The 72,089-nt window shown below is 42.8% G+C and overlaps 1 protein-coding gene across 4 annotated transcripts; it reads right to left on the reverse strand.

Annotated features, from left to right (window-relative positions):
* Nucleotides 1-3,772: 3,772 nt before the first annotated feature.
* PAQR3 (progestin and adipoQ receptor family member 3) lies at nt 3,773-19,435 on the reverse strand. 4 transcript variants are annotated; one of them, XM_084627521.1, is made up of 8 exons: nt 19,133-19,435; nt 18,047-18,265; nt 17,758-17,920; nt 14,494-14,649; nt 13,167-13,364; nt 11,487-11,577; nt 7,983-8,131; nt 3,773-6,666 (listed from the first exon to the last, which is right to left on the reverse strand). In XM_084627521.1, the coding sequence occupies exons 2-7, from the start codon at nt 18,229-18,231 to the stop codon at nt 7,989-7,991; spliced, it is 936 nt and encodes a 311-aa protein (XP_084483647.1). In that variant the 5' UTR covers nt 18,232-18,265; nt 19,133-19,435; the 3' UTR covers nt 3,773-6,666; nt 7,983-7,988. The 4 variants fall into 4 exon arrangements, with proteins under 4 accessions (XP_084483647.1, XP_084483645.1, XP_084483648.1 ...); XM_084627519.1 differs by having other exon boundaries at nt 18,047-18,318; nt 19,133-19,434; XM_084627522.1 differs by lacking the exon at nt 7,983-8,131 and having other exon boundaries at nt 18,047-18,318.
* Nucleotides 19,436-72,089: the final 52,654 nt, after the last annotated feature.

Below are 72,089 nucleotides of genomic sequence, written 5' to 3' on the forward strand. Positions count from 1 at the left end.
CTCGGGTTTCTTCACTGTGTACTGATACCTTCTGGTGTCTCGGTCTGTCAGATGCACCCTTAAATCACTTAAGATAGTTAACATGATACATTTTTTGTTTGTTACATTTCTTTTCTTTTTTGTAACTAATTTATACACAGATTAATTTAGTTGATCAACAGTGTAATAAGGGCCAAATCATTTATAACACGAGCTAAGCTTTTGTACTGATTTTCCCAGTTCTTTAGCACAAATATACCTGTTTTTAGCTGTTTTTGCAGAGACAATAATTTTTACTTCCTTAATATGTGCATTACTAGTTTTTCAAAATAAATAGTGTTTGACTGCTAAAATAAATGCTCATGATTTTCTGTGATCAGGTATATTGCTCTCCCTCACTGAGCACTCTGTTTTTGCAAAAGAGATAGTACTGTAAAAGAATTTTTACCCAAACTTTGTTAGAATTACTTTGCTTGTTATACCAATTAAACTTTTGTCACTATTTGAAAGCACAAACTTTAACCACCACCACTTCTCTTTAACCAAACAAACAAAATCAGAATAAAAATGAAAGGAAAATGAAATTTAAATGCAGGTCTATGCAAACACTTTGAGGGTATTACACTTTCAAGACATTTGGTTTTGTTTGGGAGACAAAGGTGGAAGCCTACTGAAATTGTTTGGTTAGCTTTAACATTTTGCAACATAAGATTAATATCTATGATTATATTTTTTTGACATTTTTGCTGCAAGATTCTTATAACTATATTTTAATATTTAGTAAAGGTGCAACTAAGTTTATCCAACCCCCAAAAAAGAAATTAACCATGTTACCTTTGCATTAATGTTGAGGTTTCCCCCCGATGGTTTTTTTCTTTGAACAAAAAGCCTTTGATTAATAAGAGAACCCTTTTTGTTTGCAATGGCATTATTTGTTAAGGCAGAAATATACGTGCATATATTTATAACTGAGGCCTTTTTGAGCTTTGCAAAAAAAAAATTTGGAATTATGGCTATAACCTGACTGTAATATTAAAATAGTGTGGTACCACTTATACCAAAAATAACTTTTTATAATTATGAATATCAAATTGACTTGTGTTGCAACAAAAGAAAAAGAAAAGTCACATGACCCAGCATACACCAACATAGGACAACATACAGGATAAACTAACAATTAAAGATGAACAGTAAGGCATTAAAGGATTAGTTATTAAGGCAATGCATTTTAGAAAACAGAAAGGTGAACAAAAGGGTTAAACATTTAGTTAAACAAGATACTACCTTTTTGTTTAAAACTTGTAATAAGAATTGATAAAAATGATTTTCCTACTTTGTCTTAATTTAGTCCCTTTCCATTCCTTTATATACATTACTATTTAGAAATAGGGAAAACCCCTGTTTCAAATATTAGTGGCTAGGATTAGAAGCAGAGCTCACATTTCTGTTGGTTAGCAACCATATCTTCAAGAAACTTAAGAGTCTTTTCAGCTGTTGCATGCCTGAAGGGTTAAGATAATTAATGTATTGGATTTATTTAAGTAAAGTTACCACCTTAAGCAAAATGATGATTTGGTTTTTTGTTTCTTGTTTTCAATTGCTCTGTTTCTGTGATGGGGGGGCTTCTGTAATAGCTATAACTTTTAAAAACAAAGGGAGGGCAGAAGTGAGGAGAAAGCAATGTTGGGAGGGAGACAGAAGCCAAGAGAGATTAATGAACTTTGTGAGGTCAGTTTAAAGTAAAGGCAGCAGCAGTGAGTTGAGCAAACTGAAAGAGGATATAATATTTGAGAGGTTATATTAGCTCTGAGGGAAGTGCGGCTCCATGGGCTAGTGACGGGGGCTTGGGAACCAGGACCTCTGTTTTTTTATCCTGGCTCTGAGAGGAGAGTGGGGATTGCTGCCTGCTCCTGCAAAACATGAACTTGTTCCCCCAGTTTATGTTGCTTTTGTGTGTGCGCCAAATGGATTGCAGGAATGCCCATCCCTGCTGAAGTTGACCGTTTCTGGGCAACTCCACGCGTTAATGCATCCATTCCAGGTGTTATCCAGCTCACCTATGTTATTTCTATTTTCTCTTTCATCCAACAAGTCGTGGCCTCTGTCTCTCAAGGTGCTCTATTAACCAGATTGTTTCCTCATCCATCTTATCTACCAACCTAGTCAAATCATTGGATAATTCTTTTCCCTCTGCACTTACTTCTCCCATTCATACAAGAACTGCTCTGGGTTTTGGCTTTGGTTTTGCCAGAAGCTGGCTCTCCTCATACAGTGGTAGTTACGGTGCAGTGGCCCTTGCCCGTGGACTGCTTGGATAACTGCCGGTCTTGGTCATTCCACATGTCCCCATTCCAACATCTATTCCAATTATCCCAGGTTCCCATCTTTTAATTTTGCTAGGGCCACCGTTTTGCATTTCTGTCCCCATCCTTCAAGCCCTGCCTAAGTATCTGAAGCCTATTGTTGTCCACCAAGATATATAATAGGGGACAGCACTTCTCTTTTTTGCAGTTTCTCTACGGTTGATTTCAATTTTCTATTCTGTTCCTCTGCTTACTGTAATATATCATTAGAGCCCTGTATATCCACAGATATCGGCTTTATATCTGCAGATTTTCAGACCATTTTTGCAAATTGGATGCTGGTACAAATTTTGTATCCGCGCAGGGCTCTAAATATAGGATCTCAAAGGCCGGGAAGCAGCTGTTTGCAGCTTATAGCCTAGGAGGCTGCTTCCTTGCCTTCACATGGGAGACAGATCCTAGAGCCACGGGGGCAAATGCCCTATCGCACAATTGGCCATAGGACCTACTTTATGCATTTCCGCCCTTTCCAATATTGGGGGAAAGGTGATCCAGAAAATAACATGCAAACAAGCGATGGTAATTCATTTAATTCATCGTTGGTCAAGGAGATCTTGGTTCTTGGATCTCATAAAGCTGAAACAGGAATCCCTACTCCAGCTTCTAGGAAGACCAGATGTCCTCTAGCAAGGTACTCGGAATAACTCAGCTGGTGGCAAGCGAGAGCAGAGGAGGCATGGCCAGAGCATGTAGAGCCAAAATGCTGAACTGCTGCCGTGAAGCTTCAGAGAAAGGAGTGTTGCTAGCAGGAAGGAAATTATTGGTAAGACATTTTCCGTCCCCTCGCTGCCCACCTCCAATTGAGGTGCCAATTCAACCGACAATAAATAGTGGCTCAGCTTGCTTTGTGGTAGTACACTCACACAATCATAATATTGTAGAAGAACATTCAGATCCTTTTGTCTTGTTGGAAGTAGTTGACAGCTGAGAGCGGAAGTGAAAAGAAATGGTACCTCTTTTTTCAGTGCTTGACATGAACATCAGGGTCCCCACCTCCCGAATCACTGCAGTTACTGTTTTAGGGTGTGATCAAATCACTTTTGGTCAGTCCAAAAGACATTTAGGAATCGGGAGAAGGTATGGAAGGGGGAGAAGACCAACTTTCCATGTTATGCGGGTGCCAAGAATCAACATTTGGGAGGTTTCCATACAGTGGAATGATCAGACCTCTTATGGCTCAAACAAGGCCTTGTCTACTCTGGAGCAAACTGGACCGTAATGCTGTAGTAAGACCATTGAGTTCATCAGCATTTTGGTATAACAGCCTGACAGTTTCATTTAACTATTTATTTTTTAAATGCGGTATTAGACTGAATAAGGCAATTAGAACAGTATCCCTGTCATTCGTTTTGAGAAGTCTAATTTTACATTATCCGATTTCAAAATGCCCAACTGCATTGTAGAAACTGGAGGTTTTGGCACTGGGGGAGTAGTATCCATTTCACTTTAATGAGACATGACTTGTGAATAATATTGTTAAGTACACATTCAGTAAACCCAAATTTATTTACAGCTTAGATATTCACATAATACACATTTAGTCATGCAGCTTGATAAATTGCACTCCATGTAACTGAAACACACCATGACTTTGAATTTCCTTTTCCAGTGGTTGAAAAATGCTACAATAGTTATATAAAAATAATTAGTTTTAAAAAACGAACTAGCAACCTAAAGAAATAAAAATGCATCCACCAACACAAACAATTGCTGATTGTTTAATTTTACATGAAGGGTGTTAGAGCAGGCTTTTTCATTTGCAAGTTTCTAGTCAAGCTTCAGTAGTAATTATTAGTGCACATTAAACATGTTTTGCAGACAAGTTTTAAAAAAAATAAATAAGGTCAGGTGTTCACACTGAAAGGCTCAGAGGTTTGGGAGGTAATCCATCAATATTATTAAATGCTAACAAAAGTCATTTCGAAACCAATTTAGTGTAGAACTCAAAGGAACTCCGCATGGTTAGACTTGTCAACAATCTACAATTTTACAATAAATACATAAACATACTAGTACAAAAATTACAGTGCCCAGAATTCTCAGTCACAAGCATAAGTACGTGTTCAAAGGCTTTACAATAGAGCCGTATCTACTGTAATAAGTCACCATCTCCATCCACAACATGGCCATTGCCAAACACCTCCTTTGAAATTCAAAGAAGTACTTTCCTTTTACCTCTGTTACCAAACAATTCCATTGTACAAGTATTAAAACACAGCCTTAGCTACTTGAAGCTAAGAGCAAAATAAAACAAGGGGAAAAAATCCTCTCTCAAAGAGGAACTTGTTTCTTCGCTTGACTCCCCTTCTCCTACCCTCCCCAACACATTTGATGGGACCCCTATCTAGGAAAGGCTTATACTAGTTTGTGTATGTTACAGAGCTTTAGGCATTCCAGCATGGGCTATTGGTTATATTTCTTTTTAGCTCGCTGACTGGTGATATACCTTTCCTCTGGCCAAGGTGGTTTTTTCTTCAAGGCCACTTTCAGAAGTTCTCAGAGTGGCTACTAAGATGATCAAGAAAAGTTGTAGCCAAACATGTAGCTGGCATTTTGAGAGACCACACATCAGCCACTAGGCTAAATGTTTCTATTGATTCTAAGCATGACCCTGGATAGTCATTCCCAAAACAGGGACTTCAACATAACCGTAAAGAAAACAAGTGCCTGCACAGGATCATTTCCTGTAGAACATCATCCCATCCACACTGAAGTAACTACTGTGTTGGAGGACATGATTACAACTGTGCTTCCCTGACAATCGACATACAGGTCAGTCTCACGTTGGACTGTTACTGAGTTGTAATCAGATCTGCCAACATACTGGTTACTGATCTAGAAGAAACTTGAGAGAAACACTGATTCTAACATTTATCACATTAGCCAGCAGCATTTAATGCAACTGTTCAAGTGAATGTAAACACAAGCAATTACCCTCCAGAAGCTATTTAAGATTTTAATTCCATTCAAAAACAAAAATTTTTCCAACCAGCTTCAGAGACCATGTACATTGAAATCTATATAATAAAATAAAGATCTTTCAATCCCTGCAACAGAACACCACAACTGTTCAGGAGTTTAAGGTATCTGGTTGGCATTAAGGAATCCAGACACTTTCTGTACTGACATGAAAAATTATTTTTTAAAAGTTTTTCAAGGCAAAATAAATTTAAAATAAACTGCAATTTTTAAAACCAGGATTCAACCTGAGAGAGACTAATCTAGAGGCAAATACTGAGTCTCCTTTTATGAATAGCTACAGAAAACTTATGGTAACAGACATGTTTAAGTAAGAGACTACACAGTGCTAAAAGAACACTGATGCATTTGTTCATATTAATCAGAAGGCCATATTTGCTCTTTAGATCTGGATTATTTTTGTGGACAGTTACTTGGGATTATTTATACCAGTCTAATACAGGGCCAGTTGCTGGTGTAAACTCCTGCAATGTACATTAAGTGTAATGCTACAGTCTATTGACCACAACCGGTTAATAAACTTAAGCCTACAGTTGCTGGATAGCCTTTATAATATCTCAAGAGTAAAATTTTCAAAATCACAGAAGTCACTTAAGTTCTTGAGAAAAACCTAGAAACTCAATGGCACAAATCAGTGCCACTGTCCATTTCAAATGAAGGAATTAATTTTAAAGTTACTGATGATGAAACGGAGTGGAAGGAGAGCATCCATTTGATTTTTCAAAAAGAAAAAACTTTGTTAAAAAAAAAAGTACGAATCCATTGAATTCAGATTTAAATATAACAGCAATGTCATAGCATGCACACAACAATTAGATAGTAAGTCTAGAAGGTACACCACAATGTATGGATTTGAAAAGGTCTAAGACCAGGTCCCAAGAAGCAATTTATCATAGGAGCTTTAGAAGCATGCTGTTTAGGGCAAATTTCTTCAGAGTACTCTTTAATGAAGTCTGAAAGTGAAGTCCAAATCAAGGAGAGAGTCATCTGCTGTTCACCAAGAGTACACATCGCTGCCTTTCATGTTTTACCAGTCAGAAGAAGGTATGTAATTATTCATATCCTGTTTTTACATGGTCTGATTACATAACCTCTCTATAGGAAGACCTGCACAGTTGTTCTCTGCTTCACTGCAGAATGTACAGTGGTTGAAGTGAATGAGTCATTTTGAAGACCTAAGCAGTCATTGTCTCAAAAAAACCTCTGTTGGTATGCCATCCCAGCAAGTAGAAACACAGTCCCGCAGGTAATAGAGAGCAGCTGCCTCAGCGCATGGTTTCGGAAATCAGCATGCAACTAAGGACTAGACATTCATAGTCAGAACTTCTGTTGCAGTACGAGAATTCTGAAAGATAGAGGGAGACAAGTTTCATCAGACTACAAACATCAACTGTCTACACTTTTTTAAAAAAAAAAACCCCAAAAGGATTGACAAATGTTGGGGGAATTAACAAAATGGAGTGAAAAGAAGGGTGTCAGTGATAGCCCATTCTGCCATCCTTTCTCTCACAGAGTAGCACCTTACTCTGTGCATCTCCCCAGTGACTTCAGAGTGGCTACTGAAGGAGTAAGATGTTACTCAGCATGAGTAAAGGTGGCAGAATTTTTCTCAACACCAAATTGTTAAATTAAATTACTATTTCTTCATATAGAGAAATTTCATGTTGGACAGACAGCTGGGATTTTGTCATTTAGAGAAATTTCATGTCGGACAGCAAGGACAGAAAAATGCAACGGAAGTATCTTTTCATCTTAAATTTCAAAGGCAATATCTAGCACTAGAGTCTGGGGTGAGTAAGTATTCTAGAAGGAGTCCTAGTAGAGACAGTGCAGGCAAATGCCCTGTCCTTTAGCAATCTTATGAATTTAAGTGCAATTATAGCTAGATTACAGGTAAGACAATTCAGCCATGTTCCAGACATGTAACTTGTGTTATAACAAGTTTTGGAGAAAAATAAGGAAGAGGCAATTTAGTGGAAAAAAGTAATATACTGTACAGTAAAAATCTAAGCAATGTGCAGAGTAAATGCGATTATTGCAGAATATTAAATATCAAGAAAATGAAAACAAAATAAATTGAGACATTATGAAAAAACTTATCAAAATTATAGCCTGAATGTTCACTAGAAAAAACATGCAGGACTTTTACTATGAGATTGTAAATCAAAGTTTGGATCTAAGTGGTAGTTAGCATCCCTGTATCAAGGATGTGATGGACTGATCTGAGTCTCTTCTGGCTTATCCTAGTTTAACAGCTATGTAACTCCCCTGGCTATAATGGAGTTTGGCCCAATTTATACTTGTGTAAGCAAGCAGATAATCTGGACTGAATACATATATTCAGTTGCTGAGCTTGGTCATAGTGTCAGCTTCCCCTACACCTACATACATAAATAATGTTGAACACCCACCAACTCTCCAGTTTTGCCTGGAGGATCTTATCAGGAAATTCAGCTGTGTGTAGAAGAATATTCCATATAACTCTTCAAGTGATGTATCTTTCATGGATAAAAAGTGCTACCCTGTGGTTCTGTTCTGGAGCATTAGCACAAATAAGGAAAGAAAGCAAACTGAACCTTGTGACAGAAAGGCTCAAAGCAAGATGGTCAAACCCCACACCCACTATATCTTCATGTCTCCATGCATATAGGACTGCCATACCTTCATTCATAAATGTGTACTGTAGTCAGGACAGGGCTTGCTGTGTCTGTATTGCATGATATACACTGTAGATTGATGCCACCAATACAACATTACTACTGCAAGGATATGCCATACTTGGTGACTAGAGCCAAGGTAGTTTAATTGTCCTTTTGGAAAAAGCAAAGAGATTGTCTACGTTATAATATTCAACATAACTGCTGCAGTAGCAACTCTAGCCTGGAGGTTGAAGCTCTCATGCATTTGAATAATTTCTGATAAACATGCATGCATTGAAGGGAAAGTACTGTATATCTCTAGGCCAGCTTTAAATGGAAAATGTATGCAAGTGCATTAAATGTAGGCTCAGATTACATATTTGCAAGTCCATCTGACTATTTAAGGATACAAGGGCTTGTCTATCCTCATGTTTTTGGCTACTGGTGCAAACCCTTAGTGGAGACACAATACAAGAGCCAGTTTACACTAGTACCCAACATTTACATTAGGGGTTTGTATCAGTGCAGCTATATGGGTGGCTATAAACCCCAGTGCCCATAAGCAATTGCCACATGTGTGCAGATACACAATGCACATGGGCACACTGGGTATTTAAGCATGCATGATACACATGTGCAAACAAAGGAGTACATCTGGACCCGACTGGCCTTTAATACCCAGACCTACTAAAGTTAGTAAAGTGAGCTAATTGAACCCCAAGGACTAGAGAAGAAGCAAATAAGTAGATGCTCACTATCTACCAGGCTCCTCCAGGGCCCAATTCAACTCCCATGGAAACTAATAAGGTCTGTAGCGGGGTGGTTCCCCCTCCAGCCCTGGGAGAGGGCTGGGGCTGTGGAGAAAAGCCCAGGCTGATTAAGGGAACAGCTGCAGCTGTGGCCAGCTCAATCAGGCCCAGCTGGCTCCTATAGGAGGCTGTGAGCCAGGAGCCATTAGTCAGTCTCCCTCTGCCTGTAGAGGGAGAAGGGCCTGGCTGCAAGCTGCTGAGCAGGACACCTAGATTGGAGCAGGGCTAGGGAAGGACCAGAGGAGAGTTTCCAGCCTAGAAAGCCTCAAACTGCAGGCCGAATAGGTGCAGCCCATGGGTAGGCAGAGGCAGCAGGTCCAAACCTCCTTGCCTGTGATGAGTGGAGTATACACTACAGTTCCCCCCCCCCCCCGATACAAGGGGCTAAGTGGGGACTGGCAGCAGCCCAGACTGAGGCGAGGTGGGGTTAGAGGGTGGGGAGACCCAGAACCTGAGAGTGTGGGGATTCTGCCAGGGAGGCAGCACCCCAGAGAAAGGGGCATGGGGTCTTGGGAGGGGCTGGTAGTAAGGCAGATCACTGGCCTGCAGAGGGCGCTCCAGTGGCTGGATGAGCTAATTTCTGATGACTACCAGCAGGAAGCGCCACCGGGTGAGTCCGAACATTTACACGGTCCTTTCACTAACTTTTTAATTAAAAAGTTATATTGGATCCTAGTACTCAATACAATACTACACTAGGGAAGATGTCATTGGTACAATTAAAATGTTTTCCAAAGTTGAATCTCTACATGGGAATTTATAGCAAGTGGTTAACTTTCAATAAATCACAATTTTATTTCTAGTTATATTACAGTGGTATTCTCTGCAATAAGTACCACATTCCCTTTTATGAAATGATGTGCCATTTGGCCATACCCAAGATCTTTTCTGTGTGAGTGCACCTCTCTGTAAAAATCCACAACGTTATTTTCCTTTAAATATCTCTCCTCCTGTGATGCCTATAAAACACTCAATCTTGACTAGACAGCTGATGTGCTGCTCAGTAGACGAATCATAATTGTCTTACTATTGTTGTGTGCGCCCTTAAACTGTTTGTCATAGCCACTCATTTCTTGTTATACACTTATAGCACGCCCTTTGGGGTAGGGATGTACTTTCCATTATTTATATATAGTATCTAACACAACTTAACTCCAATCCTGATTGGGAACTGTGAAGGAGTATGTGTCCCACACAGGTAATGATAGTAAACTGGAGAGACACAGCGATTAGTGCACTTGGTTGCACCTGGAAGATGGGCCAGGCCCAAGTGAAGATGAAGCACAGCTGTGTGGTAAGCATAAAAGGGAGGAAGTCAAGATGAGAAGGAGGCTGCAGAGAGTGACCTCTACAGCTGTTCTCTGGCTGCTAGAGAGTGGAGGAAAGGCCTAGAGAGGCAGATATATAGTATGCTGGGGGGCTGTGAGAGGACCTGAAGGAAGGTCCAGATGCAAAGTCTAGTGAGGCAGCCGAGGGAGCAGATCATAGCTGCTTGCCACAAGACCTCTAGACTGCAACCCGGTGGAGGGCCTGGGTTCCCCTACCAGTCCACCAGGAAACACCCTGACACAAAAGGGAGAACTATTATTTGGAGCCAAGCCTCCAGGAAGAAAGTCCTGGGACACATTGCTCTGCACAAGAGTAGGACAACCTTGCAGAGCCTGGGAAGGGGCGAAGAGTTATGTTTCTGTTTTTTGGAATCTTTGCTTACCCTAGAAGGGGTGAAACTGAAGGTAACCAGGCCAGGGACCCAAGGGAGACCACCTCAGGGCCAGAGTGGCTATCGACAAGGGACGCTAGAGGAGGAGAGCCTGCTATGCCATGCCAGGCCCAGCCTCAAGGGAATGCAGCAGTGGTTAGTCTACTCTCCAGCTGGGGTTTAGGTTCTACAGCAATAGCTTATGGGACATACATTTAGTAAATAAAACAATGGTACAAGTAACTTACCTGTAGGTGTAACTTGATATTTTTGCCTTAAAAATTAGAGCAGTCAGTGCACATTAATCCTTTGCTTATCCTAGTCTAGTACCAACACTCATGCTAGCTGGAAAACACTATAACCTAACAGCTTTTTATACTAACAGAGCACTATTTATCAAAGGATCTCAAAGCACTTCAGACAGGTAATTATTCCCTTTTTAGAACTGGAGAAAATGACAGCCAGCAGTCAGTGAGAGCTGAGTGTGATCAGCACTCTGGGGGGGGGAACCCCCAAGCTCTGGAGCTGGGATTTTCCAAGGAGCCTAAGTGAGTTAGCCTTCCAAATCCCATTTCATTTTATTAGGAGAATAATAATCACCTGCCATAAGTGGATGAACTGTTGACCAAGTGTGCTGCAATACCAAGAAATCATATAGTACAGGTAAAGTTCCAAGATCCTTTGGAGGTTAAAGTGAGATTGTTGGGATACTGACACTACTTTATATGACTTATTTGTATATTTTCCAATTTTATACAAGTGTTAATGATCCTTCTGCCCCCCTTAACATGTCTTGCCACTAGATTATGATTTAGCTGAATTCCTGCAGGCTCAGAGAAGCTACTAGCATGACTGCAGCAAATGCATACAGAGAGCACAGTATAAAACACAGATATGGCTGCTTAATGTAGGACATGTTCACCCTTGTTTTTTAACGACCCATTCAAAACACACTCCTTCTGGAAGGGCATCTAAAGAAAGTATAACCAACTAAGTACACTGCAAAAGATAATCATACCTGGGAAGTATCTTTCTGGAACTTTGGAAATGTAAAAGAGAAAAGCTACAGCAGCAATCAAGTACATCGCAATTACTCGAGGAGCAAACTCCTGCAAAAGAAAATGAAACCTTGCTTAGTATTAGAACACGAACATCTACTTCATAACCTTTGTCTAGCAAGTGCACTGCATACTTTGCAAGGACAAAGCTTTAATCTCATTATTTTATTTACATGAATGTTGAACAGATTTCAAATCTGTTAGAAGTATCAAAACCTGAGACCGAAGAGGTTAAAGCTTAGCCCCATCTTTGTGCTTGAAACCAACCCCGCCTCCATTTTCTCTGGGCAAAGGTGAAAGTCCACAATAGGAGATGCGTTGTTGTTTGGTTTTTTTTTTTAATACATTCACACTGTGCCTAAGAACAGATTTCCTTAGACCAGTCCCCACAACTCTACACTGAAGCATTTCCCTTAGTAAGAATGCATTTAAAATGCTTGACTAATGAAAAAAGGTGGATCAATCAATGCCCTGTAAGTTCCTTTTGGAGCTACGGACCTAGTAAAAGGTAGTGGGAGGGAAAAGGTTACTAAATCAGCTTGGAATCTTTGACCATGTGAAGCATAACTTACCACACATGATCTCACGAGGCTTCTAAACACCAGATGGGAAAAGGGATGAAACTGTTCCAGTGGAAAGCAACCTATACATTAGTTTGGTCTTTTTAAGTCCCCATTACCACAGTATCTTGCTGCCAAAAACAAAGCTTTCTATTTTTAGATGTACGGGAACAAGACCAGTAACATGGACTTGTGCACAGAAGTACTTTGAATACCCAGGCAATACTACTTACTGCTAGTGAGTGTATAGAAAAAATAGTTTTTAAAAGTTTTTGAAGAACAGCCTATTCTAAAGTCCATTAAGGTGCCAGTGTAAGAACCGGCACAGATTAGCATCATGGTAGGCTCTCATGTGTGTCTAGTTCATTATATAACTCCTATTTTACCATAAGACTGGTATATATTTCCCTCTTTCACCCTGCCATGCTCCTTGCTTTTCAGGATTAGGTAAGCTTTACAACAGATTACTTTCCTAGCTGGTGTATAACTTAACATTAGTAACTTCATAAAATATGAATAATCGGTGGGTCACTTAAAAGGCAAAGGTGTGTGTGTGTGTGTGTGTCTGTATATATATATATTGCTCATTTCTGCCTTTGACACAAACTCTAAGTAAGGGGCTCTGCCCCAGAAGAAGACTAGAGTTAGAATCTGGCCCCTACCTCCCCCACTTTATTTCAGGGGGGCGAAGGCAATAGAGAATCTGCACCAGTGCTCCCTGACGCAGACTACTACTTTCCACTACACTGATTTGACTGCACACTGTACCCGTCTGGAGGCAGGCAATACACTGACCCCACACGGGTTGTTGTGTCCCAGAGGTGTGTATCTAGGGTCACAGTAGCTCCCTTTTTTTTCCTCTCCTCCCCCACCCCTTCTCACAAGGCAGGATTAAATAGTATGTTGTAAACAGATTTAATTGCTGCATCTTGTTTTTAGTTTCCCATCCTGAATTTAATATTTGAAGCTCTGCAATAGGTAAATCCAATTAAAAGCTATTAATTTTTTAACCACTCTTATATTCCAAAAGTGGGGAGACAGCCAGAAAAGCAGAGGAACTGGGTCTGCTTCTCAGCTTACCTGTACAATAGATGCACCAACTCCTCCATTGAGCCAAACCCAGTGGATAGTAGGAATGACTCCATATCCAGAGACAGAGCAAAAGATGACAGAACGCAGTCTGTGCCACTGTTGAGTGAGGTAGCTGGGATGAATCTGAGCAAAGAATACTGCAAGGATCATAGCAAGCACAGTGATCAAGTATACCTGACGCCAGTACTGCGGAAAAGGAGAAAAGAAAATACATGTTTTTTTTCTTCTTTGGGTAGGTGTGAAGATAATTTAATACCCTGGCAGAAAATGTACAAAATTAATTAGAAATCAAATGCAGAGAAGGCTAACCAGTGTTTTGTCCACACACACTTTTCACCATATACAAAATTGCATACAAAAGTTCCCTAAAGAGTTTTAAGTTTGCTCCTGCACTAGTTTGACAGGTTGGAATTGGTTCTACGGCTGAATTCAGATACTTCACATTTATTCTTTATTACCAATGGATAAGACAACAAAAGGTTTTGAAGGGAAACTACTTTCCCCTTCCCTACACCCATACAAATGGATGGGGAAGAGAAGGCAGGTTGTGGACCATCCTAATCACCCCCATTTCTGAAAAGGCCCTTGGGGATGCAGTAATTTCCCCTAAACTCTTGCCTGTGTAAAACTAATACTTGTTTATATAAACTAGAAAGCTCAGCAACCACTCTTCTCCTAACTTCTCAACTATCCCCCTTTCTTTTCTTGTCTAATACCATCTCCTGTTTCCCCATCCTTAAGTTCTTCCAGCCTTCTAGATCCTTGTCTGTTCCAAACCACTGGGTCTTTTTGACAAAGTGATTTTTGGCGTAACCTGATGAGCTGCAAAAATACAGTGCCTTCAAGGGACAGCTGAATTCCAGGATGCCTTCCAAAAACCCAAATTTATTTCCAGTAAGAACCAGCAATTTGTGGCAGATAGGAAACCAACCTTGTTTTTGCCAAATGTAAGCTAGTCAACAAGTGTAAACAACATAGATCAGCTGGCAGGCCAGTAATGCTGAATTATTTTTGATTGTGTGCTCATTTCTGAGCCAACTTGCTGTGTTCAACAATTCTGGATGCAATAAAATCCAGGTTTTCAGGATCTTTCGTAACACATCAGTGATCAAAATCCAATTAATCACTTTTCATGGGAAAGGTATACTAATATTTGAAAGGACTCCAGTTCCCCTCACTACTCAGTTAATTCTGCACCCCTTGCAGGTTGTGCAACTAACTTCTTGCATGGGGTGTGAGAAATCAGCCGGGTGAGGCCATGCAGGTCAGATATGAAGTGTTCACTTTATTGCACAAAAAGCACATTAAAACTTACATTATTACAGTAAAATGCATAAAACACTCCTGATACGTAGCAGCCCAGGATCCCAATGGAAATTCCTGCATAATCTAATGCCATCCATCGACGGCTAGTCTTCTCTGAGCGATGGCAGCAGAAAAGATGATATCCTACCGAGCAAAGCATACAGACCTGTAAAAATGTTCAAACAAATCCATGTTAATTTCTTCCAGGCCTAGTTTATGGCAACATGAAATTAAAGCAAAGAAATTATTGGGCTTAGTCTATGAAGCTGTCAAGTCTAGAATTAACCTTCTGATGCTGTTATATATTTCACACTGCTACCGGGTGTCAGGAAATCATGCTTCCTACCAATGCTGAAATAGCTAGCTGACCAAACCAAGCTACTTAGAGAAAGGTCAACCGCAGTTAAGGGGAAAAATCCTACCCAGCCTGGGTAGGCACAAAAGGCTTGATTGGCAGTGCAACCAATGAGATTTTGCTGAGGAGGGGGAGCAGGAAGATATGCAGGGCAAGTCTGTACACAGGAGTGCATGGCTTTGCAGCAGCTGCTTATATTTCAGTGCGGAGAGGTGGTTTGGGTGTGCACCTAGTGGATCCGCTGGCCAAACCACCACATGTAGGGATGAGGAGGGAAAGAAGTGGGAAGCTTCTGGGGTATCCAGCTCTAATGCCATTCCACAAATTGAAGAGAGAGGATTCCATCACCCCAGACTTATTCAATGTATAGTCCACTTATGCTGGGACCAGTATTTGTCCCTTCCTTATTTATTCTCTCTCAAATAATTTTTTTGAGAAAAAGAGAGTGTGACAGTACTTCCTAAGTGGTCTTCAACAACCATGGTTTGAAAAATTTACCAGTCACCTACTACATAGAGATGTCTACAAGGAGGGAATCACTAACTGGGTAAATGGACAGAACCCTTCCTAGTCGCCCAGTTCAAACCATAGCTGATGGGAAGAGCGAGAAAGTGCTGGTCTTTCTCTCCACTCCTTGCCCATGGGGGAGCCCGTATTTCATAAGGACTTCGGCAAGTAGCTGACTGATACATTTGAAGCTGCTGGGAAGGAAAGGGTGGGAGTGTCTCTCTCTGACACACCTCAGTCCACACAACTTTCCTTTGGGCTGGTGAGGAAAAATATTTCTTCCATTCCTAGGAGGATGGAGTCTGTGCCTTTGCCCATCTGATAGAGTAGGGTGAAATTAACTAGAATCTGACAGGTTTCACTGCTGCTGATTTCGCTACTAGGATGGTATTTGCCAAACTAGATCTGCATGTATCACCAATAGTCTATGTGGCCCTTATGTGTAACCTGCAGCATGAAACATTGAGAACTATGCAGTTAAGGATCAGGGATCCATGGAAGGATCTCTCTCAGTGCAATAATTGTCCAAAATTTTCATTTGCCAAAACACTTTGTAATGGAAACAGTAAAAAGAACAAAGTTCCTGTATACTTCACTGTTACTACAGCAACTGGACAGGTGCTTCCTCTTTCCCACATATTAGCAGCTACCCATCAGTGCAAAGAGTTCATATTAAATTCTTCAAACTTGAACACCTCATCAAAAGGCCAAAGGCTCAAACAGATTTCAACTTATGTCTTCTGCTCCTAGCACTGACCCAAGCATTGTGGGGGTTCCAAGGGTATGTAATGTTCCATATCATACATGCTTCAAAGACAGTTCTGAGTTTCAACCTTGAGTTACCAGCACACACGCAAAAATTATTCAACATCTATAAATTTTTCACTCTAACATGACAACTTTTATTTTAATAAAAATATCATAGGTTAATCTCTGTGGCACACTGAATTTAGACATCCAGCTTATACACACCAGCCTCCAACTAAATGTTTGATTCAATTCAGCAAATAACTCTTCCAATTTTTTTTTAATTGCCAAAGTCATCACATTTTAATCCTAATTAGACCTCCACACAAGAGAATAATGGATAGGTGGTATTTGAATTTTAACCAACAAGAGGCTCCTTATGATCCAAAATGTACAAGTTACAATTACAATATTTTTGTCAGTATATGCTGTATGCAGGTGATGGTACAATTTGATGTATCTACTAAGAATCAGTTTTCTGCAGTATGGATAATTATTTCTCAGTTAAAAATTAAACAGGTTAAAGTCTGAAAGCTATTATCTCCTTGATGAGCGCAGATTGTTGTGCTGACAAATTCTTCCCTCCCTCAAGGAATCTTCTATATTCCTCATGTTCCTCTTTTTTAAAAGCTATCAAAGAAGGGGATCCAAGCAAGGCCCATCAACATAGCTTATATATAGTCAGGAGGGGCCACTATTGAGAAACCTGGAGTATAAAGCACTGGAATGCTATATTAACAATTCCCACTGGACTGGGAAGCAATGAACTAGGAAACTTTCTATTGGCCATTAGCCAATGACAGTCACAAGTGAAAACAAGTGAAAATGTAAATACTTAGGAGCCTGAATCCAACAGGAGTTGAGGACACTTAACACTTTTCAGAAGATGTTCATTGAAAGGGTGCACCCCACCCCTTATTACGGCTTTAATCTGCCAGCATGTTAGCTGCCCTGCATGTTAAACCAAGGCTGAAAGATCTTCCACTGTACTTGTAAATGCCACTGAACAATAGATGTGGCAAAGTACTTGCCTTGCCAACTACTGTGCTAAATATTCCCTCTAGCTGTGTTCAACCATCTATGCTTCATACTACATCTGGCTATTTAGCTGAAAAATAATTGGACAACTATACTTCTTAGTCAAATAACCACATTTTAAATCCAGATTTTTCCCTAACCTGGTTGAAATCAAGTTCTGGTTTGCCACACTGTATAACCAAGTACTACCACTAAACCTCTGTGTGGATATATTTTGAAGTATAGGTGATAAAGCTGCTGAAGGTTTAAGACAGGCTTTTTAGAGACTAATTTTCTACCCCAAACCCTGATGTACTGATAGTTCAGCTGTTCTTCCAAAAGTATAACTACATATTTTAAATTTCCCTTTCTGTTCACAGAGCTTTCTTTGCTACTTCGGTCAAGTCTCAAGATTGAACTAAACAATTATTATCCTGAAAATGATGAAAAATGACAGTGACAAATATTTTTAGGTTTCAGAGTAGCAACCGTGTTAGTCTGTATCCGTAAAAAGAAAAGGAGTACCTGTGGCACTTATGCTCTAATAAATTTGTTAGTCTCTAAGATGCCACAGGTACTCCTTTTCTTTTTAAGTATTTTTTAAAAACTCCAGTATGTGTTTCAAAACTAGTTCATGAAAGGACTTACTTGAAAGCAGAAGAGGCAAATAGAACAGATAACAAAGTCTTCTCTAGAGGCACTCGCTGAAGGTAATACAGAAGTCATGTCATATATGCCCAAAGTGAAGAAAAGGAAAAAGCCCAGTAAGTGACTCCAGATGTTTACTGTCTCATTGGATAAAATGAACAGACTAAAAGAAAAAAGATACAATAGCAGATATTCAGAAAGTGGTGTGTGGAACTGATGATCATCATTTTAGCAAGCGTTCAGCAAAAGCATAAATCTTGCTTTTAACATCCCAATCAACTTATGTTACCTTTTTAAACACAGCCTAGAAGGGAGATAAGCCCTGTAGCCATCTGTAATATAAGGATTGTCCTTAAGGAACACAGGAATCTGCTCATAGGTATACAAGCGGATTCCCCGAGGTACCAGAACAGGCCAGTACTGGTAGCTTCCTAGCTCGATGTAATGGGCGCTCTTCAAAAGCTTCTGATGCATGGTGGTAGCGTCAGAGTCAGCAGCTAAGGCAAGACTGAACAGAATATCTAATTATGCTCCAGGCACCTGCTCTCTGTTATAATATGCCTGAAAAACAAAACAACATTTGCTGGATCACTTATTACAGCTTATGTCACAGGTAGAAACAAGTCTGGCCACCACAAAATTTGGCAGCTACACTGATGCCTTTCTGTAGTCAGGAATTGCCCCTTTCCGAGCAGTTCTCCTCCCTGTGTTATTGCCGGCTAATTGCCAGGCACAATTTTCTCACCGACTACCTTTACAAAATGAGTGGGCAGAGGGCCCAGAGTCACTCCTCTAACTACCCTGTCTGCTCAGTGCTCTGTCCTGGTCAAGTGTCCGTCTGCCCCCAGGGCGCAGGGGAAGCACAAGGCACAGGGGGGCAATAACCCAACAGCTGAAAAGGAACCAAATCCCAGCCCCGCCCCGGCCACGAGTCAGCCCGAGGCTGCTCCCTCAGCGGTGGGCACGGAGAGCTGGCGCCCTGCGTCGGTCCTGGCCCCGGTGACCAGAGGGGGTGACATTAGCGCAGAGCCTACGGGGAGGGGGCACGATCCCCCTTCGCGCCTGCCCTAGCCGGTGCCGCGGCGCTGTTCAGCCCAGCCAGGCCCCCCAGCCCGGAAGCGGCTGCCCGGCCGGTGGGGCGCCCTTTGAGCGGGGCGGGGTAGCCAGGCCCGGCGAGACGAATGGGCCCCCCCGCCCCCTCATTTCACTTCGTTTTACCCAGACGCTAGAGAGGTCTGGGTCCCCCTGAGCGCGGGGCCCGCCCGTGCCTCCCCCTCCTCAGCCCTGGGAGCGGGGCGGGTGCAGGGTCCCCGCTCCAAACTCCCCGCAGCCTAGCAGAGCCCGAGGGGCCGGGAGAACCGCCGCCGCCGCTCACCGGCCGGGACCGGGACCGGGACCGGGGCCGGGCCCCCCCACCAGCACATCCCGCAGCCGGAGGGCGGCGGCGCCCCTCGCTGACAGGGAGGAACCGGGCGCTTCCTCGCCGGCCGGCCGGCTCCAGCCCCGCGCGCGGATGTCGCCCTCACTGCGCGACGCGGCCCAGGGCGCAGAGCCTCCACGTGCGTGCGCGGCGCCCGTCTCCGCACGGCGGGGGCCCGACCTCCGCGGCAGAGGGCAGGGGCGCGAGCTTGTGACGTCTCCAGCTCAACCGACGCATGTGCGCGCGGGCGCAGCCGGGGGACCGAAGGCGGCGGTTCGGGCCGCGCGCGGGGTCCGACGGGGAGACGCTGCCGCAGCGCGCTTCCCCCCCCCCTCACCTGTTCTAGCCTGCCTGCAGGGGGCGCTGTGTGGGCGGGGAGAGCCCCCCCCCCCCCACTCGCCGTCCAGGGCAGCCGATCTCCAGGGCACAGTTGCTAGGGTGACCAGATGTCCCGATTTTATAGGGACAGTCTCGATATTTGGGGGCTTTGTCTTATATCGGTGCCTGTCCCCTCCCACCCTTGTCCCGATTGTTCACCCTTTGCTGCCTGGGCCCCGTACAGGTGCCGGCCCTCACAATGAGCCAAAAACCAAGGCAGCCCCATTTCAAACCAAACAAGCCGATCCCGAGGAACCCCAACACGCTAGCTGCTCGATCCCCCACCCCGCCGGTGAGCAGGCTGGGACTGTGGTGGGCCTGCTGTGCACCCCAACTCTTGCCCCCCTCTTGCCCCTGCTTACCCCCCCCCCCCAGCCGGGAGCCGATCCAAAAAAAAAAAAAGAAGCAACGAGCTCCAAGCCAAAAACTAGCCCACAAGCAACTCGCAAGCCACTTAAAGATGAAAACAAGCCCAATTTCTGCATTTGTTTGGTGTGGGTTTGGCATGTCTGCTCCAGGAGCCGCTGTGGAACGGGGTAGCTGGGACAACAGGGTGCCTGGGAGAGCTGTGGGGTGGGTTCAGGGGGAGGTGCTTGGGGGGCAGGGATGGGGGGAGTCTAGTGCAGCGGCTGAGAACGTGGGGGAAGCCTGGGGTCAATGTTCTCCTGCTGTCTCTTGCCTCCTGTGCTCCTTTGTGTCAAGGATCCAGCAAGAGGCACCGTGGAAAGGGAAGCAGAGAGTCTGCCTGCTCTGTGGGTGGGTGTCCAAGGGGAAGAGCGGCTATAGGCAACTCCTGCAGTTATGCTAGATGTGTGAAAAATCCAGCCAGGGTGCAGGGAGGTGTAACAGGAAACTGTGACATAATTATGAGTTTACATATTTAGTACTGGTACACAACTGTAGCTATCTTCAAAACTTGCTGATGACCTTTGAATGTTTTCATTTGGGTAAGAATTTCTGCTCATGTCAGTGGCAACATTGTGGGCTTCAAACCTGCCAATATGAAGGTTTTTCTGGGTCAGGTGCTATATTTAAGATTTGGTACTTAATTTTTTAGGACCATATTGAATCCTCTGATTCAGTTAATACTTGTGTAAGATAAAGGAACTCATGGGATCTTGGCCTAGGAAGCAAGTCTCCTCCCCGTCCCCAAATTCTGTAAGGGGCATGGGCTGGAGGTTTTTGGTTTGCGCTCTCTGGCATGATAGCCTTCATAACGTCATGTTTCTTACAGGAAGCTACAATTATCCGGTGGTTTGGCAGCCTTGTTCTGTCTAGTGTTGACAGTCCTCTTTTTGTGGTGTATGAGAGTGGTTAATTTTAGTTTCTTGGATTTACGAACTCCCCGTGTAAAGTTCAAACAGTGTTATGGATTTGATTCTCTAGCACATTTAAAAACAAATAGTTATTAAAAAAACAAAAACAAGATTACCTGACTCCTCCATTAAAACTACAGCAATACTTTCTCTTACCAAGCATGTTGCATCACTTGTTATGACTTAGTAGCCTGCCAAAGAATGTATTCAGTATTCATTTGGTAAAATATCACTAGCTGCACATAATTCAATATTGGTTTCTCTTGCATGATTAGTGTATATAGGTTCACAGTCATTTAGGACCCTTTCGTACTCCCATTGTTGTGAATGGGAGTTTTGCCATTGATTTCAGCTGACTAGGATCTGGCTCTAATAGGGGATAGTGTACCAGCCCTCACAGTCACTTGTTGCCTCTTCCTTTGCCTCCTTTCACCCCTCAGTACCATTCCCTGTGCAGTTGTATTCAGCTCTCTTTGCACGTTTCTGTTGACTACCTTAGTTCAGTGGGAAGAAGCCCCAGGCAAATGTCTATTCGTGCTCCAAAAGGAAAAGCTTAGCAGGTTTGGCAGCCACAAAAAGTGCATCAGTTGGGGAATTACAGTCAAAGCTCTGCTGTCCATTTCACGTCTTCAGTAAGTTTCCCCCTTTCCATTCTTCCAGCAGGAATCAGTGTCATGGGGTGGCCATGGAAAGGTGGTGGAGTGGTGGTTGTGATACAAGGGAAAAGGGGACAGTGAGCAAAGAATGTTTGTCATGCATGTAGTGGAGAAGGAAGAAGCCAATGAAGGCAGAGGTTTGCAGGCACAGGGAAAGGATTGTGCATATAGAGGGAGAGACCTATTGGTAACGATGTGGAGAGATTATAATGCCAATATTCAGATGTAGGCCTCAGTCCTTCAAACGTGCGTAACTTCACTTACATCAGTAGTTCCGCTGAAGTCAGTGGGACTACTCACGTAAGTAAAGTTACATGTGTCTACTTGTTTGAGGGATCGGCCTCTTTCTGTTCACCCTGTCTCAATTTTTATTCGTAACAGTATACTCTATTGATCAGGAATACATGCTTTAAACGCTTTATGCAAGAATAACAATGGCATATAGTGAATTTTTATGATGAATACAGTAAATTAATTGAAATTTTCACAATATGTTTCAAAAAGAAATTTGCTAGACCAGAGCCATTCTTGGTGAGTGAAATTCAACTCTATGCAAGGGACCAGTACAAGGCCAATGCACCACTGAAGTCCTCAGGATCGGATTTATGTAGCGCATAGTCCTCATGTGAATCCTCTGCACAGGGGTGACTCTTCCAATACATAAAAAGAGGTATATTTTCACTTTTCAGATATATGAAATTAGAAGTAGTTGCCTTTTTTTGTCAAAATGAGGTGAGTTTCTTTAAGTAGCCATTGAAAAAATGCTTATTTTAAAAATTACAATAGTCATTCCCTTCAATCTATACAGAACATTTACTGTAGATGCCAGCCTGTGGTGTTAATTAGTTGAGAAAATATTTTATTTAACAGAGAAAAAGGTTTACCCACGCTCTTGCAAACACTCAAACATGTAAGTGCTGTAGCAGTTTTACAAACATGAATCGTAAGATTTCTATACAGACCAAGTTGCAGTGGGCACTAAACTGCCAGTCTTTCCAAACTATGGGCCTGATGCAGCGAGGAGTTGAGTGCCTTCAGCTCCCACTGAAGTCAATGAGAGTTGATGATGTAAAGTACTTAATAGGAGGTGTGACTCAGTACGTTGCAGAACGAAGCCCTTCATACTTGCGCTGCCTGTATTGGTTAATTAGAGTGAATATTGAAAATGTTTTGCAGTGTTAGTATTTCCTTTGCTCCAGTGTACACTGTATTAAGTGAACAATGACCAAGGCAAAAATCTTGCAATAAATAGAAATCTTCTAAAGCAGCGGTGTCCAATACGTTCGCCACTAGCCACATGTGGCTAATAGGCTATTGAATTGTGGCTAATGCATGTGGCTTTTTTATAATGTGGCTAATAAGAAAAATTCAAAACCACAAGTGTGGCTAGCATTGAATTTCTATTGGACACCGCTGTTCTAAAGGATCATTTTGCCTCATTTTTCAAAAGGATCATGGGTCAGATTGTGAGCTGCTGTAAATCAGCGCAGCTCCACCAATTTCAAAAGAGCTATGCAGACTTAATCCCTCTGAGGATCTGGTCCCATAATCATAACTTTAAAATTAAGATAATGGACAATAATTCTTCCCCATAACATGCATTGCTGTTTTCTTACAGTTTCCTTGTCTCCTTTTGATCTTTCTGAGCAAATATGTGAAAAATACTTCACCAAAATGTCTTTGCAAGTTTTAAAGATTTTCCCATGGCAGAGAAATTTGCGCTGTGAAATAAAAGACTCAGGATTCTGTCTACTTGAAATCTAATGACAGCAAGGAGCCAGATGCTGTAGCCTTATAAATTACAAAGGTATTATATAGCCAGCTGCACTATATAACCCTCAAATTTTATACTTTTCCATGTTATAATGTTTGGTTCCACTAGTTAATCAGCTCCAGCCACACAACGACTCTCATATATTTCCAGTGATCAATCATGCACTAAATGTTTTAGGTGAATGTTCTGAAAGTGCCTCATGTCCCTCCTGCTTCTAGTTCTTCATGTCACCATAAACAGCAGTTGTTTCACCAGGTTGTGATTCTTTAGCTACCAACTGTTCTGGATCCATATTTTCTTTAGTGTGTCTTAGGACCCTAATAAGCAATACACTCATAAGACTTGGTCATAGGGACCCCAATTCAGCAAAAACCTTAAGCTATGTTTAACTTTAAGCACCTGAGTAATCCCATCTTTATAAGCAAGGCACTTAAGCATTAACTTAAGTTCCAATAAAGTCAGTTAGCTTAGTGGCACTTAAAGTTAAGCATGTTCTTATGTGTTTGCTGCTCCTCTTCTCTGATTCTTTCCCCTTTCCACTTGATTTCCTTGTCCTCTGGCCACTAATAGATCCCTACTTCACCAGCTATTGCTCAGCTGGGAGCAGAAATGTTTTAGAAAATGTCAAGGCCAGTAACCTGATGATGTGAGTTGAGAAAAAGCGGTCACTCTATAGATACTCCTGTATTTTATTCCAGTATTATTCATCTCTTGCCCTTTTCACTCACTCTACATAGTAAGGTTATGGAGTCCTTTTGTTTAACTCTGTAAATGTGCTTTACCTTCCAAAAACCATGTTTTTCTGCTTCTTTGATTGGCATCTGAGTTGTCTGTTTCCTAGGCTTTGTTCTTGATCTTAGGTTCAGTCTGCTGGTTTTCTCACATTTAATGCTGTGGAGCACGTATGTCCCTTTGGAAACAGGAATTATGAGGTTAGTTTCAAAGATTTTTCGAAGAAGATGCACACAGACTCCAGTCCTGAAAGTGGATTTACACAGGCAGACTCTTGCAGATCTGACTGTAGGGCCAAGAGTGTTATAGTACTAACCAGTCACATTTAAGATGGAAAACAAATCTCTTCAGTAGCCATTGTGCCCACTTGATACCCGGGAGTAACCAGGTGATGAAATTACTTGTGGAAGTAGGTTGCTGTTCAGAGCTAAGCCACTTGGGGTTCAATTTACAGCCAGCCCAGCATGGTGTACACAAATTGGTACGGCACAAGATGTTTTGCACAAAGATATTGGAATTTCCCAGACACAAAGTATTAAGAAGTCATAAAGGACATGGCTCAATTCATCATAGGATGATGAGAAGGAACATAACTCTCATCCTTGTTAGGCATTTCAAGTCTTTATCTGAAGCATGGGCCACTTCCTTTTTTTTTTTTTTTTTTGGGGCCACATTGGCTTTGCCAAGAAGAGGAACTGGGCAAGCAAAAGATGTATAAAAATGTGTTGTTCACACCTTGCTCCCTGAAGCCAAACCATCTGGTCAAAGGGACTGCAATCACATGGTCAGGGAGAGTGCCCTCTACTAGGTAACAAATAGTCATGTAGCTGACAAGCACCCTATTAAAACTCAATCTTTTAAATTTCTGGTTAGGAAGACTGCTGCAAAATCTGGAAAGTGAAGAAGAATACAGCTATCATGTCACCTTTAGTTAGTCACCTGAATTAACTCTTATCTCAAAATAGTCATTGCAACTGTGAAGTTGAACTGGAGAGCCCACCTTCATGTCAGTTCCAACTGATAGGAGAAAGATGACTTGTGTACATGTGTTGTTATCCAAGTGACAACTTGGTTATGTTAAGCTAAATGTTTCTCAGAAAGTACTGAATGACTAAAATGTGTGATGTGTACTTGCATTTCACTAACAAATTTAGTCTTAGGTGTCTGGAAACTACACTGAATCAGCAAAAACAATGAGGGGTCTTTGTGGCACCTTAGAGATTAACAAGTTTATTGGGGCATAAGCTTTTGTGGGCTAAAACCCACTTCATCAGATGCATGGAGTGAAAAATACAGAGGCAGGTATAAATACACAGCACATGAAAAGATGGGAGTTGCCTTACCAACTGGGGAGGGGAGGGTCAGTGCTAATGAGTCAATTCAATTAAGGTGGAAGTGGGCTATTCTCAACAGTTGACAAAAAGGGGTGAATACCAAGGGAGGAAAAATCACTTTTGTAGTGCTAATAAGGCCAATGTAATCAAGGTGGCCCATTTCAAACAGTTGACAAGAAAGTGTGAGTATCAGTAGGGGGAAATTAGTTTTTGTAGTGACCCAGCCACTCCCAGTCTTTATTCAGGCCTAATTTGATGATGTCCAGTTTGCAGATTTCTGAGTAGCAGCCGTGCTAGTCTGTATTCGCAAAAAGAAAAGGAGTACTTGTGGCACCTTAGAGACTAACAAATTTATTTGAGCATAAGTTTTCGTGAGCTACAGCTCACTTTCTGCAGTTTCTCGTTGGAGTCTGTTTTTGAAGTTTTTTTGTTGAAGAATTGCCACTTTTAAGTCTGTTATTGAGTGTCCAGGGAGACTGAAGTGTTCTCCTGGTTTTTGAATGTTATAATTCTTGATGTCTGGTTTGTGTTCATTTATTCTTTTCCGGTTTGATCAATGTACATGGCAGAGGGGCACTGCTGGCACATGAAGGCATATATCACATTGGTAGACACTGAATCAGTAATTCAGTTGAGGGTGCTGAGGCTGAAGAAACTCATTACACTAACTTAGAACTATGTAAATTACCAAAAGAAGCCCTCAGTGTTTCAAAGGGTTTGGCTACATTTGCAAGTTAGAGTGCATTAAAGCAGCCCTGGGCGCCCTAACTTCTGAGGTGTCCACACTGACAAGGCACATAGAGCGCCTGGACTCTGCAGCTGGAGCGCTCCTGGTAATCCACCTCCACGAGAAGCATAAAGCTTGCTGTGCCTTGGCTGAAACGCCCGGGTGTCAGTGTGAATGAGGTGTTGCATTACTGTGCTGTGATTGGCCTGAATCTCCTGAAGTCAAGTAGCCACTTTTCTCATTTGTTTTGAAATCGGCTGCAGGCACACGGATATCCCCTTCCAAAGCTCCGTTTCTGACAGCCGGCATGCTTATCTGCCCCGGGACAAAGCAAACCATTAGTGTGGAATGCTGCTGTTGTGAGTGTGTGTGTGTGGGGGGGGAGGGGGTCTGCTGCTGTCTGAACTTACAAGACAGCATGCTGACACACTCTCAGCCCCCCAAAACACACTGTCTCTCCCCCCACATACACACAACTCCTCCCTGTCACACTCCACGCCCCCCCACCCCAATTTGAAAAGCACGTTGCAGCCACTTGCACACTAAGAAAGCTACCATAATACACTGCTGTTTGTGGCGTTGCAAGAGCCGTTAAGGTGGCCACACCAGTGCGCTTGCAGCTGACAGTGTAAACACCAGGCAGCGGTCTCCGAAGGCTGGTTTAGCTCCCAGCGCTCTACATCTGCCAGTGTAGCCATGCCCAAAGAAAGCAGCCTAAAATTCACACTGATTTTGTGATCAAGAGAATTAGCAGCTTCTTAGACAAGAAAAGGAAGAAACTTTGAATTGGCTTGTAAGCTAAAGATTTTACCACTATTTAAATCTTTGGTCAAAGTAGCATAACAGTCACTGATGAAATTCCAGAGAAATTAGAATACCTTCAAAATAATTACCTGCATATTTTGTTTTGGGTTTTAATGTGTGTTCGTCAGTGACAAAGGTTTGCTATGAGTATCACCTGGGCAAGATAACTTTGAAATGAATTGACATTCCTTGATAATTAAGTTAACTTGTCTGAATTCTTCTGTCAAATTGTTTGGCTAAACTCCCACGTGTAGTCCCATAATTCCATTGGCAGATAAGATTGATTTGTTGTAAGGGATTTAAGGAACAATAGCTCCATTTTGATACCAAAATCACTTCCCTGGACTATTGCTGAACTGGGGAAGTTTGGCTTTGTAACAGAATTGTGATAAGACCTTGAATGAATTGAATTGATTTATTGTCTCTTCAGTTATAATTTCCCATGTGCAGTTTTTGTATTCTAAACATCATCTCACAATTTTTATTTTGTTTTCTGTAATTTTTATCTACTTTGTGCTATTTTGGCTAATAATACTCATACATTTATAATAATTCTCCAGTCTTAAGGAACAGAACTACAGAACAGTGAGAAACTTAGTAGAGGGATCTGGTTAATTTAATCAGTGCATGTTTTATGACTTGTCTTTTGCACCCATTTTCTGTAGAAAAATGGATGAAGCAGTGAAGAAAGAGGAAACATTTCATTAAAATGTCCAGAAAAATTTTTGAATAAACAAAAAAATCATTCACTTTTGAAATCTGTGGAATGAAAATGATTGACATTTTCATAATTCTTCCCCGACTTTTAATAATCTAATTATTAAAAGCATGATATTTTTCATTTACTTTCTTTACATTGCATTTTATCGCAGCACAGTGTGGGAATGAGTTTTTAGCTGCATTCTGATTTTCTGGCCACAGAAGTTGTGAAACAGGAAGCTTATTACAAGAGATAATAACTGAAGTCCAAGATAATTGTTTAATATTTGTTACCTGTGTAGCAAACTCAAGCGTATGAAGAGTGTACTTGAGGATACGTATAACAGCTTCTTCTAAAATCTTCCTGCAGATGTCACTCTGTCACTGTAGAATCAGGCTTAACATTTTTCTTTAACAGTCAGATAAATGGCAAAACTCTTGTTAACTTTAATGGATGCAGAGTGAGGCTCTTAGACAGTAAATTGTGTGTGTGCGAGGCAAGGGCTGTTGGATTGTTTTTATCCATTGGTGGAGTCTTCTTAGCATTAGTGGAGACTTCTGCTTTGCTTCAAGATTCACACAAGAGCCCTTCAGCGGACAGGAGTGAAGTCTGTATTTGGGCCATCTTTGTTTGTGAATAAAAAAAAGGCAATTGGGTTGAAAATATCAGGGATCTTTCGTTTTCTGGGTCTGAATGCTTACAGAAAAGAGCTGTCTTTCTGTCATGTTGTGTCAAAAATTCCTACTTCCATTTGCCTGTATATAAATGCATGCAACTCTTTTCGGGGATTTAGTTCACGTTTATGTACAGGGCTCATGTATGTGTGTATTGAATTGATGCTTGTTATAGAATGTAAGTGATATACGAGTGTATACTTTGTTTATGATACATGTGTATTCTATATGTGTGTGTAATGTGGGTGGAAAGAAGACATGCAAGTGTATTTGATTGTACAAAAATACATGCAGTGCAACCTTGACTATCTGAAACAAAGTTGTCTGAAACCGGGTTATATCCTCCAACATCCGCTCTCTTGATTAGCCAGAATGTAATGTAGTTTAATATATGAAACTAGGATTTAGAGTCTTGCAAGAGGGGAGAGGCTTAAGGGTAGAAAAATAATAGGAATCCCTGGGAACATCGTATGTTTCACCCACTACTTTCAGATTCTGGTAACTTTGACAGCATGTATCCTGTCTCTGTTAATGTGTGAGTTGAACACAATCTTCTCCTATTAAGAAGGACTCAGGATTTTAAGACCTTTACTTGATGGGCATCACTTGCTTCCTCTGACATGTCTTTCTTTGACACGCTGAATCTCTTGGTTTTTGGCTTTCAGTTCAAGCTTCTGAATCTCAGCATCTGTCAGTGGTGCGATAAATTCTCTATGGTGATAAGAGGACAGCTGCTAAAAGCAAGAGTAAGGATGGAATTTTGGCTCTTTCCTATTGTGTGAGAGATTACAGTCAGGAAAAAGCACTACACACATGATAAAAAGGCACCTTTTCTGCACGGTTTACTATTTTCCTCCAACCTAGCAGCATCTTTTCTATCCATGCTAGGCTGCCAGATATGCACATAGCAGAATCCAACACTAAAAGGACTGGAATTTATTGATAAGGGTGGACTAGGTATGTGCTGTATGCAGAAATAAAGAAGTTGCATTATTCATGTTAAACATAAGTTTTGAGAAAAGGACATCTGCTTAATAATAAAAAGAATCACATTTTGGAACCAAACAGTGAGCCTGCTCCTGCTCCCACCAAAAATCCCTGTGAATTAAAAATGGGAACAGAATCAGAACTATTTTGTCTAAGTGTTTTCTGTGGTGTCTTGAATACTGGTAGTGTGGTTTTTCACGTTTAAAAACCTTTTGTATATAAAAACAACAGCTGGACATCATAACACCATAGGAAGCATTTCTAGATAAAATGTTTTGACTGTAACGACCTAGTTCCTTCAGTTTAATGGCTCTAGTTTAGTTATTTACAGTGAGGATGAAACTGTAGGGGGTGGGGGATGACTCAGAACTTGGCTTTGGTTGATAGAATAATTTTGGTGCTGGGTACTCTCAAACTTTTCTGTTCCCTAATGTGCAAACCTGATCATTCTTGCAAAAAACAACCCTAAGTCTCTATTCACTAGGTCCAAAATTTAATAGCAAAGTACTGTAGGGAGGATCTGTGTTACTAAGATACCATAACTGTGTAAAACAACCTTGTTAAAAAAACACCCCTCCTATACAGGACAAGTCAGGCTGGGATTTTCAATGGAGCCTCAGGGAAATGAGGGCAGGATTTTCAAAGGTATTTATAGATGTAGATAGCTAGGTTTCCATAGCACCCAAGCAGGTTAGGCACCTAACCTCATTCACTGCTTTTGAAAAATCCCACTAGGTGCCTCTGCATCTTTAGGTATCCCAATATTTTTGTGAATCTAGCTCTGGGTGCCTAATTCTTATTGACATTCAAGAGGAGTTGGGTGCCTAACTCCTTTAGGCTCCTGAAAATTCCACCCTATTTTTTATGTGCAGCATAGGCCCCTAACTCTGGTCTGCAAGATTCTGATTTAAGCCCTGATTAGCTGGTATTTGTATTCATTTAATGCTGGCTTCTTCAAGCTTGACCTGTTTAATATCTGATATGTCCTTTATCAGAGGAGTGCATCCTGCACTTGAAGGGAGACGACCTGGATCATCCAACAGGTCTCATTTCTTTAATTCCATTTGCTGTGTGTCTTTAGATGTGGAGTACACTGACATGACTCCTCCAGGACCAAGCAATGGTATACTGGAGACAATAGCCAGGAGGGAAAGCCCTGCAGTAGTTTGCAATAGTGAACTGAAACAGGTGTCACTTTAATGCAGCATGTCTAGCAGTTTTCAGGTGATGGAGGAAGGTTAATAGTACACAGAGAGAAATTTATCCCTTTCCCACACCTAAATTGTGTGCCTATTTAATGGACTCTCTTGCATCTTACCTTTCCGGAATTCCTAGATTTGAGAACCTCACAAATGCTAATCGATGTTGAATGATAGCTAATAATATATTCAGCAATTATTTACTGCCTCTTATCCCAAAGGATTCTAGAGCATGGAGTGCTCATCCATACTTTAGCAGTTCATCTAAGAGATTCTAGAGATGGGCCTGAACCCAAATGCCTCTGGATCTAACAACCCCAGACTAAAGATTCAAATCCAGATGTGGCTCTAGTTTTGAACTTTGTGGCTGACCCTTATATAAAATGCTGAGCCAAAATTTAACCCCTCCCTTGACCTCTGAGGAAATCCTTATCCAGAACCTAACTTTATATATGGTCCCATGTTTAAGTCACCCTTATGCTTAGGCCACAGGGAAAGTGTTTGCACTGCTGATGAATAACCATATATTATTTATTTGTGAATTACCCTGGAATCGTTTATTAATTTGTGAACACTTCTGATTTACTCTAAGATTTTTGTGTGAAATAGTAATGATGGAGGCTTATGTTAAACTGTATTAGAAGTTCAAGATCAAAGGAACTATAGAGACAAGTATGTGTGCAGAAATTTTTCATTTTGGTGTCTGTGCATTTTAAATGAAGTTGGTCTTTTGGACCAATTAATACATTTTATCTTGTGTTCTCAAATCTTGTGATCTATTGGGGGTGGGCATATGTAGAAGATGTTTTGCTTATTAATTTATTATTTATGTATTCTTTAAGTGCCCATAATGTGCTTGAGTGATTCAAAACACAAAATACAGGCTGGCGCTGCCTTGAAGAAATTGCAGATTAAGTAAGATATATGGTATAGTGCAAACAGAATGCACTGGGAAGTCCAGAGGAAGGAATCAAGATTGTTATTATTTATTGACTTGCTTCTTATTGACATTCCAGAAGCAATAGTACAAAAAAATTCAGTTGTGTCTTTTCCATTTCTAACATCTTTGATCTCATACACAAGTGGTACAAATGAATTACTGCAGCTCAGAGCTAAGAGTAAACTCCATAGAGCTGTGCTGCCATGGATTTTGAGTGGGTAAGTGGAGTGAGGAGTAGATATTGTGGAATGATGGAAAGAGAGCAGAGTTCAACCCCCCACTATCAGCTCTGCAGCCATAAGCCATAGAGAGCAATTTGATTTGAGTATATGGGCACCCCTGGCAAGCCAAACTCTTTTCCTGGGTCAGCTGCACAAGGAGCTGAAGAGGCACAGATGCTTTCTCCTGAACAGCGCTGAAATTTTGAAGGGCAGCTGAATTTGCTAATGTTCTGTGTTTTGATACAGAATGTGAGAAATGTTGATGAGCCATGAGGCAGAACAGCTTGCTTTGTTGCTGCTGTATTGACTCTGCCGGGCTGACAGTAGTTTAAAAAAAATTGTTTTTGTACATAAGATGAGTAAATATATAGAACTTGGAAGACAGATAGGGAACAGCTATGCGCTGTAGCATGGTCTCTTTCATAGGGTAGGTTTTCTGCCCAGAATTGCACTTCCATTTTAAATAATTTTAAAATAATTATGGAAGGATGACATTTTGGGAACATTTGTCTTGTGTTAATATGGCTAATCTTATCCAAGTTTTGTCATGTGGCTATACGCTGGGATTACAGTGGGGTCAGATTTATTTTGTTGAACATTACACTGTGGTCCTTAATGGTGAAGTATTACCTAGTGGGTTTTTTTTGAGGAAGAAAGTACATTCCTGGGAAATTATTCAGTAGATAGGCTAGATCAGGCTTTTGCAGCCAGAGGCTCACTTGAGGGGCTGTGTTGTAGTGGGTACCACAAGAGATATTCTAGCGGACATAGGTAGAGTTGCTTCTGGGAAACTCATTTGCATTCTCTCTGTCACCATATTAACAGGTTCATATGTGTGCTCTCCATTATGTGCTTGATCATCAGGATTCTAAGTTGTGGAGGTGCAGGGGGACAAAGCCATGGCCCCATCAACGCTTCATTCCATTTTGGGTGGCTAATGCTGATAAACTGCTAGCCTGCGGCAATGCCTGCATTGCCATATGAGAATATATCTGGCCTTCTGTTCCTTCTATTCCAATGTGCCCTCCGTTTCTCTCACCTGCTTTTAACATTTCCCTGCCTTCTCAAAGTTTCCAGTCCAGTTTCCTGACTTACAGAGTCCACAGGCCATCCATCTTCCCAGAGGTCATCCTAGCTTCAGTACCATTGAAAGCAATGGCAGAAAGTGGCCACCTTGACGAAGGGCATCCTCATTTTCATAGGCAAAGACTATAGGGAAATGGTGACCATCTTGATTTAGGGCAGCCTGTGGCTTCAGTCCCATGCAAAGTAATGGGAGATGGTGCCCATTTGGTGGAAAAGAATATGAGATGCTTAAAACAAGATCAAAACCATGTACTGCAGGCACTCCCAGGACCCAGTTTGACAGGGGTTCCCTGCACAGCTGCAGCTCTGGAGCTGCTGAAGCAGGGCTGTAGTCACGAATGATCACAAACCATCATCATCTGATGGCTGTTGAGAATCCTAGTGAAAGGAGTCTCAGTTCATTTCCCACTGAGGAAGTGTCTTTATCACAAAAATCACCACCAGAGTTGACACCACTGGTGGCAGTCTCAATAAAAAAGACCAAGGAATGAACTGGCCTAGAGACTGAACTACCTCTCTCTCATCCTTAGAGGTGGTGCCCTCCGGCTCAAGAGTTGAGGGATATTGGTGGGACAGCGTGGGCACTGCTGCTTCTGGTGCTGCACTTGCTTTGTGGCTTAATAGAGGATTTCAGGGCTGTCGTTCTGGCAAGTGTGATGAGAATTAAATTCATACAAACACAAGCTAAAGTTGGAAAATACAACATTCCACCAACGTCTCAACAGCGTTGTTGTCTTTTAACGCCATACCATGCTCTGGCCCCAACACCTGAAAAACAAATCAAACCTAATTACATTGTACACCAACCTAACAAACTTGGAAAGTCATTTTTATAAAAAGCTGTCCAAAGCCATTTTGCCAAGTATGTTTTAAAAACGCAGCCACCTGTTCAAACACAGTATTTTCCCGTACAACAAAGGCAAGGTAGTAAAGACCATTCAGATCTGGAGTTTAGCACTCGGTGGCCTGATTTTCAGATGTGCGGAGCATCTGCGGCTCCTGTTGACTTCTGTGGGATTTGTGGGCACTCAGCACTTGTGAAAACTTGGCCATTAGTGAGATGGCAAAGGCCACACGGTAAGTCATTGTCTGCTCTGGTATCAGAGCCCAGCAGTCCCTTTGCTATTAGCCCAGCCGTAGTTCATGAGACCACGTTGCCTCTCATGCTGTTGATATGCCCCCTTTAATCTTCATAGGCCAAGCTGGCTGTTCTGTAGATGAGTCAATTCAACACAAGGCTGATCACTGTGGGAGGGAGCTTGTGTTGACCGTGGTAGCAAACACAGCAACCCAGACGGCACCGCTGCTCACAAGTGTGAACTGATCTGCAGTTTCCTACAAACCCATGGGACTTGTATCAGAGGGGTAACCGTGTTAGTCTGGATCTGTAATAGCGACAAAGAGTCCTGTGGCACCTTATAGACTAACAGACATATTGGAGCATAAGCTTTCATGGGTGAATACCCACTTCGTCGGATGCATGTAGTGGAAATTTCCAGAGGCAGGTATAAATATGCAGGCGAGAATCAGGCTGGGGATAACGAGGTTAGTTCAATCATGGAGGATGAGGCCCTCTTCTAGCAGTTGAGGTGTGAACACCAAGGGAGGAGAAACTGTTTTTGTAGTGGGCTAGCCATTCACAGTCTTTGTTTAATCCTGAGCTGATGGTGTCAAATTTGCAAATGAACTGAAGCTCAGCAGTTTCTCTTTGAAGTCTGGTTCTGAAGTTTTTTTGCTGCAGGATGGCTACCTTTAAATCTGCTATTGTGTGTCCAGGGAGGTTGAAGTGTTCTCCTGCAGGTTTTTGTATATTGCCATTCCTAATATCTGATTTGTGTTCATTTATCCTTTTACGTAGGGACTGTCCAGTTTGGCCGATGTACATAGCAGAGGGGCATTGCTGGCACATGATGGCATAGATTACATTGGTGGACGTGCAGGTGAATGAACCGGTGATGGTGTGGCTGATCTGGTTAGGTCCTGTGATGGTGTCACTGGGGTAGATATGTGGGCAGAGTTGGCATCAAGGTTTGTTGCATGGATTGGTTCCTGAGTTAGAGTTACTATGGTGCGGTGTGTAGTTGCTGGTGAGAATATGCTTCAGGTTCGCGGGTTGTCTGTGGGCGAGGACTGGCCTGCCTCCCAAGTCATGTGAAAGTGAGGGATTGTTGTCCAGGATGGGTTGTAGATCACTGATGATGCGTTGGAGAGGTTTTAGCTGAGGACTGTATGTGATGTCCAGTGGAGTTCTGTTGGTTTCTGTGGGACTTGTGAACATGAGTTTCATGAATCTCAAAGTCTACCCTGGGAGACTGTTGGGGGGACCGTGAATAAGCTGTGTTCTGTAGAAATGTTCTTTAGTGACAAATTTTGTGGAGTCATGGTGTTAAAGGTTGGAAGGGATCACCAGATAAACTAGTCTGACCTCCTGTATAACACAGGCCACCAACACCACCCGGCCACTTCCACACCAAACCCAACAACCAGAATTAGACCAAAGTATCACAGCCCTTGAATAACTAAACTAGTGTGTGCCATGGTCAAAGAATAGCAGGGAATGAGGTGCACCAGTGCCTGAGGCCCCGGCAACGGGCAGGAAGTTGATTTAGTGACGTATCCTCAGATGATCCCAGCAAGTGATCTATACCTCAGCTTCCTGCAATAGCTAGTTCACAATCTCAGAGATCATTTCACAATGAAAAGAGCTAGGAACTTGCATTTAAAGACAAAAGAAAATTCAGATTTTCCTTGACATTTCTAGTTCCCCAAAATGAAAGGGCAGGGGTAAGGGTGGGGAGAAGGGCAAGTGGACTGCAGCCTGGCCAGATCTTTAAATAGCAGCACTGTATCTTGAGTTCTTTCCCATGATGTGGTATTGCTTCATGTATGTTGCTTCCACTTGACTATGATTTGGTGCTGCTTTCAACAAGAGGCCTCTGAGTAGTCAGGAGCAACATCTTTAGGTGGGAGGAGGCAATTCCTACAGATGCTGGGCTATATCAGGAAAGATGACTTCTATTGTGCACCCCTTATTAAAAAAGGATGTGATCGTTTTCTAAAGCAATGGTCCTGAACACCATAGCTTAAAACAATGTTACCACAGCAGGGCCAGAATGTGAACATCTCTGTATGGCTGAGCAGTTATTCATATGGGTAAGCCCACTGACTCCAGTGGGCCTATACATGTGTGTGATTGCTCACCAATATGAGTAAGAGGGGCACAAAATGTCCTACAGTGGTTCGAATCATTACTGTTGTATATTTATGTTTAATAAGGATGCCAAAGGGAGATGCACAGATACTACATGGTGGGCATAGGATAGATGGATGGGTTGTGATTTTGATTTGTTTTTGGCCACACAGTTCTACCTGTTACATTCCCCAAGCTCTGTGCACCGTATCCTGCAAGTGAATGCAAAATACCTATGGAATGAGTAAAAGAATTATTTAACATTGTGTTTCCTCTGAACCACATCTAGAAAAAGCCATGGCTGCATTATTATTTCATATCGCTTCTGACATGACGAGATCAAGCAATTATCACCTTTTTGAATGTCAGCCTTTGACAGCGGTAGAGAGACCAACTGTGGCTACTGCACATGAACAGAGGTTTATGGGCACATTGTGGGAGAGGTACTGGTGATTTACTTTCTGGTTTTGGAATGTATTTATTTCTGTTTTGATGGACTAGTAAAGTCTTAGGATGTGGACTTGTCACACAGGCTTGCCAGGCTTACAGATATTATCCCAAGTGGTCTGCCTAAAAAAAGGGCTGGCATCGCATCACATGGAATGACCAATGATGCATCATATATTTTTAATAGACAGAATGTTTTAATAAACATCCCCCTTCCTAAAACACTGTGTTTTAAAATAGGCTTTGCCTTGAGCCATGTAGCTACCCAGCTGTGAATTTTATAAGGCAACAATCTCCTCATCGTTAGATGTTATGACTGATACTCTAGCTACTGAAATAATAACTATTTATACAGAGAAAAGTTTCAAATTACAGTTAACTGAAGTTCCTTTCTATGGTGAAAAGTGTGTGTGTTTTTTTTTTTTAAAAAAAGAGTGAAGCTCCATATTTTCCATCTCTCAGTGAGTTTCAGATCAAATGTGCTTAGCTTACACATCAAAAGATGCTTTGTGTACCCATCAGCTCTGCACACACAGTCTGGAGACTTGAAAATCAAGCTGGACTTTTCTGTGTGACTTTTGCATTCCTAGTTAAAGACCCTACAATCCAAACTCAGCTGACATTTTGTATTGATGTGGCAGAATAGAATCCAGCTCACTCTTCTGTAGCTGCATTGGCTATATGGTTCTAGTAGTAAAAAACTTGATATATTTTTTTTGTCAGAAAAGTAAGTTGATATGCTTCAAAGACTGAGTTTAGAGGGGATACATTCAGAGGGGAAGAATATTCTAATGGTTAGGGCACTAGTGTAGTGTCCGGGAGACCTGGCTTCAAATCCCTGCTCCTGTGTGACTGTGGGCAAGTCAGTGAGGCCCAGGTCCGCCAAGGTATTTAAGCTCCTAATTTCCACTGAAATCAATACTGTAGATTCTAGGATCTGGGCTAGGGTTGCCAGGCATCTGGTTTTCGACCAGAACGCCCAGTCGAAAAGGGACCCAGCACTGCTGACCGGGCCTCTAAAAGTCCGGTCGGCGGGGCTAAGGCAGGCTCTCTGTCTGCCCTGGCTTTATGCGGCTCCTAGAAGCAGCTGGTATGTCCAGCTCCTAGGTGCAGGGCCAACCACGGGGCTACCATGTGTTGCCTGCACCGCAAGCATCAGCTCCGCAGCTCCCATTGGGAGCTGTCGGGGTGGTGGCTGCATGTGCGGGCAGTGCACAGAGACCTCTGGCAGCACCTCCACCTGGGAGCCGGACATGTCGGCCGCTGCCAAGAGCCGCCTGAGGTGAACGCTGCCTGGAGCCTGCACCCCTCTGCCCCAGCCCTGAGCCCCTTCCTGACCCCAAACCCCTCCCAGAGCCTGCACCCCATCCTGCGCTTCGAACCCCTCGGCCTCAGCCCGGAGCCCTCTCCTGCACCCCAAGCCTCTCATCCCCGGCCTCCCTCCAGAGCCCGCACCCCCAGATGGAGCCCTCACCCCCTTCCACATCCCAACCCCTTGCTCCAGCTTGGTGAATATGAGAGAGTGAGGGTTGGGGAGAGCAAGGGAGGGAATGGAGTGAGTGGGGGTGGGCCTCAGAGAAGGGGCCAGGTGGGGGCAGGGCAAGGGTGTTGCGTTTTCTGCAATCAGAAAGTTGGCAAGCCTAAGGGCCTTACCCTCTCTGTGCCTCATTTCCTTGTTTATAAAATTAGGATAACAGTATTTCTCAGCACAAGGGTGCTGTGAAGATAAATACGTTCTCTGTCCTACTGATCTTGACTGTGGCAGTGTGTCGGTAGAATTGCCCCCGGCCTATCCATTACATTTTACTAAGTCAACTTTCTTACCCCTCTTGTTGGTTGTTTTTCTGATTGTAATGCCCCCTCAGTGTGTGGGTTTCACTCATAGAGATTTCAAAGGGTGTTTCTCATCGATCTAGTTGAAAAGAAAAAAATTGCAATTTATTTTTTGAAATTTCAAAGTTGCAGGGACCAGTTTTCTTCCAATATTTTTTAAATTTTTCATTTACTGAAAACCATCTTTTTGGTAAACAAAATATTTTGTTAAAAATTTTGCCATTAATTTTGATTAAAAAGTCACAACGTTTTGAAAACTGAAAAAATTCGAAAAAGTCACCAGGTTTTCCCAAAAAGTTTTGTTTTATAAAGAAGACCAGTTTTTCAAGGCAAATATTTTTCCTTTACCAGCTCTAATTTCATACATTACCCTTTTGCACAGTGACAAAGTTTCATTCAGGAGAGCTTATCATTTAGAATAAGATGAACTAAAAGCAAAATCTGACCTAGATGTCAGCTAACTACATACATAGGTCAGATTTTGCTGTCAGTTATGATGATGTACATCTGGAATAATCCCACTGAAGTCAATGGAGTTACTCTGCATTTACACCTGTAGAAGTGAGCACAGAACCTAACTCTCTCTGTAGAAAAATAGAGAGCTTGTCATCTTTAGGCTGCAGGCTCAAAGTCAGGCTAGGTCAGTAATGACTGTAAATTGTTACCATTTGATGGCTGTTGAGCATCTTATGTGAAATGAATCTGTGGGTCTTAGTCAACTTCCTAATGGAGCGATCCATGGAAGAACCTGCAAGAGGAGCTGAGCTTATGGTAGTGAAAGAGTCAGTGAGGTTTCCTTGAACCATCCCCTGTGGTTGGAGGGGTGGCATATTTTGGATGCCAGGCCATCCCCAACCTCGAATCTGGATGATCCGGGGGCAGAATGATTGTGGGCATGCTGCAGGAATGGTTGCTGCTCCTCTAACGGTCTCCCCCTGGCGACATGGCTCCTGTCCTGCGGCTGCACCAAGGGTACCCAGAGAGAGTTAATACATATCTGAGTTGTACTATTTCCCATCGGGTTTACTATGCCAAAATCCCCAGGCTTTGCAAAGCAACGGCACGGAGGAGAGTAGCTTCCCCCACTCCCTTCTATTCCCCTGCCCCCCGGTACTCCATGGAGCTCCATTTGCACAGAGATCCATTAGAGGAGGGGTGGGACAAAAGGCAGGCTTCTGGAAAGGGAAAGATGTGTGTTCCCCATCACGGATTTATAGACATTTATTCACCACTTGTTTTAGCACCTTGTTTTTCTCTGAGCCTTCAGATGCAGCTCTTCCTCTTCAGCGTGATGCTGATGGTGATTCTACCTTGAAGTGTACTGGCTAAATGAGGCAAACAAGCGGGTGGGGGTGCAGGACTGGGGATATGGGGGGACAAAATAAATTCACCCCTTGTCAGCACAAGATCTAACCCCTCTTGGCTTAAATTGGCCTTCGGTGTTGCACAGACCTTGTGCTGCCATTTGCAAAGGAGTGAATTTCACCTCCGATGGAACTGCCTTGCATTATGCTACCGTCTGCAGTGCAACAGCAAAAGAAGGATTAGAGCAAGTCAGCAGGAGTATTTCATTGATTTCTATCTCTTTCCATGTCATCTCAGTTTCCCTCAGTTTAATAAAACTAGTTTTCAGACAAGGATTCTCAGCTCTTCAGGTATGTCTACACTACGAAATTAGGTCAATCTTATAGAAGTTGATTTTTAGAAATCAATTTTATACAATTGATTGCGTATGTCCACAGTAAGCGTATTAAGTTGGCGGAGTGCATCCTCACTACCGTGGCTAGCATTGACTTTTGGAGTGTTGCACTGTGGGTAGCTATCCCACAGTTTCCGCAGTCTCCGCTGCCCATTGGAATTCTGGGTTGAGCTCCCAATGTCTGATGGGGCAAAAACATTGTCGCAGATGGTTTTGGGTACATGTTGTCAGTTGCCCCTCCCTCAGTGAAAGCAACGGCAGACAATTGTTTTGTGCCTTTTTTCCATGCAGATGCCATACTGCCATCAGCAGACGGTGCACTAGGACTGCTAATTGTCGTCGTCATCCACCGCTTCCACTGCAACTCTGCTCTCCTGCTCTTCTGGTGCCATGAATCCACCTCGCAGGTCCTCTCGTCGTTCTGTATAAATATCTATTCTCGTGGCATCTATCATCATCCACCGCTTCTGCTGCAACTCTGCTCTCCTGCAGATGCCATACCACAGCAAGCATGGAGCCTGCTCAGCTCACCGCTGCTGTTGTGAGCATTGCAAACACCTTGCGCATTATCCTGCAGTATGTGCAGAACCTGCAAAAGCAGGCGAGGAGGTGACGACAGCACGATCATGATCGTGATGAGGCCATGGACACAGACTTCTCTCAAAGCACGGGCCCTGGCAATTTGGACATCATGGTGATAATGGGGCAGGTTCATGCCATGGAATGCCGCTTCTGGGCCTGGGAAACAAGCACAGACTGGTGGGACCACATAGTATTGCAGGTCTGGGATGATTCCCAGTGGCTGCGAAACTTTTGCATGCGTAAGGGCACTTTCAAGGAACTTTGTGACTTGCTTTCCCCTGCCCTGAAGCGCAGGAATACCAAGATGAGAGCAGCCCTTGCAGTTGAGAAGCGAGTGGCGATAGCCCTCTGGAAGCTTGCAACGCCAGACAGCTACCGGTCAGTCAGGAATCAATTTGAAGTGGGCAAATCTACTGTGGGGGCTGCTGTGATCCAAGTAGCCAACACAATCACTGAGCTGCTGCTATCAAGGATAGTGACTCTGGGAAATGTGCAGGTCATAGTGGATGGCTTTGCTGCAATGGGGCTCCCTAATTGTGGTGGGGCGATAGACGGAACCCATATCCCTGTCTTGGGACCAGACTACCTTGGCAGCCAGTACATAAACTGCAAGGGGTACTTTTCAATGGTGCTGCAAGCACTGGTGGATCACAAGGGACGTTTCACTGACATCACCATGGGATGGCCGGGAAAGGTGCATGATGCTCGCAGCTTCAGGAACGCTGCTCTGTTTCAACAGCTGTAGGAAGGAACTTACTTTCCAGACCAGAAAATTACCATTGGGGATGTTGAAATGCCAACAGTTATCCTTGAGGACCCAGCCTACCCCTTGCTCCCATGGCTCATGAAGCCATACGCAGGCACCCTGGACAGTAGTAAGGAGCAGTTCAACTATAGACTGAGCAAGTGCAGAATGGTGGTAGACTGTGCATTTGGATGTTTAAAAGCTCGCTGGCACAGTTTACTGACTCGCTTAGACCTCAGCGAAACCATTATTCCCACTGTTATTGCTGCTTATTGTGTGCTCCACAATATCTGTGAGACTAAGGGGGAGACGTTTATGGCGGGGTGGGAGGTTGAGGCAAATCTTCTGGCAGCCGATTACACACGGCCAGACAGCAGGGCGATTAGAAGAGCACAGCTGGGCGCCCTGCACATCAGAGAAGCTTTGAAAATCAGTTTCATGACTGGCCAGGCTACGGTGTGACAGTTCTGTTTGTTTCTCCTTGATGAAAACCCGCCCGCTTGGTTGACTCTACTTCCCCATAAGGCAACCAACCTCCCCCCTTTGATCACCGCTTTCAGAGGCAATAAAGTCATTATTGTTTCAAAATCATGCATTCTTTATTAATTCATCACACAAATAGGGGGAAAACTCTCAAGGTAGCCCTGGAGCGGTGGGTGAGGAGGGAAGCACAGGATGGGGTGGTGGATGAGGGGAGGCGGGAAGGACAAGGCCATATTACATTTCAAAACATATTGAATGCCAGCCTTCTGTTGCTTGGGCAATCCTCTGGGGTGGAGTGGCTGGGTGCCCGGAGCCTCCCCCTGCATTCTTGGGCGTCTGGGTGAGGAGGCTATGGAACTTGGGGAGGAGGGCGGGCGGTTACACAGGGGCTGCAGTGGCGGTCAGTGCTCCTGCTGCCTTTCCTGCAGCTCCACCAGATGCCTGAGCATGTCACTTTGCTCCCCCATTAGACTCAGCATTGCATCCTGCCTCCTTTCATCATGCTCCTGCCTCATTTCATCGCGTTCATTTAACGCTTTCCTGGACTCTGCCATTGTTTGCCTCCACACATTCTGCTGAGCTCTTTCAGTGCAGGAGGACTGCATGAACTCTGAGAACATTTCATCGTGAGTGTGTTTTTTTCGCCTTCTAATCTGCACTAGCCTCTGGACAGAGATGATAGAGGGAGCGTAGAAACATTTTCAGCTGCGGGAGGAAAAAAAAGGGAGAGTAGTATTTAAAAAGATACATTTTAGAGAACAAAGGAAAGACTATTTCACACTGAATCAAGCAATTCACATTACATAGCACATGTGCTTTTGGTACAAGGTCGCATTTTGCCTCTTATATTGAGTGCTTGCCAGTTTGGTGTGAGACATCACACATGCTCGGCTGGGCAACAGAATTCAGCTTGCAGGCAGCCATGGTAAGGCAAAAGGTTTCAGCTTCTTCAACCTTCATAACATGTGGGGATGGTTTCAAACAGCAGCGCCCTTCTTTCCCATACCAAGCAAAGCCCATTGGGTTGGCCATTTAAAAGGAGGGGCTGTGGTTTTAGGATGAATGTGCAGCACAACCCAACCCCCCCACCCAATTCTCTGGGATGATTGCTTCACCCCCCCATCCCCCCACTGCATGGCTAGTATCAGGGAAGATCCCTGTCAGCCAAACGTGAACAGCTCAGTCTGAACGGGCCTCCCCCCACCACATGGCTAACAGTGGGGATGATTTATTTTCAGCCAAAAGCAAACAGCCCAGCAGGAACGGGCACTTCTGAATGTCCCCTTAAACAAATTCCCCTATTTCAACCAGGTGACCATGAATGATATCACTCTCCTGAGGCTAACACAGAAAGTACCTCCAGGAGAGCTTCATGGAGATGTCCCTGGAGGATTTCCACTCCATCCCCAGACACGTTAACAGACTTTTCCAGTAGCTGTACTGGCCGCTGATCCCAAGTCTTCAGGGCAAATTAATCATTAAACATGCTTGCTTTTAAACCCTGTATTAGATTTACAAAGGTACACTCACCAGAGGTGCCTTCTCCGGCTTCATGGTCCTGGAGCTCGCCTTGGGAGGGTATTGGCTCCAGGGTGATGAACGGTTCCTGGCTGCCGGGGAGAAGGGATTCTCCGCTTGCCTGCTGTGTGCTATCCTCAACCTCCTCATCTTCCTCATCCACAAAATCCTCATCCCTGTTGCGTGAGACTCCCCCCTTGCAGGTGTCCATGGACAGTGGTGGGGTAGTGGTAGGGGCCCCTCCTAGAATTGCATGCAGCTCATCATAGAAGCGGCATGTGTGGGGCTATAACCCGGAGTGACCGTTTGCATCCTTTGTCTTTTGGTAGACTTGCTTCAGCTCCTTAACTTCCATGCGGCACTGCTGTGTGTCCCTGTTGTAGCCTCTGTCCAACGTGCCCTGGGAGATTTCGGCAAATACGTTGGCATTTCGTCTTTTGGAATGGAGTTCTGCCTACACAGATTCTTCTCCCCATACAGCGATCAGATCCAGTCCCTCCTGTTCAGTCCATGATGGAGCTCTTTTGCAATTCTGGGATTGCATGGTCACCTGTGCTGATCAGCTCGCCACATGGGCAAAACAGGAAATGAAATTCAAAAGTTCCCGTGGCTTTTCCTGTCTACCTGGCCAGTGCATCTGAGTTGAGAGTGCTGTCCAGAGTGGTCACAATGGAGCACTCTGGGATAGCTCCTGGAGGCCAGTACCGTCCAATTGTGTCCACACTACCCCAAATTTGACCCAGCAAGGTTGATTTTAGCGCTACTCCCCTCGCCGGGGAGGAGTACAGAAATTGATTTTAAGAGCCCTTTAAGTCGACAAAATGGGCTTGGTCATGTGGACGGGTACAGGGTTAAATCGACCTAACACTGCTAAATTCGACCTAAACTCGTAGTGTAGATCAGGGCTTTGTGTGTGACTGCCCATCTCAAACCTAGTGCATACTGATCTCCAAGGGCCCTGATCTTGTGTATATGCTCAGTTCTTGCTAATTCATTGGGAGTTGAGAGCACTTGCTTTGCAGGGTTGGGACCTAGCATTGATTGGTACAAAACCAAATCAAATATGTTATCTATTGCTATCTGAGGAATGCTTCTTACAACTGGCATGGTTTCACTCAATCCAGTATTATCCATGCGCTCAGAGCTGTTGTTCCTAAGGTGATGTCTATAAGTAGCAGTTAGCTGGCAAGGAAATGTTTCCTCTTCAAAGAAAACATGAGTCAACTAGGGTTGCTGCTTGTTTTTGCTTTGATGGCTGCATCTGTTAGACAGTGATTTCCAGCTCATTCCTCTTATTGCTGTCACCCATCATAAACTCTATTCCCAGGGGCTCTGGGAATCTTGTGCTGTACTTTAGAATGATGTGTCTTCAATGAGAGAGGAGTGTATTTCTCGAGACTGCTGCTCCTGCCAGCCTGCCCTTCTGAATTGTCCAGGCAGAACTATGTAATCTGGGCTTGTCTTCACATCATGGTATAATGCAGTCTGTGCTGGAACAATGCAGCACAATCCTGGGTTGGGGAGCCCACTTTCAATCCTGCCATGTGAACTAGTGGGCTAGCAACAAGGGTACCACAAAGGGACATAGACAAGAAGAGGCCTTCCCACTTCTCCTAGTATGTTAGCGCAGCTGGGTGCATAAATTTGTTGGGGTAGCAATCTGAGCTTGACAATGAGGGCAAGTGGACTGACGTGGATTGGTGGGTATTCATGAGAGACCATCTCTTTCTCCCCAGCACATAAAGCAGGTATGGGTGAATTAGCTCCTTCCCTGGAGAAGGAAGAGAGTCTGCTGGTGCCTTCGTTCCCTTTCCTTTTATCTCCCGTGAGTACCTGATTTCACGCCAGACCCAGCGTGATGTGTGCTTCCTATTGCACTGGTTTGATACTGAAAAGGGAACCCTGCATTCCGTAGCACAATATTTGCATAGCGTGCACATGGATTCAGTTAAGTCTTGAAAGTCTTTGTGGGTTATGACATTCCCCTAAATGTGCTGAGCTTTCTTTAACCTTTCATAAAACATTGTGATCTTTATGGACTGTATCATATTGTGCAGTAATGTGCTTTATTGTCCACAGAATAAGCTTTTCTTAAGGATAATTGGAAAGCTGGAAATGGCTGCTATCGGCTGAATTTTTTTTTTTTAAATACATTATTTCTGAAATGGGCCTGGTGTAGTAATGACCCTGTCTGTTCAAGATTTAAGATTTGTCTTGGCAGAGAAAATTGATCCATTTCACCTTTGTCTAATGGAAATTTTTATCTGGGATTATCTGTTTATGTAAATGAATGTTCCTCTGAAAAGAGAACTTGAGGGGGCTGTAAATCTCAGTGACACTTCAGTTTCATGGGGGGAAAATTGGAAAGGATTCTAGTATTTATCTGCCTGAAATTGGTTATAAAAACAAAATGATCTTCATGTACCTGCTGCATCTGATGTTTCTTGGGATTTCATTACATTATTTTGAATAATGCAGTGTTACAATAAGAGAACAGGGTTCTCTGTTAGTAGCTTAGAAGTTGTTGGGGTTGTGTTTTCTAGCGTAAGAGCTGTCAAGAGAAGGCAGCCAGTTTGGGACAGCTAACTTCTGTGTCCTAATAGGTGCCAGTTAGCACTGACACATTATTGATCTAGCTCCATTTAGGGCATTGCAGACACACCACGTTCCCTTTTCATATGTAAAGTATGAATCTAATTATAAGGAAAAATGTCTTTTGCTAATCAGCATTTGTGTATAGTAGATAGATCAGTACTGTGCATTTAGCATTTAAGCCAATAGGTTTTACATCATTCTTATGATCAGATGATTTAAAAAACAAACAAGCAAATGTTGCTGATTTGCCTCTTGAGAACTAGTCGATTTAAAATATAATGGGCCAAATCCTCAGCTACTGTAAATCAGTGTAGCTCCATTTATGTCAATAATTATATATTTGCCTGTTTACACTAGCTGAGGATCTGGGCCATTAAATTAGCTACTGTAAATATTCTTTCTTTTTAATGTTCTTGGTGGAACTGCATGAAAATAGAAACAAGAATTGATTTTAAAACAGTCAATCAAACAAACAAAAAGTAAGGATGTCTTCTGATCTACTTTTAAAATTAAGACAAAAGGCGCAGTATTTTCATGTAAAACAATGTTAACCAGTGAATGTTTAATACCCTGCTAGCCTTGGTATAACCTAGGTTTATGTGATAAAGTTCTGCTGTAGATGCTTTGATGCTCAAAGGGATCAGGAAGGCGCTCAGAAGCAGTAGGACATCAGCACATTTTTCACATGCACAGCTCTCACTGCCATCACTGGCAATGATACTGGGCAGCTTTGCTGCAACAGAGAAGAAGCAAAGCCTACATCTTTGAAAGATGAAGGAAATACAGTGTCCTGTGATATGCACTCAGAGGTACAAAACTTCACCCCGGATTGTCAAATCTGAGCACTCAAAATTGGCCTACTAAATCCATATTCAGGTGCTTAAATAAGTGACCTAATTCTTCAAGATTATTGGAAGCTGCTGGTTGCTCAGAACTTTTGAAAATCAGATCATTCATCTAGGTGCCTAGATAAGAAGCCAGGAGCCTACTTTAGACACCCAGCATGAAATCTTGCTCCATTGAAATCAAGGGGAGTTTTTCACTGATTTCAATGAGACCAGGGTTTCACCTCAGTTTTTAAAAATCTTGGGCATAATCTGTGCTGTAATTAGGTGTAACACAGGTCTTCCAGCAATTCAACTACTATAACAGTGGCTATTACAAAAAAATCTGCATTTATCAATGACTTTCAGCCTGTAGGATCTAAGGGACTGCACATCATACAGTGTGATAACCTTTGCCCTTAAACAGGCAATATTTACCAAGCCGTGTAACAGTATTTCCCTCCTGCACATCATTCTTCAGGAAATAAAAAGGTAATAAGAATCCCTCAGCACATTTGAGAAGTTATTTTTTTGTCATTGAAGAACAAAAAAATTGTTTGAATGTTCTGAAAATAGTTATGCAAGAAGTTTGAAGCAAAATTATGAAGATGACACAATTGGCTGTTCTATCTTAATGTTCTTCATGTATGGGGCTTTCTCCTTCACGTTTCAGGGAATAGAAATTGCCAACACATTAAATCTTAAACCAAGGATAAGCAGCAGGTTGCAAAACTCAGTGAATCACAACAATCAGATACACCCTATTCAAAATAGAAGTGCAGAGTTTAAAATACAAGGGCCTACATTTTCAAAAATGACTAGTAATTTCGAGTGCCTCATTTTTGGGAAAGTCTTCAAGGGGCTTGCTTTTCAGAGAATGGATAGACAAATTAGGTCTCATCAAATTATCTCAAGTTGGGTCACCAAAATCACAGGTCACTTTTGAAAATTTAGGACAAGCCATGGAGAAAGGCAGGAATAGAGCAGGGAAATAGCAGTATCTTCTTTTTATATGTAGTAGCAACTTGCATCCCAAAGTGCATTAAAATGTAAACAAACTTCCATAAAAATTAGACAGAGAGAGAGTTTCATCTTCCACTGAAATTTAACCATCTCTGGGGGAAAACAGGAAACTGTTTATGAGTACACAGCACTGCTATATAACTGGTTAGGACTAGACGTGAAAAATACTGTACCTAAATGAAATTGCAAGTGAAATTATATAAGTGGAATGTTATTACTTGCTGAGGTGGAATGTGGCCAGGTAACCTGAATTAATTCCCCTACTCTAATGAAAAGTGCCATGGGATCCTCAGTGACTAGACATGGGCAGGACCGCAATTTTCAGTCCTAACTGGAAAATCCTTTTGGGCTTCCCAATTCTTCCGCTCTTCTCTGTTTTGGGGCCAGATTCACCACTGCATTAGACCACTTTTACAGAGGTGTTACTCTCTTAATTTCAGCAGAGCTGCACCAGCTGGAGTAAACTGGCGCTGAGTCAGCCTCCCCCCTGCCCCCCCCCGTCTCTCACACACACAAACACACACTGTTTGTCTCATGGCTTGTAGACATCACAGAAGATGTGAATAGGGATTTGAATGCAGAGAGGGTGGAAGTTTGGCAAAGCAGAGCAGGGAATGCATAAAAACATACGGGTATGCTGTGGCTCAAATAAACCTGAAGCTTGATTCTACAGTGACACTTTTAGATCTTCAGGATGCTGCCGCATGTACTGAGCATTGGGTAAAGCCCAGTGGTGCCTCAAGAAGCAGGCAATACGGTGTTGCTGTGGGTTAGTGGGATACATAGCACAGAACAAAGGAAACATTTTATTGGCTACAGAGTTTTATACATAAACAATTTAATTACAAATGAAGATGATGCCGTTCAAACTTCAACAGGTTTTTTTTCTTCTTCCCAGATCTACTGTACGTCAGGGTTTAAATGCTGCAGTTCACTTGTGATGCATGTGTGAGGTTGAACAGGGGAAGTACATTTTGCCAGCGTAAAATAAACAGGGTCTTATAAATTCAGCATGTGGCTGTACCTCTTTCAATAGATTTTAATGTCTACCTGGCTTGTGTAGCTGTACACTGTAAAACGGCATCTCTGTCTCTCCTCTCTGCACCCCCAAAGAGCTGTTACACACAATGAAGAAAATAAAAAAAAAGTGGACCATCTGTAGATGCAGATGGGGATTTGTGGATGGTGAACAAGTTGCAGTCACTGAGAAAGCAGAGATGCCCAAAATGTGTCATCCAAATTGACCAATCAGGACGATGAGGGGAACATTAGCCTGTTTAGATGCTTAGTCTTACAAGCCCACCCCAGCAACTGTGCAGCTCCTGGAGTCAGTCAAACACTCAATCATTCCTTCTTTCCTGCTGCTGCTTAGCAGCCTGAGATCAGAGCTATCAGTGTATCTGAGGCACAGAATCATAGAACAAGAAGGAACCTCGAGAGGTCATCTATTCCAGTCCCCTGCACTCATGGCAGGACTAATAATCTAGACCATCCCTGACAGGTGTTTGTCTAACCTGCTCTTAAAAATCTCCAATGATGGAGATTCCACAACCTCTGTGGACAATTTATTCCAGTGCTTAACCACTCTAACAGTTAGGAATTTTTTTCTAATGTCCAATTTAAACCACCCATGCTGCAATTGAAGCCCATTGCTTCTTGTCCTAGCCTCAGAGTTTAAGAAAAACACATTTTCTTCCTCGTCCTTGTAACAACCTTTTACATACTTGAAAACTATTATCATGTCCCCTCTCATCTTCTCTTCTCCAGACTAAACAAACCCAATTTTTTCAATCTTCCCTCACAGGTCATGTTTTCTTGATGTTTACTCATTTTTGTTGCTCTTCTCTGGACTCTCTCCAATTTGTCCACATCCTTCCTGAAATGTGGTGCCCAGAACTGGACATAATACTCCAGTTGAGGCCTAATCAGAGTGGAGTACAGCGGAAGAATTACTTCTTGTGTCTTGCTTACAACATGCATGCTAATACATCCCAGAATGATGTTAGCTTTTTTGGCAACAGCGTTACACTGCTGACTCATATTTAGCTTGTGATCCAGTATGAACCCCAGATCCCTTTCCGCAGTACTCCTTCGTAGGCAATTATTTCCCATTTTGTATGTGTGCATCTCAAAGGCCAGCTTGTTTTGCAGACCAGGCATATTAGAAGCATTTTTTTTAAGAAGGGGAAATACAGGATATTCGTATGCAATATATGGATACAGTAAAGTGTAATATAAGCACTAAGCATTGATATTATTACTGTACTAAGTAAGTTTTGTTTGTATTACAGGGTTTTTTTTTTTGGCAAAGTTATAACTAGAGCTGTACGGGAACCAGATTTTCCATTTCATAGGAAATTCCACAATTTTGAGATTTTTTTTTTTTTTTTTGCATTCTGACATGAAACAAAACCAAAAAATTCCCACCAAATGAAATCCTAAAAAAATTTAGTTTCAGATTGATCAAAATGCTTCATTGCAATTTTGACTTTTTTATTTATTATAAAATAAAAAAAATTAAATGAAAACTAATTTTGAAATGGAAAATTGAAATGTTCCATTCTGAAAACCTTGAAATGGACTGTTTTGACCCACTGGAACACTCTTGGATTTTTGTTTTTGTTTGCAAAACAAAATCGTGTCAAAATTGACACTTTTCTGTGAAATTTTTTGATTTTATTGAAATGACATTTTCTGTTGGAAAACTGTCAACAAGCTCTAGTGAAAACTAAGGGATGGTATGATAAGCCTATAAATGTTTGAAAAGCATAAAAGGGTGAAGAATGATTTATTGTGATAAACGGCATAATTAGTAGCAATGGGATGAAATTAAGGAAGGGAAAATTTGGGTTGAATAGAGGAGGGGACTTGTGCTTCTGTGACCCTTCAAGGCTCAGTATCAGGAAAATCTTGCTGTCGGCAATAGGCGGTAAGGTAGTATTTCAGAGGAAGCGCCATCACTTTGAATTGTGCTTCAGGGCTTTGGCCCGCTCTCAGGAGTTTCCGATTCTTTGAGTTAACCTTGTGTTTCAGGGCTTAAGCTGACCTGTAACTAGTGGGGGTTTGGAAGAGACACTCAGTTTATCCCATAACTGCCTACTGCAGGGTTTCTTGCATTTTCCTCTGAAGTAGCTGCTTGGTCACTGCCTGCTTTTGGGAACAGGACATTGGTCTAGATGATGTTGGTCTAGGTACTACTGTTCTAATCCAGTGTGGCAATAACTATGTTTGGATAACTACCCTAATTACCATTGAGGCCTCCCCTTCAGCCCCCCATAATTTTCAGAGTAGAGTACTTTACTTCTCTATCCACAACACTACTTAATTCAGGTTGGATTTTTTTCTTTCCTTCATATTTATCCCTTTTGGGGGAGGGAATATGAGCAGCTAAGGGAAATTAAAACCTGACTCAGGATAAGAGATTGTCATGCTAGCAGGGCCCTATTCTGCCCTCAATTATACAGGTGTAGCTCCTGGTGAAATCAATTACACCTTTGTAATTGAAGGCAGAATCGAGCCCACCGTGCTTAAAGAGAAAAAAAAGAGGTTTGACAAATTTGGTCGGTTGCTATACAATGGTGCATATCAATGGGCCCTGAGTCTGATCTCAACTACACCTGTTTTACACTGGTAAAACTCTGTTTACATCGATGGAGTTACTCCTGAATTACACCAGTGTAAGTGACTTTAAAACTGTTTTCATCACTGGACCAGACTGAAGTAAACCTGTCGTGTTCAATATATAAGCAGAAAGGCTGTTCAGTTGCTTGTTACACTGGTTATTGCAATGTCCTGAAAAGTTTATCAAGCCATTCCATTCTGGTGCCCTGCTAACTTGAACTCATGAGCTCAGTACATGGATCGTCGTTCTGGTGAATGGTATGGATCAGGAAAGGTGATAGACACTTACGTTACTATGATAATGACAGAAGTGAAGGATTAGTTAGTGGGAGGAAGGTGGTGTATGAGATTTCCCCATACAGCTTCACCAACACATCCAAATTTTACCTGCAACAATTATGCGTACTCCTGGACCAGTTTGAGCAGAGACTGTGGGCCAGATTTGGATCTCAGTTACACCAGTGTAACTCCATTGATTTTTATGGGGTTACCTGATTATGTGACAGGGTAACTGAGTTCAGAATCTGGCCCTGTAGTTTGCACAGAGGGTTTGTGATGTGCACAAAAATTCATTAGGGTCCAGGGTGACACACCCCATTTATTTGCACATGTGACCTAATCAAGATTTTTAACCCATGTTGCTAGCGGTAAAAGACAAGAAGACACTAATCCACTTTGCTCTTCAGCCTCTCAAGTACTTTCCCCATTTATTTTCTCACAGTGACCTTTCTTTTAAATAGGCATTCAAATATGTGAGGAGCTCAGTGGCTTGTGAGGTTCCTGACATAAGGGAGCCTACTCATAAAGACATGCTAAGCAGCAAGCATCTCCGTGGTGCAAAGTCTTTCTACTGGCTTCATTTATACAATATAATTAGAGTCCATAACATTTCCTTTGACTTACACAGACACAATATATCTTATAATGAAGTTATGTAAAATTATTACTACAATGGGTAAAACTTTAATGAGCATAATTATCTCCATCAGTCTTAATTTAACATGTATTGCTCGCTTTTGGATGTAAACTGGTATGTGTGGTAGCTTTGGGTGTAAACTGGTAGCTGTGTGTTGTTGAACAGCTGCTGCATTTCTGTGATAGATGACATGAGTGTGTGTGTGAGCACATGCATCTGTGCGCATGCCCACACACGCGAGTTGGGGGGGGGGGTCTGTAGAGCTGAACTATGAGACCATTGCACTATTAGTGGCTGAGATCAATAGGTTTTCCATCTGATGTGAAGCCACGCCTTAGAAACCAAATAGTCGAAGCAAAATTGCACGTTTGGTTTGAAACCTTTTAAAAGTTTTTCTGAAATTTGATATGAAAATTATAACAAGAGCCTTGAAGAGTTCTAGGCACTGTACAAGATACAGCAAGAAAAGAGGGTCCCTGACCAGAAATGTACATTATTAGGTAGTATTACTTATTGCCTTTCCCACTTTGACTAAGTACATGGAAAATACAGAGGACCTCATTAAAAAGTCAATACTTGCCAACAATTATGACGCAGTGAAATATCTGACACACCACAGCTCCTCTTCTGCTTAAGAAATACGTTTTGTGTTTCAGACATCGATGCGTGACAGCAGTTGGGACAACTGTAATAGTGGCCTCTGTGTGTCCGCAGCTCAGACGATAGTCATAACGATACCAGAATTACTTATCACACGACCTACTGGAGAAACTCGGCAGGGAGGTGAAGTGACTTGTCCAAAGCTATGCCGCATGAGTCATGGGCAGAGCCAGGATTAACCCCAGTGGCTCCTGATACATCACAGTGGCCTTTCCTTCTCAAACGGCTTCTACTCTCCTCCTCAGAATTTGTTCCAACAGGTAGAGCCAGTGAATAAACACTAGGGTAATCTCTGTTGCTGAATACCTAGGACCAGCTGATGCTGTACCCCTGTGTCCGAGTCCTATGACAATTTCCACCAGCTGATGATCTGTCTGCAATGCCCCTTTCACACTGACCTAGCAAAATGGAAGGATTCTCCTTTGTTCTGTCGACCAGTCCGTGTTAAAGAATGATAACTCTGGGTCTGATCTAAAGCCCATTGAAGTCACTGACAGTCTTCCATTGACCTGGAGGTGCTTTGGATCAGGCCCTTTCTATGTACTTGGTTAATGCATATACAGGCCACAAAGAGATGCATCCTTTTCTCATTGTTTCTCTCCCTTCCCACTCCTCTCATATTCCCTGTTACCGCACCTTCTCCTCCTCCTTTCTCCCTCTGCCCCCACCTACACCCAACAAAGTCTTGGGTTCTTCCGGCTTGTAATTTGTTGCTAATCAGCTGTCAGTGTCGGAGCAATGATAAGAGGTTCATCTCTTGCTGAGGGTAATGGCCTTAAAAGTCACAGAGTCAATGTCAATGGGATCGCTCCAATTCAATCAGAGAGCTGAATGAGGGATGGCACCTGCTGACATTAGCACTCATTTTGAGCTCAAGCATCTGGGCCCTAGTAAATAACCATCAGTGGGTGGGTCCGGGGGACAGGTCATTAGCACCACGAAAAATAAATATCGCTTCCCTTGATGGCTGCAAGTAATTTAGCTCAGACGAGGAAATTTCACCCTAGATTAAGTATGATGAGCCAATATCAGTCAGAGGAGGCCAAACAGTGAGAGCTTGATGAGATAGAGGGAAATTTATATGCAGCTGGCTGAATGCAAGATGAGTTTAAAGAAATGATGTACTCTTCCAGTCTTCAGCCATGTGCCGGAGCAACACTAGTCTCGGCTCCCTCCTTGCACACACAACACATTTTTTCCCATTCGGTTTTAAATAGCTCTGTATATTGCTTGCACATTTTGCAGCTCTTGCATGTAATGCCTTGGAAGAAGCGCTATGCCAGCTTGCAGAGAGGAGCTTGCCATGCCTGCAGGCTTGCGCACAGCTCCTGCAGCAGCCAGGCCTAGTTGTTTATGAACACAGAGAGAGGTTTAATTGTTTTGGAGGTCCCCAAGGCCTCTTGCCCACCTCCTTTTTGTTACGCAAATAGTGTAATAAGCCACCTACCGTACCTCTGCTCTGCTTTTTTATTTGTCTCATTAATCTCATCTACCAAATGCTGGGTGGCTTTTAACAGTCCTTTTTATTAGAAGCCACTCAGTTTGCAGTGGGAATCACATTTTACCTCTGCTGGGAACCTTAGTCAGCGCATCTCTCTCTCTCCCTCTCTCTCTCTCATTGGCCTGGATACATCCCTGAAGCTCTGGCCAGAAGGTGTGGTCAGTGTCCCTATTATACTCTGAATAGAAATTAGCATATTGTAGCAACCTACTTACTCCTCCCTCTCCATTTTGTCTTTGGGAAAGAACCAAGTGGGATCAGGAAAGGATCCTGATACATGTCCTGAGCTCATCCCAGGCTTCCAGTCCTGTGAAGTAGAAGCCAAATGGGACCATGAAGGATCCGGAAAGGACCAATCTGTTGCTGGCAGCATGAACTAATCAGGATGCAGAGAGTGAATGCCCTGGGCAGAGCCCCTCTATTATAAAGATTTGGGCTGCCATGGAGAGACAGACCTGTGCTGAGGGCAGAAGGAAATAGATTGGAACCCCAGCAGCCAAATGGAGATGGCAGATACGTTATACCAAGATAAGCGTGAAGGACAGAACTGATCTAGTACAGAGCCAATGAACTGTGGCAGCGTGCTTTGCTACAGCCTAGAGGGAGACTTCAGCTTTGGCCTGCTCGCAGGAGTTTCCGGTTCTTTGAATTAAGGCTAAAGAATAATGCTGACAGAGAAATTCTATTCCACAGCCATGTTGCTTTGCTCTTTGTTAACACCTACCCAATGTACTTCATTATGTTTGAGCTTTTGGCTCCCCACACATCTGATTTGCTTATGCTCCCTGCTGTCTGACTGAAATATGTCATCAACCACATATAAAGCAGTTATGCAGGTTCCACCCGGCATTAACAATATGACGTATGGTGGAGATGCAGTCACTTGTTTTCCACAGAACAACTTCATTATGAAGCAGAGGTTCACCATCATTGGAATAGCAATTTGCACATTGTAACGCATTTAATAATTTCACACTTTCATTCTGTTTCCCTGTGAACTAACGGTCATTTTTGCCTGAGTTTCCTACTACTGGGTTCTACGGCATACCTCTCTGTTGGTGCAAATACGGGAACTGGGCAACTGCGTGAAATACTGCTCCTTACTGACATGCCACGCAGCACATACAGTTATCCAATCTAGGCAGGTCAAAAGACTCAAGTTCCTGAGTTTTTATATTTGGGATTTAACATTTTCACCCAAACATAAAATGGCTGAAATTGACCAGCATCTGAAAAGTGTTCCTTCTGTTTTCCAGGGCAGATCCTAACCTCATGTAAATTATAGTCAAAGGCCCTTGTTTTTTAGGACTTGAACCAAAATCCATTGAAGTCAAATGTCCACTGACTGCAGGGGGTTTTGGATTAGGCCCTCAGGTGTCTATATAATGTACTGCAATGTGCTAGTGAAAGGTTAAAGGTAGCATAGCCTAACCAGATAGATCTTTTAAACATCCAGTTTCCCTAATCTATCTGAATCTGTGGAATCAATAAGGCAGTAGTGGAAAGCTGTGTAAAAGGAAAGTGGACGTATTTGCCCTCTTGCTGGTTTTATGACTGAAAATGTTTTGGCGGATGTTCCGTTTATAGAGGTCTTGATCCCTTTGAGGATGCCCAGCACAAATATAAACTGTACTGAGCATACCGTGCCAATTTGACAGTATAATTTACATCTTGCAGTTGGGCTTTGTGGTTTAAGTTTTCACTTCTGGAGCCGAAGTGTAAAAGAATGCAATGTTAGCATCACATATTTATGTCGTGCTTTTCATGCAAAAGGGTGCCAAAGTGAGTGTTATCTTATCTGTCTATATTTCGAATCTATATTGCTTTACCCGTCATAGGCATGCCATCAGTGCTGGAGTGGAACGTGCCGGCCCTTCAACAGTGCACAGCACCACGGCATAAAAGTTTATATATTGTACGTTTTAAGGCTGTATTCTCTATGTAAACTGGTGCACAGTATTGCTGGAACATTATTAAATTTGTGCATCAGACATACATGTAGTACAGACATATGCACGCCTTGAGTTTTGCAACCACACTGGTTCAAAGTTGAGCACAAGAGCAAATTAGGTTTTTGCTATGGCTCTTTCCTTGAAGAGGTTAGTCAGCATGTTGGCCACTTCTCTGAGCATCTTGCTAAAGGACTAGAGCTGGTCAAAAATTTACTAACAGAACAGTTTCCCACTGGAGAATGCTGACTTGACAAAATCAAAATGTTTCATGGGGAACTATCAATTATCGAAACATTTCATTTCAGTCAAGTCCCAATGTTTAATTTCAACTTTATTGTTTTCGCTAATTACATTAATTGAAACAATAAAGCCAAAATGAAATGCTTCAATAAGGTAAAAGAAAATAGAAAACAAAATATTGTTTTATGAAAAATTTTAAGAGTTCAATTTTTTGTCTGCAATTGGGATGAAACCAAATTTCAAAATCGTGGCATTTCCCACCAACTGGATATTCTGTATTTTGACCAGCTCTGCTTTTTTCTCCTCCAGTGTCTCTGGCTGGGGCAGAGAAGCTGGTTGCCTTCTGGGGAATGGAGTGGGTCATCTTCCCAGATGTCTTTCACTCAAGAGAAGGAAGCTGGCAGACCAAGCTGACACCTTCTTCTGAGGAGAGAAGCCAACCAACTTACTCCTCTCACAGGCAAGAGAAGCAGACAGGTGGCCCTGGTATCTTCCACAAGAGCAGCCATCTTAATGCACTGAAGTTGTTATTCACTTGTACTAAGTGTGATTGTACTTGTACTAACAGCTGATTCCATCTGTTGTCTCTCCTATAATGCTTCGATTGTAAGATCTTCATCTTCAGGTTGTGAGTTAATACAGTGAGTAGCACAATAGGACTGAGGCTCGCTGGTGTTTCCTCATTTACCTCCCAGCCCCCTCGCCCCTGCCACCACTTCACCCCTGGGGTGGCAACTCACTCACTTTAGGCTTGACAACCTGCACTTGTTTGCTGTCTGCCCCAGCCAGGGAGTTGGCTTATAGACTGCTATTGCTCTGCCTCGTCCAGAAGGCCTGAGCCTATTTGCTGTCTGCTCCAGCCAGGGAGCTAGGCTAAAGACTGCTAATTGCCCTGTGCCACCCCAAGGGGCCAGGGCCCTAGAATTGTTACAGAGGCATACCATGCTAGCCAATTGACAGGGGATTATCAGCCACTAGGCAGCACAGTGAGATGGAGTGGTCTCCCTTTGAGACTGACAGGGAGGAACCACTCAAAGCCACTACAGAAAGTTTTAAAAAGGGGGAAATGCCCTTAAATAAAGATGCATGCATATTGTGCTTCAGCCTTTGGACAGTTGCTACAATCTGACAATTCTTCATAACCTTGGGCAATATTTTGCATTACACCTGTTGCCCGCTCTCTGTTATATCTATATCTCCCCAGAAGCCCTACTTTCTGAATGGCCTTGGGGGGATATCCAAAAAATACAGACAGCCTCAATTTTTGAATGATCAAAATTCATTCCTATAGGAAGTTAATTTTGGGGGGATAAAACTGAAATTAGGATATTCTGATATTCAAAAAATTGGAGTTCAGACAAACAGAGCATACTTATATACAGAATAACATTTGGGAATGATTGTGCTATGAATCCATAGCCAACATCATTTATCCCATCCCTTACAATCTTATTTTCTTCTGTTACCAAACTCTAGTAATTTGGTCAACGGATTAGTCCTGTAACCACACACTTAGATGCCATTAACAAAATACAGTTTTCTACAGAGCAAACCTGCATGTTGCTGCTGGTACTGATTTAGTTTCACCTGTGATGGATGAAGAATATAGTGTACTGGATGAAACTACCTGGAATAACAAAGAGAGTTTTAAAAAACTGCGTTTTTCCAAAGTGGGACATTAGGATCCTAGAAATCCCCCCCATTGCCCATCAAACAAACTTTACAGCTCCAGTCCCATGGGCATGGTAGAATGTAGAGACTGGACTATCCAAAGGATCAGCATCTGCTTTCCAAAGATGCAAGTGGACAAAACTAGAATGATCATCTGCCCTGAAAGAAATACATCTTTTGTCGTAATCTCTACCAGAAATCGGAGATACAGAGATATCTAGCACCTTGCAAATAGCAGGGATTTTTTTTTTTGCTGTATAAAGTGCTATTTCATTTACCCTGCTACATATTTAAGCCTAGTTAGTCCCATTCTCAATCCCACAAAAATATCTACAAGGATGGACTCTCAATGGTAGAGAGGTTCAAAGCAGTACAGGGGATTTAGCCATATACTGGTCATTAAAATTCCATCTTCCTTTGCACTATTATGAAAATCTCAGCAGAACTCCTTGTGGGTGTGCAGTTCACCTGCATGGATCCCTTTGCAAAACTGAGGTCTATGGCTGAAACCATCAGCAACAACCATATTTATGGCACGTGTACCTTATTGTACTCACTGAGCTTCGGTGCCCAAATCTAGGTATGATGTAGACATTAGGCCAAATCTGGCTCTCAGTTAACCTGGTGCAATGTCAGTAGATTCAGTGGAGATGCACCATTGTCATAGAGTGCTTGTTCCATTAGCTCATAAAGGATTCAGAAGTAGTTCTTAAGCAAGTATGGGATTAAGTAAGTCTTGCTTGGCTTTTGTTTTGGAAAGTGTATTTCTGCATCCATTTCAAATTTGTTTCTGTGTTATCACTGGAAAAAAAGCAGCTTTCCCTTGTATTGTTTTTTTCATAGTGTTTGTTTTGTCATGTGTTAACTTGCAAGTATGTACTTATACAATGACGTGCCAAATTCAGAGCTGGAGTAAGTAGGTGCAACTCTGCTCATTGTAGCCACTCACAGTGGGTCTGATTTTTGCATTTTGTGTTCTTCCCACCCTGTGATAGATGGCGTTTTGCTATAATTTGGTTTCTGTCTCCTGTGTTTGTACACAAGCAACTTGATGAACAAGCCATTGACAAAGTCCTGATGATGAACTAATTGCCATTAAGACAGGTATTGTGTGCATTCTACCAGCTGACATTTTGAACTTCTCCTTTAATGCAGGCTGCCCGTTCTTATTTGGGAAATGGAGGAGGGGTAGGTATTCCCCAATTAAATCTGGTGAGGTCACATACCTCCTAATTACAGGCTAACTCATTGTGTCTAAATGTGACAGATGTGCTTGGAAAATTGCATTTAATACCTAAATATACGCGATCAACTGAACAGCAGATTTGAATCATGATTGAAAGTAAGGCCTCTTACATTTTTTACTGATGTTCTGATCACATCTCACAGGGTCAGCTGCCCCGCTTTCAGGATGCTTTGTATTTGACACAAGATGAATGAGATAATATCTTTTATTGGAGCTGTGATGGGTTGGATCACAGAAACCCGCTTGGGACTGCCACCCTATGAGCTGAGACTACCTCTGAGCCCATTTTCCCTGGCAGCTTGGGACTTCAGTGCCCTGTCTTGTTGAGCCAGACATGCTAGCCTGCTACAAACACAGACCCAGGTCTGAACCACGTCCCCCACAAGCTGCAGAGTTAACTAAAAACAGCTTAGAAAGTGCTCCTGTCTCTAGCACCCAGATACCCAGTTCCCAATGGGGTCCAAAGCCCAAATAAATCCATTTTACTCTGTATAAAGCTTATACAGGGTAAACGCATAAATTGTTCACCCTCTATAACACTGATAGAGAGATATGCACAGCTGTTTGCTCCCCCAGGTATTAATTACTAACTGTGGGTTAATTAATAAGTAAAAAGTGATTTTATTAAATATAAAAAGTAGGATTTAAGTGGTTCCAAGTAGTAACAAACAGAATAAAGTAAATTACCAAGCAAAATAAAATGAAAACACGCAAGTCTAAGCCTAATACAGTAAGAAACTAAATGCAGGTAAATCTCACCCTCAGAGATGTTCCAATAAGCTTCTTTCACTGACTAGACTCCTTTCTAGTCTGGGCCCAATCCTTTCCCCTGGTACAGTCCTTGTTCCAGCTCAGGTGGTAGCTAGGGGATTTCTCATGACTGCAGCCCTCTTTGTTCTGTTCCACCCCCTTTTATAGCTTTGGCACAAAGCGGGAATCTTTTATCTCTCTGGGTCCCCACCCCTCCTTCTAAATGGAAAAGCACCAGGTATAAGATGGATTCCAGTACCAGGTGACATGGTCACATGTCCTGTGAGACCCCAAGCCTCCATTCTTCCTGGCCTGCTTCACAGGAAGGCTTGCAAGTAAACAGAGCCATCTACAGTCAATTGTCCTGGTTAATGGGAGCCATCAAGATTCCAAGCCACCATTAATGGCCCACACTTTGCATAATTACAATAGGCACTCAGAGTTATATTTCATATTTCTAGCTTCAGATACAAGAATGACACATTCATACAAATAGGATGAACACACTCATTAGATTATAAGCATTGTAATGATACCTTACAAGAGACCTTTTGCATGAAGCATATTCCAGTTACATAATATTCACACTCATTAGCATATTTTCATAACATCATATGGAGTGCAACATCCCAGGAGCCACTTCTGTTGGAGAGAGAGATAAGATGTTACCTCACCCACCTTGTCTGTTTAAAGCCCTGGGACCGATATGGCTACAACAAACCAGCATATTTTATGTGGCACAACAGTCCTAAAACATTGAATGACCCCTCTTGCATAATATTATGTTAAGTTAGTAAAACAGAAAGCAAGCCATCCTTCCTGGGAGTGAATACAAGCATTGCCCAATGAGGGTCAAATCCTTCACTATTGTAACTCAGTGGAATTATACCACAGAGAATTTGGCCCTGTATGTGCAGACTAGGGATAACATGAACAAGACACACACATTCAGGAAGGTTAAATTGAGAGTCCACAGGGAAGCCCTTTAAAAAATACTTTACGTTACAAGATGACACCCCAGGGATAATTCTGATCTCAGTTACATAAGTATAAATCTGGAATAACTCCAGTGAAGTGAATTGTATTATTGTGGATTTACAGTGGGAGCAAAATGTTGGTCCCCACTGTTCAATTTTTGCAGAATAGATGATGATAAGGCCACTGTAGTTATTTGGGGGTATCTTCCTCCAGGATTAAAAAAAACCCACATTTGTGTCACACAGAAGGCAATAAAGTGTTGCCTTGTATGTGATATCAAAGCAAAATGTACTACTCTTCAGCAGTATTTCTATTGCACTGAATACGTATTAATTTTTGTGGGCATTATTCGCTACAGAATTCACTCAATTAGATTGGCTTAAATCCTCATCAGCGTTTGTTCAATATTTTGTAATGGTTAGCAATATGTAATGCTTAGTAATAGTCAAGTGCTCACTATGGCATGGCAGAATGTGTCCGTGTCTGCCCCACCTCCCACTCTGAGCCTTGTCTCTGAGGATAGGTCTGCCTCTCACTACTGGTGTTTGAGTAAGACAATTTGGACTAGTCACGGGAATCATTCACATAGGCTCCAGGTTTGTAACATTTTTGGTGGAGTCAGGGGTCAGGGAGTGACGTCCCCAGATTGGCACAGCATGAATGAGGGATGACCGGGCCAAATCTGAGTGGCATTCGACCCTGTGTGCAAGGTTGCAACACCTCTCAAATTTAGGGTGGGCGGGCAGGTCCCGTGGGCTCCTCCTTAGCAAAATTCTTGTTGTGCTGCTGGCTCAGCTGTGGAAGGGGGCTAACCCTGCTTTTCAGAATACTGGTGGAGCCTGGTCTCCACGGTCCCATATAACCCAACACCTGTTATCACCCACCCTTGTAACAGCGACTACAGCACACAGATAACATTAGATGTGGACAGGCATATAATCCCAGCACCAACAGAGACTCAATTTCATGCTTCGACACTTCTGATTTAAGACCCTGATTCAACCAGGTTCTTAAGCACATGCCTAACTTTAATGCAACTACTCACATGCTTAAAGCCAGGCACGTACTTAAGTGCTCTGCTGAATTGAAGTCTAAATCACTCACCAGAGCATACTGTGCAGTGATTTAGGTCTTGAGCGAGCAAAGCTCTTAAGCACATGCTTAAATTTAGCATGTCTGTAGTCTCATTGACCTGAGTAGTTTGAAGCTAAGCACATGCTGAAGGGCTTTGCTGGATTGGGGCCTTAACTGGGACAGAGACAAAGTTGGGTTTAAAGTGAGAAACAGTTGAGCGGCAAGGGGTTCCTCTTGGGCTAAAGCTATGCAAAGGAGTCAAGGAATTGAAAGGCTTTAGTAGTATCCCATTTTCCTGGAAGCTGAGGTCAGATGGAAACCTTTCCTTTCCAGGGAATGCTGCAGTCACAAAGGCACAGGTATTTCCCCTTCAAGGAACCAAAATCGTGAACGTCCTTTTGAATGTGCAATGTATTATTGCATAATATTCAGTGCCAGATTTCCTCTCTCACACCACTGCCCCCTTCCCTTGAGTGGAGTATAAATCTTTGTGGCTGGAGAGAGATTTGTTTCCTGAAATATGTAATATAAAGATTGTATTGATCCAAAACAGCTTTCTGAGAATGGGACCAGGAGGACGTGCACACAGAATCACAGACACACTAGGGCAATGTACAGGTAGACTCGGAAAAACCGAATGGTAACAGTAAGAGCTGTCCATGAGGATTAGCTACTGAGTGGTCAGATAGAGGTTGCTGTTTTACTTCTATCTAATTTGAGTGAGGATACAATATCTGGGGTGAAGTTTGGGACTAAATGAAGTATGGACCCAAACCTTTACTCCAATAAGTAATATCGCTGAAGCCAATAGAACTGCTAAGGTGAGTAAGGACTACTCCATATGAGGAGGGGGCTGCTGAATCCACGGCGCATGCGAAAACGAGGCACTGACATACATGCAAAACTTCAAGCACATAAGTAGTTTTATTGAAACCAAAGGCCCTTGCCACATGCTTAAAGTTACACCCACCCTCAAACGCTGCCCTGTCTCGGGGCCGATGCTGATAGGCATTTTCCTTTAGAAAAGACCGCCACTTGTTTCGTGCTTGGTTGTCTGTATTACGTGATCCTGACTGCACAGCGGACGCGTGTTTCCTGTGGGTGTGAGCCGTTCCATGCAGCGTTAACATTCTTCCTTTACAAACCTGTATTTTATCTTTTAAACTGATTGGTGTCAAAAGGGTAATGGTATCGAGATCTACGTGGAGTGCTCAGGTCACCCAACCATCTATGGTGCCCCGTTGCGGTATGGTGATAGTGCCCTGATAACGATTTACATTAGCTATCCTTTTTTAACTTGAACTGTAAATTACAGCAGCTGTTGAATTTTATTTACAGCACTTTAACTATTGAAGTAGTTGTGCTCCTAACAAGCGCATGCATATTTATGGAGCTACGGTACCACTTGAGCTCAGCACGACTGAACAATAACCTGTTTTGGTCCTAACAAAGGCAGTACAGAAGGAATTGTGTTAATAACGACAGTGATGCAAAGAGATAAGGCGCCAGATCCGCAGCTAGTGTAAACTGGTGAAATCCATGGAACTAAATCAGTTTATACCCGCTGAGAATCTGACCCAAGGTCAATAAGCAGATACCAGTGTGTGCTTTGTCAGGTGACACTTAAAAAAAATTACTGTAACATAAACCTTATTATCCTGGGATGGTTTTTTTGAGCAGGGGTGTTGCAGCTTCACAAAGAATTTCTGCCCCTTATAAATTATGTGAAATCAGCATTACTTACTTGGCATAAAGTATAGACATTAAAGAGAGAAAAGACCTTGCCAGTACAGGATTTTTCCTTGTGGCACAACATCTACTGCTTTGTCCAGCCCAGTTTCAAATGACCCCAGCTGATGTCAGCAGAAACTTCTTTGGGAGGCAACCAAGCGAACATAGCAGCAAAAACTTTGATTCCTTTACAACTTTTAAAAATGTTAAATACATTTAGTGCTCGTGAAAAGTGTCAGATCTCCAGCCCTGTTCTCTAGGAACAAGATAAAGAAATCCTGGCAAATCAAGTACGTTTCTTAACACCTGGGCACAGTTCTCTTGCGTAAATGAGATGAAGCGTGGCCCTGTGGTTGGAGAGCTAGTCTGGGACTCTGGAGACCTGGCTTAAAGTCCCTGCTCTGCTTTAAACTTCCGGCATGACTGTGACCAGGTCAGTTCATCTCTCTGTGCCTCCATTTCCCATCTGTAAGATGGGGACAATAGCGCTACCCTACTTCACAGGGGATGTGGTGAGGCTAAATCCAGTACGGACTGTGAGGCACTCAGACGCTATGGTATTGAGGGCCATATAAGTATTTGACATGAGTAGGCTGCTGCTTATGTATGTGTCAAAGACTGACAGGTGCCATGTATCTTGGCAGCATTAGCAGGGGAATCTTCTTAATTATGGTGTCTCTTGGTACCATTTTTGTCACTGTCTTTTGTACAATCCCACCTCCGTCCAGAATCCCCAGTCTCCAAATATCTCTTGTGGCTGATTTCCCCATCCTTCCCTTTTCCTTGGCAAAATTCATCCACTGTGGGCACTGACCTGAAGTCCAAGACAACGCCACAATGGAGCGCTCGTCCACCACCTCCTGTAGGTGCTATTTGCAGAAACCTTCTTTATAGCTCCGTAGCCACAGAACAACCAGTATAGTTTAGGGAACTTTAGCCCCAGCCGGGTTCGGGCTGAAATTTGCTGTTTCTTTTCCTACCAGGTGGTGATTTCGAGCCCTGATTCACCTCCCAAGTACATGCAGTTGGGCCCCAAAGCAGAAAACAACAAGCTCCATCTTCTCCTTAGCAATGTACTGTAAGTGGCTTCCACAGAGTTCTTGGCTTCTGGGAGAGGCAATGCACTGAGATACATTGCGTTAAAGGCGCGTTGCACAGGAAAACATGGGCTGTTACCCTAAGTAAGCATGTGAAATACTGTCTTTGTCTGTATCTGAGCTTCACTTCCAGCCAGGGGCTAAGCTAGAAGAGATCCGAAAGCAGAGAGGAGCTCCCCAGCATCTCCCTGGATTGGCAAAGCCATGCTGCTACATAGCTGTCCCTGCGCCTTGATGGGTATGGTGAGAGCTCCCATTCCTGTTTCAATCTGCCATAACCACTGCTTCCAAGTCTGAATGTTCTGAGAGCTCTCACTCCCTACCCCTGCTGACACGTGATCATGGATTCCATAAAACTCCACAGCACACCTATGCAGACAGGTGTCCAGAAAAAACAAGACCCCCTATGCTCCCTAGGAGCAATGTTGATGGTAGAGAGCTGATGAGCAGCAGTGTTTCATCCTAATGGTTTGTATGCATCTTTTCTGTATTTTATTTCATGTTATACATGTGTTTGGTTAGGAATACCCAAACTGTGAGGGAAGGATGGGCCCGGGCAGCCATATTAGGAAAAGCTGTGGAGGCAGGCAATTGAAGATTTGCTTTCAGTCAGAGTAGGCTGAAGTTTTGCCTGCTTCTCAGCGCGGACTCTTGTGCGGGGAGCTGATTGTTCTCTCGGAGTTCTCCTAGAGTTCTACTGGGGAACTAGAGTTCTACTCTGGAAAAGCCCAGGGTTTCTGCAGCTGATGAGGTCAAAGCAAGTTTTGCCATTGGCGAGAATGGAAGGAGGAGCAGGCCCCTGCCTTCGAGTTCTAACAGCGGGGGGAATCCAAGGCTCAGATCCTCCGTTATTTAGGTGCTAGCAGTACGTGAGCACTGGTGACAGGAGGAGGGTTTAACTCACTTTGGTCTAATTAGCTTTAGGGCTCAGTTTTGAGTTTAGTGCTCATCTATTTTGTTTCCATGTTTTCTTCCGTAATGGGTCTGTTCTGTTCTTAATGCTTTCGGATATTGGTGTAAATAAATCTGTCTCATATTTATTGCCCTGTGTGTGATGTTTCTACTGTACCTATTTTGGTCTGCCTACAGAATATGTTAATTTACAGGAATGGATGAATCAGGGAAACATATGCTGCCACCATGTAGATAACCAAAAAGGGGGCCGGTGATAGTTCAGGACAGCAAAGAAACTATCAAGGAGACTTTCTAGTGGGGGGCATACAGACCATCACGACAAAGCTGCTGATCATCGTGAATCATGAAAATAACCTAGAAACTATTTGGATTATTTGCAAACTTTACTTTGCTATATCTTCTTCATTTGTACGAGTTCTCTCATTTTCTCAGCTTCTTTGACTCTTTTCATATCACTGTCAGAGGAATGTTACTTTTAACAGAAAGTATTTATTGGATTTTTTTGAATACAGGTATTTTATATGCCCTAAGTATATTGTACAGCACAGTTATCCTCTGCTGATCTCTACTGCTGCGAGGCATTGGGAAGGAGTGCCTGGTCTTGTTGATTTGTATCTCCGGTATGCAGCTCTGAATCATACATATCCTGTTTGTCTGGGTTTCATACATTGGCTTCATTGTAGTGTGAGACAGGTTACTCAGCTAAACTAATCGGCAGCTTGGTATAATATAGCTTTGAAAATGAGGGTTCAGATTCTGCTCTGTTTGCCCAATATAACCCCAGTGAAGGCGTTGTGACTTGAAACCAGTAAAGTCCATGGGATTGCATTGGTGTAAGAGAGAGCTGCATTTGACCTGATTCCTTCTAAACCTCTGGGCTGGAGCCAGTATAGAGTTTTTACTAAAATCTTACTGAGCAAGTGTGGACTAAAAATCAGGGCCCTCATCATGTGGCCCTATATGATTTAAGAACAAACTCCTGCACACAGCCAGGATTGAGGCTCCCTTGTGTTAGGCACTGTACAAACACACGGAGACTGTACCCCAGCCCTGACAAGCTTGCAATCTAAATAGATAAGACAGAGAGTTGGGGAAAAGGAAAGGTTATTTATTATCCCCATTTTGCCCCACAATTACTGGCAATTGCTCAAAAGGATTTAATCAGGACGTCTGAGTCACTACAGGTATTTTGAAAGTATATCCCCCCAATACAGTATAAATCATTATTACCCTTCTCGTGTATTACGTTTTGCCTGGGGATGTCAAAGGGCTTTACAAAAGAGGTCAGTATCACAATCTCCTTTTTACAGATGGGGAAACTGAGGCACGGAGCGATTAACTGATTTGCCCAAGGTCACACAGGAAGTCTAAGCCAGAGCTAATAACTGAACTCAGATCTCCTGAATCCAAGTCCAGAAGCGTAACTGCAAGTTCATACTGTTTTGAAGTGAGGGCATTGTAATCTAGTGGAAAAAGCAGCTTGAACTGACAAAAGTCATCTTTTTTTCCCCATTCTCCCCCATTCATTGACTGCAACGAAATAATGGCCCAAAATGATTTTTTTGAAAGCAGTTTAAAAAAATTATCTGTTGGACTGAAATACCCTCTGTGCCTTATTTCTGCCATGAGCCAATTTTTGCAAGTGATTTATAACCCCCCCTTAGGTCTAGGGGTTTATAATGGAGGTGCTGCCAGACCCTTAACTATAGCATTGTGCAATGCAACACTGTAATACAATGAATAATATTCATGAATCTGCCATAATGTTGGATATTATCACTCATTACCATTGTACGAAAGGGATGATTAAACTAATAGTTACTGAGAGACATTTCTGCTGACAGGAGGCAATGATTAGAATAAACTGACTTCAATATACATTTAGAACTGGGAATAATGGGATGTGGCAGGAAGCCAATAAGTGAACATGGCCCGCAACTCTGATCAATGAATTACCCTTTTTCCCCTTTGCCGCAGTACATGGTGTTTAATGAAAAATCAATAGCCCCCTGTAATTCAAAACCGTAATCAATCGTTTGACCTGAAGCTTTCCTCCCCCCCCCCCCCGCCCCTTGCAGGGAAGATGTCTTAGCCGACGACACAGTTCATTTGCAAAGAGCAGTACTTCACAAGGCACACAGAAGGAACCTGACACAGGACCACAGTGATTTATACCTGCCGCAAAATATATGGAAAAACTGTCCTGAGGAAGTACATTGGGTACGGCCACAACCTCCCTCATCACTCTCCCTCGCCTTAGATTGGGAGATGACAGGAAAGCTCTTTGTTTTCCCCTCTCCCTCATACTGCTCACCGGGAGGAGTCTTTTCAGAGCTGGCCCCAGGGTGCTCACTGCCTTAGGCAAACTGGGAACTATTGGCCCCCTTTGCAGGCGGCAGCCACTCCCGCAGCCAAGAGTCATGAAACGTTTTTGCTGCCTCAGGCGACCGCCTGTTCTGCCTGTATGAGAGAGCTGGCCCTGCCCCCCGGCTTATTAGCACAACCTGGCAAAGAGAACACCAGCTATAAGAAGAACTCTGCAGGGGATCGGCCTGGACTTTTCAGGAGTAGCTTGCAAACTGGAGATGGTCGCTTTTAGTCGGTGCCCTGCTTAGGTTGTGCAGTGTGGGGTCACATCAGGAGAGGCCTGTTATGTCACTATAAATATGTTCATTTTCTCATTTGATGTTTTGCCTTCATTAATAATGAAGGCTCAGAATCAATATTGCAGTGCTTCATGCATCTTCTAGTTCCTCCTTACATGCACAATGCTGTAGCGGTGGCCAGCTTAGACAGGCACTAGAGAAACGTTTCATAGGCTGCAGGCAGTGTATTTTACCAGCAGTCATGACAAACATTGGGCTGTTACAGACACGCCTCTGACGTGGCAGGTGAAGCAGGAAAAGTTACAGTTGAGATGGGGTTGAATACTTCGAGCCAGATCCCCCCTTGTGTAAACATTGACTTCAGTGCAGCTTTGCTGATTTATATTAGCTGAGGATCTGGCCCATTAAGCCTGATTCTTGTCTCAGTCATGTTGGCGTAAATCAGAAGTCACATCAACTCCATTCCGAAACCAGTATAAAAGTGATGTGAGTGAGAGACTAACCAGGCCCACTGTGTAACTTGGGATACACTGGGCCATGCTTTATAACCACCGAAGCGCTGGGCAGATTGTATACCTTCAGACTGCATAGGAGTACATTTTAAAAGCATGAACAAAAGAATGGAGGAACTCCCGTGCTGGAATAGACACAATCCATCCAGTCTGGCATCCTGTCTCCAGCAAGCACCAAGACCAGGTAATGCAGAGACGAAGATGGAATTCCCACATACTCTGCCTACTTATGTAATTCAATATCACAGCAGAAGTTTCTTACCTTATCTTAGCTGGTGATCATCTTATGCCTTGAAGCTTGAGAATTGGTCTCTCTTATAATGCATAATACATCCCGGGGCTTCATGGGGCTAACATTTACCTCACTGTGGGCCAGATTCAGGTCTCACACAGGTGTAACTGCATTGGCTTAAATGAAATTGCTCCTGATTTATGCCAGGCTAAATGGGAAGAAGACTCAGATCTGGTGTTTCAACAGCACCTTCTTTAAAGGACATAAAGAAGCCGATTAGCAGCAGTTGTAATAGCTCAAAGGGTAACTTGTTCCCATGGATCATTAGTAAAATCATCCTGTCAGCAAGTCCTGGAAAGGACATTTTGGAAGGCTACGGTTTTATTTTTAAGTATGGGGATACATATAGATATATATAAAGCATGAAACACCAAACCATAATAAAAGGGTCAACTGGAGTTTTCAGATAAAGCGATAAATAGAAGGAAGGCTCTGTATCAAGGCAACTCTCTTTGCCCTCTGTTTGCTTGATTCTGCTAAATTCCTTCCACCAAGTAGCAAAATCAAACATGGAACCATAGAATAGGATCACAGGAATCAGAAATGGCAAAGACCAGCAGGTCATGAAGCTAGTCTCCCTGCCATGGTAGGCTTGTTCCTAGCATTATATACGCTGATGTTTTCTCCAGTCCACTTTTAAGTGACCCCTCTTCCCTTGTGAGGCTATTGGTTCTCCCTAGAGAGCAGAGTTCCCCGAGTATTCAGCAGAAATGTACCTCCTCCCTTTATAAAAAAAAAAATCACCTCTTGTGCCACTCTAAACAATTCTCCTCTATTCTTGATCCCCTATTGGAGTCAATGCAACAAAGATTAATTAATTCAACTAAAACTTACTCCACCCATCCAGGCCATTTCCTGCTGGTCCCGAACATCCTCTGTGCCGTGCTCGCTTGGGCTATTCCTCAGCGTCTATATTTCTTCCCCTCATACCATTTGTCTTGGTGCACGGGGGGAAGAGAGCAAGCGCGTTTCTTGGGTTTGACGGATCCCTTCTGCTCCTGTGGCTGCTGCTTCTGCTGCTTTGCCTCCTTGCTGAATGCCTAATTTCCTGGCCTGGATACAATTCCCGTCCCTCAGCGGGAGGCTGGGCACATGAAGTATTACCAAGCGACACTTCCCAATAGATCCTGCATGCCACAACTTTTGTTTGGTGTTTCGTGCTGCAGTGTTCTCCTTCATAGTAAACTGTGTGGGGCATTGCTTGGCATGTTTCAGATAGCAGGGTAGATGGATGGGACATGTCTTAAAACAGGCATGGACCCAATCTGATTAGCCAACACACACAGATAGATAGTGTTTTCCCAAGGGCTCTGGGCAGGAGTTGGGTTGTTATAGAAAATCTTATGCCATATCTGTCAACAAGTCTCTGTCCTTTAACAACTGTAATTCCTTGACATATATCCCTTGACGCATTCGCCAGATCCTCCGCTGGTGTAAATTGGCAGAACTCCATAGGTTGATTTATACCAGCCGAGGATCTGGCCCCTTGAATCTCTCTCCCCTTTTCTCTTTCATATGTTTATAGAAATGTTTCTGATTTGGGTTAAAATTAAGGTGCTTCTTTATCCATCCTCCTTCCAACATTGCTTTGCCTTTAACGAACACTGGCTTTCGATGCTGCGTCTAAGCAGCTCCCTCAATTGCAATATCTGATATGGTTTGAAGAATAGCTGCTTGCATTTACAGACTAATCTTGAGTTCTGTGGGGAGGGGTGGGAGGAGGCGGATCCTGTAGGAGGAGGAAGGGAGTCCTATGGGCATACATTTTTTTGCTTTAAAATAGGGCAATCGGCCTAATGTGCTGTATGTGTGAGGAGAGCAGAAAGGAAGGGGAGTTTCCCTTGTTAAATATTTACCATTGGCTCATAGATTTCTAAGCCTTTCTGTCCATGTGTTGACTTGGATTCCAGGTGTAACACAGCATGTACTCTAGATCTGTTGGGTACTGATTTGCACTGGTGTAAACTATGGCATGGTTTAGTGTAGGAGAACCATTCTTTAAACAGTCTTGTCTGTAGGCCCTTCAATTGCAGGAAAGTCTAAAAGGCTGCTTTTCTGCAATGACCATAGGAGATTCAAACTGTGAGCAGGAGGAGTGGATTTCACCCAGAAAGAACATTCTCCAGAATAATCAGTTTACTTGCCCCTGGAGTTATTTCCAAAGTATCACTAAGAGCTGAACCCTGCAAGAGCAAAATTCACACGTTTTGCTCTTCTCGATTGACTTTTAAGCACATACTTAGAGCTTTATTACCAGTTGAATCCAGAGGCAAGATTAGTGATGCTGTGGGTTGGGATGCCTCAGAGGCCTGGAAATGGGATACAGTGCCCTTCGTTGTTAGCATACTGGTTGAAATGGGGCCAGTTTGGTAGTGATAGTGTGTCATTTAAATCGGATGGCTGTTGTATGTGAAATGTGTTGGTATTCTCAGTCTCACACATAATGGGCCAGATTTACAAAGGTATTTAGGTGCTAAAGAGGCAGATCGATGCCTATTGAGAAGATGCCAACCCTCCTTAATTATCCCTAATCCTCCTGATTTTTACATTAGATTACAAAATTACTAATTTAAATCTACACAGTTTGCAAGCAAACATCCACACACATAATATAGATATGCATGTGTGCTTGCAAAATTTGATGTAATAAATAGCGTGTGCGTGACTTGGACCCAGCAAACGC

Source organism: Lepidochelys olivacea (assembly GCF_965140295.1).
Source record: "Lepidochelys olivacea isolate rLepOli2 genome assembly, chromosome: 4".
NCBI classification, from domain to species: Eukaryota; Metazoa; Chordata; order Testudines; family Cheloniidae; genus Lepidochelys; species Lepidochelys olivacea.

Bases quoted from the DNA above. Each gene is read 5' to 3' on its own strand.
- PAQR3 (XM_084627521.1), bottom strand. From the start codon at position 18,231: ATGCATCAGAAGCTTTTGAAGAGCGCCCATTACATCGAGCTAGGAAGC. The intron at 13,365-14,493 runs GTAAGTTTTAAT...CCTTTTCCGCAG, and splicing joins ATGCATTTTACTGTAATAAT to TACTGGCGTCAGGTATACTT. The intron at 8,132-11,486 runs GTATGATTATCT...TTTTTCCAAAAG, and splicing joins TCCAGAAAGATACTTCCCAG to GACAATTAAACTACCTTGGC.